The sequence below is a fragment of the Pelecanus crispus genome, chromosome Z (assembly GCF_030463565.1).
Source record: "Pelecanus crispus isolate bPelCri1 chromosome Z, bPelCri1.pri, whole genome shotgun sequence".
Classification (NCBI taxonomy): Eukaryota; Metazoa; Chordata; class Aves; order Pelecaniformes; family Pelecanidae; genus Pelecanus; species Pelecanus crispus.
In genome coordinates this window covers 81471359-81543447 of record NC_134676.1, presented here as the reverse complement: position 1 = coordinate 81543447, position 72089 = coordinate 81471359, and the positions used below count along the sequence as shown (strand labels likewise).

The 72089-nt window shown below is 39.8% G+C and overlaps 1 protein-coding gene and 1 pseudogene across 1 annotated transcript; one reads left to right on the top strand and one right to left on the bottom strand.

The window, feature by feature from the left end:
- The first annotated feature begins 20459 nt into the window (after positions 1 to 20459).
- TMEM161B (transmembrane protein 161B) lies at positions 20460 to 63988 on the top strand. Its single transcript, XM_075725809.1, has 11 exons — positions 20460 to 20558; positions 26635 to 26715; positions 40149 to 40246; positions 42037 to 42193; positions 50966 to 51117; positions 51668 to 51728; positions 53475 to 53615; positions 56958 to 57071; positions 58204 to 58378; positions 62272 to 62368; positions 63241 to 63988. Exons 1-11 carry the CDS (start codon positions 20485 to 20487, stop codon positions 63516 to 63518), a joined length of 1428 nt encoding a protein of 475 aa, XP_075581924.1. The 5' UTR covers positions 20460 to 20484; the 3' UTR covers positions 63519 to 63988.
- On the bottom strand, positions 36997 to 38451 carry LOC142596637 (uncharacterized; annotated as a pseudogene).
- Positions 63989 to 72089: the final 8101 nt, after the last annotated feature.

Sequence of the window (72089 nt, the reverse complement as noted above, 5' to 3'; positions counted from 1 at the left end):
CAATTCTTGCTATGAAGAAGCAATGTGCCAAATCAGAGCTATCAAATAAATTTCATTTCCCATTATTTCCTGATTTTCTGCTCTTTCATTGCACAGACAACTAGCTAGTATTTAAAGGAACACGTGAGGGTGGAGCTGTTGGTAACGTATTTACTCAAGTAAGTACTTGGGTGTAGTAATGAGTCTGTTTTAAAATATTCATATTATATAAATGTTAGTTGAAGTTGACAGTAAATATTGAATAGACATATCAAAAGGGCAGCATGTCATCTTCACTTCTATGCTGTCTAACATTCAGGCAGCTGTTTGCTCTGCTTGTACCCATTTTCTTACAGAAAATTAATTTTTAAAAATGATACCAAAACAATGATTGAGTATGACAGAAGAAGAAAGAAGGAGCGAGTTTAAAAACTGTGCTGCCCACATGAGGTTATGACCAAATTCCCAGGACTATTGTTTGATATGTGCCAATAATTAGTACTTAGTTATTAGGTCTCTTTTTCAGGACATTAGAATGAAGGACATGTGGAAGAGCAACGTCTAAAGCTATTGTAATTTTTCCACACAAGGGAAACATCAGGAAGGTGTTGTTACTAAAAAAAAAAACCTTCCATAATTTTTTTCTAAGTGACGCATGACAAATAAGTGTTTCATAAGCATTCACGCAGATATGGCAAAGATCAAAACCACTCGGGACAGAAAGAAGAAAATAGGACTAAAAGTGGTGTGATAGAATGTCTCAGATACATGTTCCCCATCGTGTCTAAAGGCAAAACGCTCCGATTCCCTCCTGTCTTTTACAATGTGGTTTCTAAACATTACTTACCAAGAGAGCCAATACTGTTTACTGGTTTTTAGGCTAAAAAATTTCTCCCACACCCAAAAGACCTTAGTGTGAATGTCTCTGCAACACTCATGCTCCTGAAGATGCTACTACATACAGGAGCCTCGAAATGGAGGATGGGTCTACTGGATTCCAAATACTGCTTGTGTGATGTGAACAGAGATTTGAAGAGAGAAGAGAGAATGTGGTCTAATTTCCTCCTAATTTAATATTGACATAATTCTGTCTGCTGCTTGGGGGTTACTGGGGGTGGAGTTCACATTCCTTGTGTCCTCTACAATCCCTCAAAATTTACATGGGTAGATGGTATCAAGCATGTGTAAATGTAAATGTATGCACAATTACGTTTGTTTACTTTCATGAGTGAAATACTTTTTGTTTGTCTTTTGGACTTTTTCGCACTTGTATACAACTGATGTTACTATTTGCAAAACACTTCTGAACCAATATCCCATTATGAATGCTTCCTTGTTCAGCAGCCAGGCTGAGTTCAAACACTTTTGCAGGGAACTTAGTTTTTGCAGGTTTTTTTTTTTTTCCTCCAGAGACAACCACACCAAAATGCTTTGAAATATTTATAAAACACTCACAAAGGGGGAAAAAAGCCTCAAATGGTTGCAGTGAATAGAGAAGCATTTTGAAAGCCAAGGGACTATTTAAGCATTGTCCTAGCTCTTCTTTTCCCCCTCATAGTCAGCAAAGTCTTTCTGCAGAAAAAATCTATCAGAATCCTTCCCTGTTAAGCTGCCATGTGCAGTTTTGGTTAGAGAATTGCTATTGTTTTTCAACAGTCTTGCACCAACAGAGGATGCAGATGCATATAAGTGCCAGGAAATCGAGATACATGAAGCAGAAATTACTCTTCTTGGGAGGCTTTTGCCACCAGCAGTTTCATAATTTCCAAGTCTCAGATTTAACTTACTTCTCATTTGACATAGATGGTCATAGCCTTTGGGCTGTAACTGAAAAAACACACTTTCTTTTGCAAGTGCTTTCATGCCACAGGCATGCTGCACTCATCTTTCCCAACCTACATAAAGGTCCACTCCTCTACTTACCTGGAATAGAGGAGGTAGAAGGGAAGGGCATGGAAGGGAAGCACTTGCCTGATGCAGTACTTCTGCCTGAAGACCAATATTTGCACAAGTGTACATAAACTCATTTTGATAGATCCATTTTTTGGTCACCCAAGTGCCTCACTTTTCAAAGAGTCAGCTTAGCAGTATCCACTGGAGTCTAAGCGCAAAGTCCTAAATTGAGACACCTATTCTCAAAATTTTAACTAAGAAGGTGGCAACAGCATTTTGTCTATTTTTTTGTAAATATAAACATATACAGTATATAGACATACACATACATGCACACAAACACACACATAGATATGTATCAGAGCTTTTCATACATACATACACACACACATATATAGAGTATTTTTATCTCTCTATATATGTAGTTCTGAGTATCTGCAAGGCCAGGTGCAGACATGCCTTTAAGATTTGAGGAGAACACTTCATGGACTGTTGCACAAAAGACAGTAGAAAAATTCTAGAAAATACTTTTAAAACAAACAACTTTTCCAGGCTGCTACTAAACGACAGGCTCAAATTTGCGTGAGTACAAATATCACATTAGCAGCGGAACTAATGAAGCCTGCTCTCCTTTGTACTTGTGTCTTCTGCTTGGATTTGCTAATGTCTGAATAAGATACAAGGACCAGGTGATGCTTTGCCTGCATTTAGCGTGCTCTTCCATGTAGATTTTAATAAGGGGTGAGTTCACATTGCAGTGCTACCATTGCTGGTAGCAATAATGAGGGTCTCCTCTTGATACCAGCTTCACATTTTCATAGGACTTATAAGAACTTAATATCTTCCAGGCAGGTTTGGTAGGAATTGGACAAGCAGCTCTAAAGTATCCAGGTGAAATGATGATGAAAACTGTCATGTACACACTTACACATAGAGTGATTACAAACAGTTTAATTCCTTAGGAAACAGGCTGAAATGTTTAAGAATGAAAAACATGCTTACTTCTGTATGTTTGTGTTTTCCTGTGCTCCATAGTATTGCAGGCTGTTAGAGAATAATTTTAGAGGAGGTACCTCTACAGCTGAGAGTTTGCCAGCAGAACTATTTCTGTTTTTTGTAAATCTTTTTCAATTTTTATTATTCCCTTTTAATCTCAGAGAACTAAAAGGGCAGGATTGAAAATGTTCAGCTTTTTCAAACACGTCCCAAAACTCAAGGGTCCTGGCATTCAGAACTGTGTATTCCCAGTTAACTCTGAAATACTGACTGTTTCAGCATCATTTACCTGAAGCCAGTTTATAAAACTCATTGATCTCTCCTTTGCATACCAGAGAACTAATGCTAACTCTGCATCTGTGACTTCACACTACGGAAGGATGGCAGAGTTCTTCACATTTTTACCTCATGTCGACATTGGAATCACAATAAGGCACAGGAGGGCATAGTTGAAAGCACTCAACAGATGTGTTGTTCTGTTCCACTTTTTAATTTGAGCCTTACATCTCATTTACTTTGGACATTTTTGCCCCAGATTCATCCTTAGTGTAGCTGTACTGAAATAAACGGATTTATGTCGGGGATTAATTTGGCCCATTATGCTAACATCCCTATTTCTTCATAATCATCCCATATTGAGCTGTTTTCAAGGTTTCCTTTACTTTAAACCGAGTGAAGAGTCGCTCCTGTAAATAAGACTCTAATAGACTTAGGGAGAGAGAGAGGAAAGAGAGGAAAAAACATTAGAGAGATAAGTACAGGCAACAAAACTCCTCAACAGCTTTTATTCTGTGATCACAGAGCATCATTTCCTGCTAATGCTACTGAAGCAACGCAAGAATTTACTATTGGGTATAAACAACACATAACGAGGATCTATGGGACACTGGATAACTCCCATTAGTGAGGGACGATCTTCATAACTCGTATTGGTTTACCACTTCATTTTATTAACTCTCACTCATCAGACAGCAACAGTGCTTTCAGCTATGATGACAGCTAACTTCTTCAGGGACCCCTGCGTGACGGGTTTCCTGATGTTGGCCTTTTGGGGATTTTTCTGAAGATCGGATTGCACACGTGATTTTGCTTGGGTGTTGTTGGACGGGTAGCCAGAGCCAACAAATAAAAACAAAGGGCTGCTGTGTTTTCCACATGTGCAGCCCTTGCTGCTCTGTACGCAACTGACTGAGCCAGCCCTGTCTCCTTCCCAGGCAGCACAGGGAAGTAGAAAACTGATCGCTGACCTTAATCTCTTCTTCTAGCAGAGGAAAACTTGGTTTCCTGACCCTCACCTCCCCTTTGACAGCATGGGACTAAAGCAAGAAAGCATCATTGCCTGATCCCCACCCACTCACGGTCATTCATCCTGGGGCCCCTTTCATAGTTTAGAGCTCTACAAATCGTCGTTCTGGTGAGGAATGCAGAGGCATGCGCTCGGAGTGTCCACAGACACTCCACAGGGTGGAGGACTCCTAGTCCTGAGCCTTGCAAACACTGCTTATTTAATCTGATTCATAGAAGGGGAAGAATATTCTTGGAGTGTCAAGTTTTTGTTTACTTTTTCTTTTTATTTTACAAACAGAATCAGCTGAGGGCTTGTAATAATACTTGCAAGAGGTTGGAACACATTTCTGGATGCTCAAGGAACCGAGACACTGAGCAGAGGCCTATGGCACTTTTGCTGAGTGTTTGAAGAATGCTGCTGTCAGGTTGTTAACTTGCTCCCAAGCCTCCAAGCACAGCGGAGTTACTTTGTTCATTGCACTGCTTCCCCGTGAAGCAGAGGACTGATTTTAAAATTCTGTTTCTGACCTGCAAGACCTTCAGTAGTCCAGTTCCTGCAAACTGGCACAAGCTCTTTTCCCCACTTGCACTGCAGATTTGAGTGCGCTCTTCATCATCTGCTGCTAGCTCTAACACTGAAATACCAAAGAACTTCACCTTTTTTTGCATTACACATTTGGAACACTTTGCCAATTTATAGTCTGCTCACTCATGGTAAGATTTTTTACACAAGAATGCTACTCCGGGAAACTGTAGCATGTACTGGCCCATAGCTGATATAATTACATTCTGATTGCTGCTGTTATGACTTCATTTTTCAAACACTTTAGTGTATATTAAAACAATATAGATGAAACCTTGAGGTACAATACAAAGCAGAAAACATCAAAACCACTCAGTGCTTTTTAAAAGGAAATACTACTGTCAGAGATGTTTAAATTCTTTTAACATGTAGTGCTTAAGTGAAGTCACAACACACCACAGACCTTTCTAGCTCTACTGCACTGCTCAGCAAGGAGGCGCTTGCAGCTCAGTAACTCAATTTTTTAGGAAAAAGAGGAAATGTGTGCTTACTATCAGAAAGTACATTTCAAGGTAGCTTAATTGAACAGAACAGTCACGACTTCAGAAGTGACACATGGTAGATAAAATGAGGAGCACCTTGTTTTAAGTGGTAAATTTGGAGCCCACAGTTTGATTAGTCTGTTGTCCATTGTGTTCCCATTTGGAAAAGCATGTGGTTTAGATAACACAAGTTTTCTATACATATAAATATATTTATATATTTGTGTGAATGTGTGTGTACGCATGGCATAGCTGTGGGAACCAATATATAAAAAGATAGTTAAAATAATTTGGTCTTAATTTCAAAATATGATAGAGAGGTTGGGGGTGGGGATTAATATCTAGAAAACTCAGGCCAGATCAAGGTCCTGTGAGGCGACTTAGTACACCCACCCCATCCCCCACACACATGCAAAAATGAACCCACAGCCTTTGTAGTCATAACTTTCTCTCTAGTGGCATGATAAAACAGGTGAAATGAACACACTGCTGGCACAAATACAAGTGTTTTCTCTCCCATCTGATTTCCTATGGAAATAAGGCATGTATGGTCCTGCAGTGTGGCCGTATGTAAATTAATTTGGATGTGTGAATCTGTCTGTTTGTATGCTGGCAAGTGATTTTTCATTCAGTTTGGAACCCACTGGCCTGCATCAAACATATTTGTAAAGTAAAATTTTCAATCATAATTATACTGCCTGATTGTAGGCCAGAGACATTGTAAATGCCCCAAACAGACACACTCTTAAAACAGAAACTTGCATTTCTAATCTATCAATCATGAGACAGAAATCCACAGAAAACCAAGCTTCATTAGCCCCACTATTCACAGAACTAGTTTAAATAAGCTGAGCAGCCACCTAGCTAAGTCAAAAGAACGACCAAGTAAACCCCCTCTCATTTTGTATGCTAAATGCCTATGCTTTTATTTTAAAATGCTGGGAAATATTTTTATTTTACTCAGAAGATTCAGAATTATTCATCTACATGGAAACCTTCCAGTCTGACATGCCATCTTCCAAAAAAGAAACTAACAAGCCCTCTCTGGAACAGATTTTCATGGTTTTGCCACCATTTTTCTTCCATATCCTCTCACGTGTCAAATTAGGCTTCAAGTGAATCTCTTAATAGTCTTCACCTTACAAAAATGGAAAGTATCCCCAAAAATTGAAATTTAATAGTAAAGAGAACACATTGCAATGACATGTGTTCTTGTTGTTCCCTTCATAAATAACTTTGCACTGATACAGGACTGTAAATTTTCACCTATTTACAGGGATCTACTCACCTATCAGGAAACCCAGTGATTTTAAAAGAACTAAAGATAAAGGTCAGCCCTGACTATCTCAGATTCCTGTTCACAAAATAATAGCAACTTCCCTTACCTGGTTAATGCCAAATACCTCAGCGATCCCCATGCTACAGTACTGGTGAGGGAGAGGAACGCCTACTGGTACATTCAGGGCCTTGACAGGACCAGGGAGAATAAGGGAAAATTTTCAGGTGGCCAAAATTGCACCCAAGTTTCAGCGGGTGAGTAGGGGGCAGACTGTTCAGTATCTGATTCAGATCTCTGAATGACTGTCAGAGGCAGTTAAACCTCTTCGGTAATTAGACAGAGGGACTCAGGAGGTGTTTAGGCCATCCGAATGTGAACTGTAAGTGATATACTGTAAGTGATAAACCTGGTGTTACATTTCATATCAACTTTTAGAAGTCTTACAGCTGTCTCTGCTTCTCTACATGGAAAAAATTCTTCAGAGCAAGCAAAGATGCTCTTTAATTTTTCTCGTAGATCCAATGAGAGGCAAAACTTCCACAAATCTAGGAAAATAGACAGGAACATTCATTTCTTCAAGCAGCTCTTGCTCATCCTTTGTGGAATAACAATGGCGCAGCTGGAAGAAGATGTTCCTTAAATGTGTCTCTGTGCTTGACTCAGAAGAACATAGGAAATTTCTAGCACGTTTTATGTTCTGGCTTATGCTAGACAACTCAAATCCCAGCATATTGTACAAAGCGGAGCTCTTAATCTTTCCTGCAACTTGCTCTAGAATGTTGCTAAGTAACTGCATTGTGGGTTTTTTTTTTTTTTTTTATGAGGTGACTTTGCCTTTGTTGATCTAAACGTACCTTCTGCTTACCGGCCTGTCATCTAGGGACTGCAGATGGTATTATAATAAAATAAATATTCTCTTTTAAATTTGGTTTCAGCAGCTCGGTTGCCCTGCTTTAACATTACATTGCAGACTTCTCCAGTGTCTGTAAATGTTTCAACTCCTTCCAGGCTCCTTTTCCAGAGGAAGATTTCTAGGGTTTTTTGCCATGTGGGAAGCTGTGAGATAAAATCCATCTTCAAAAATTTTTATAACATAACTTTCAAATGATGAGGATCAGATGGAAGTCACTGAGACCCCCCAATTCCTGAGAGCAAAGTGCTGTCCCACAGATAACCATGAGATTAGATCTCCTTAGCACTTGACTTGAAAAAGGGGAATCTCCTTGATAGAAGTTTTCCTCCTCTTCGTTCCCTTGAGACACTGCCTTTCTCTGGAGCAACACTGCTGCCATATCAGAGAGTGCAAAGTTATTTCATGAGTAGTTTTGTTGGAGATCAAAAACAGTTCTGCCTTAAGTTCTGTTAAGCTTCCTTTATAGCCCTGACAACGTAAAGGTCTGGATGCAAAAGTGAAGATGGACCTTGACAACACATTAACTGTAGTATCATGAGGAACTCTGAAGGCTGAAGACCCTGTTTAGATATTTTCTCACTAAATTTGATTGAGATGATGTTGTCTTCTTCACTCTTTTTGCTGGAAGTCATTATCCATGTGGCCACAGCAGCAGAATGAGACCTGTGGCACAGACTCGCTAAGGTCATGCGCACTTAAACTGGTGATGAAACAGCTTGTCTCAAATCACAGCAGTGGCAATGCTTTTTGCAAATAAGGTGGGACAGCGATCAGCACTAATGCCAAGCTTACGGAATGAGCCTGCAGAGATTGTAATGAAAACGTTCTCAGAGCTCATCAGTGTTGCAAGTTCTGCTCCTTCCTACAGGCAGAACATTTTTCTGAAACCCTAATGAGGAGATCTCAGCATACCTTTGGCAAAACTGGCAAGCTTACGTCTGCTTAGACCTAAAGGAGAGTTTAAGTCCTGCTCATTGCCATATAATGTGTTGCATGTTACACAAAAAAATTGATTTTTTTTCCCATAGAGGTTAAATAACACTTGCTGTGGGGGAGGAAATGGTAACCTGGAGGAAAAGAGAGTTTAGTGATGTGGAATAAAGAGAACGGAGAGGCTACTAAGACCACATCTGACAGTCTAGAAATGGCTAGGTATTTTTGGGGAGCCTTGCCTGTTTCCTGAAGAATGAGGCATACATGTTCTGCTTAACCCAGCCCTGTATCCACGTGGCACAGGCAGCAAGGCCGTCTCTCCTCTAACGCGTTTCTTTCAAACTTGCCCACTGTGCAAGATCATAGAATCATAGAATCATGGAATGCTTTGGGTTGGAAGGGACCTTTAGAGGTCACCCAGCCCAACCCCCCTGCAGTGAGCAGGGACAGCTTTAACCAGATCAGCGTGCTCAGAGCCCCGTCCAACCTGGCCTGGGATGTTGCCAGGGATGGGGTCTCTACCACCTCTCTGGGAAACCTGTGCCAGTGCTTGACTACCCTCAAATTTCTTCCTTATATCCACTCTAAATCTGTTCTTCTTTAGTTTAAATCCATTATTCCTTGTCCTGTCACAACAGGCCTTGCTAAAATGATTGCCCCCATCCTTCCTATAGGCCCTCTTTAAGTACTGAAAAGCTGCAATAAGGCCTCCTCGCAGCCTTCTCTTCTCCAGGCTGAACAACCCCAACTCTCTCAGCCAGTCCTACTAGGAGAGGTGCTCCAGGCCTCGGATAATTTTTGTGGCCCTCCTCTGGACACACTCCAGCAGGTCCATGTCCTTCTTGTGCTGAGGGCCCCAGAGCTGGACGCAGTACTCCAGGTGGGGTCTCACCAGAGCAGAGTAGAGGGGCAGAATCCCCTCCCTCGACCTGCTGGCCATGCTGCTTTTGATGCAGCCCAGGATTTGGTTGGCTTTCTGGGCTGCAAGCACACATTTCTGGCTCATGTCCAGCTTTTCATCCACCAGTACCCCCAAGTCCTTCTTGGCAGGGCTGCTCTCAATCCCTTCATCCCCCAGCCTGTACTGATATTGGGGGTTGCCCCGTCCCAGGTGCAGGACCTTGCACTTGGCCTTGTTGAACCTCATGAGGTTCACATAGGCCCACCTCTCCAGCTTGTCCAGGTCTAGGAGAGCACCAGCACAGGTGAGACTGTGTTTGTACCAGTGGCGCTTATTAATGCATGGGACAATCATCTTTAGCTTGCTGACTGCAAAGGTCCTACTCAGCCCCTATAAATCCTTTCAAAAAATCAATTTTTGCATGGTGCTTACAACTTCGGCATCGTTTTTGTGCCAGTATTGATTGGTTTTGTTAAACACCCTTTAAGCAATACTAGATTTAAAATACCAGGGCTCTAAACTCATGCTTATTAAGAGTTCAAGCCAACCAATATGTAATTCTTGTTTCAGTTAATGAAATAGCTCTGCTTGTTACTAGTTTCGATTGCTTATTCTTCATAAGATGCCACCAAATTCTTATCAGCCATGAAAACTCACGCCAAAGAGTTCCACAGGTAAGTTATAAATTTCCCTTAAAAGACAGACACTTTTTCAGACTTCTACATTCAGAATTGTTAAATGCGTCTCAAATCAGTTGCTCTCCAAATGCATCTGACCTTTTACTATTCTTACACTAGCAAGATTAATGCTTTTCAGTTGTAACTTTGCTTTTTTAAGAACTTACTAATTCTCTTCAGTATTGTCTGTATGCCGGGAACACATGATTAACAGTGTAAGCAGAATGCCTCTAGAATTTGTTGTTTTCTTAACTGGACAGTGCTCTTTTCTACTACACTGTGTTTGCCACAAATGTCACTAAATTAGCGTTAGTAAATTGGGAGGCCCAAGACTTGTTGACTAAAATGAAATGGTTTGAATAGGTCAAAACTGTCTTGTCTTTGTCCTTGGTACTACAATCTCTGGTACCTGACAGGATTTCCTCTGAAGTCTGTGTGCTCTATTGTTTTATTATTGTGATGCTGAGTGGGTTTTGTTGGGTTTTTCTTTCAGCCACCACGTATTTCAAGGGAACAATTAGAAATGTCAGAATGTCAGAGTTCGTAAGTCTCCATGACAGTTGTTAAGATGTTGCTAAATCATCTTTTCCTAGGTATTTGTGGAGCGAGATTTAGATTCACTGTGAATCCCCCTCTTGGGAAAGCTTGTCAAAATACCAACAGATGGAGATAAGTATTTTCTATAAAAATACTATTCACCCATTCAGGCAGAATGCTTGTGCTTGTTTCCAGTTCACGCATGACGGACCGCGGCGGTACATTTAAAGCAGCAGGATTTACAAGAAAGCTGGTTTGTTATTTCAGTTAGACATACGACAATTTGCCACTCCTCTTTTGGGACAAGCGGGGCCGGCTACCAAGGCGCGTCCTCTTACGACAGGAACTACGCGGTAAGCGGACCGGAGAGCAAAGGGAGAATACTGCCCTGCCCGGGAAGAGACGCGGGAAGGCAGACTCCCGGTACGCTTTCCTCAGGTCAAACGGCTCCGCGCCTTTTCCCGCCTCCGCACCACATCAGCGGGCCCGTGAGGCGGCGGTGGGCCCCCGCTCTCCTCAGAGCCGCCCGCGGGTGCCTGCAGGCGGGGAACGCTTTTCGGAAGGCCTCGCTGCCCCCTCACACCGCTCAGGGATCGCCGCCAACCGTTGCTTTTCCTCGGGACAGAGCCGCCACCACCGAGAGAGCAGGCCCCACCCCGGCACCACTTCCGGCTTCATCCTCCAGCTCTGCGCATGCGCCCGCGGCCGCCAGGCTTGGGGGGGCGGAGCGCCTACGCCGGGCTGCCGCCACGGCGCCTGACGGGGCTCGCACAAAGGCACCGGCGGGCGCCGTGCGCCGGTGGGTGCCTCCGCTCGCCGCCTTCCCCTCCGTGCCCAGTGGCGGAAAGGCAGGCCCAGGCGTAGCCGCCTGAGGCGCGAGCTCGGCGCGCCGCCGCCCCGTCCGTGCAGGCAGTGAGGGTGGACAGCTCAGACGGGCCTCGGGCTGACGGGGTCCTTGACGTGACCTCCGCGGCAAGGCGTGCGCCGGGCGGGAGCCGGCGCGGCGGGGCCTGGCGGCAGCGGCGGATTTATGTGCTGGGAGCGGGGCTGGGCCGGGTGGCTGGAGCGGCGGCGGCGGCGGCGGGCGGGGCCGGCTGGAGCACCATGGTGAGCGGAGCAGCGCGGGGTGTCCGGGCGGCGGGCCGAGGCCGGGCCGAGCCTGAGGCGGCGGCTCGCTGCGGTCCTGCCGCCCCCAGGCCGCTGTGGCTGCAGGAGCGGCTCCTGGGTTTGGGGACGTCCGGGGCGGGGGGGGGAAGGGGAAGGAGAAGGAGGGCACCGTTGATTTCTGTAATTAGTACTCGTTAAGGAAATACCGCGCCGGTTGCTTCCTCGCTGCGACCTTATACCGACGCGGTTTTAGCTCGCAGTGGTTATTTCCTTCTTTGTTGCTTTCCCACTGGGCAGCAGAGCGAGCCGCCGCGCTTTGTGGCCTGTATCAGGCTTAAAGCATGCTTTTCTAAGTATATATGGAAATGTTTGTTCGCATCTCCTGCAGGCGCCCTGTAAACACATCGTTTAATTAGCTGTGAATTTAAGCGTATCTAGAAACTTTCGCCAAACGCTTCGGTTTTCATGACGACTAGTTCATCTTCAGTGCCCCGGGCCACATCGCAGCTGCAGTATGTGCTGTAGCAGCACGGGAGTATGCTGGGTGTGCGAAAAATCCTGCTTCGGATTACTTTTCTCGGCAGATGTGTTAGCGCAGACACAACTTGCTGTGCTCGGCCTAATGCACAGTAATTGAGCTTCTTGTAATGTCGATGGTAACAGAAGAGCAGAGTTTGGCTGTTGTAATTGCTGCTAATGACATGAGCTTGTTGGATATATGTATATCCATAGGTATATGCATGTAGTAGTGGAAGCTGAGTATTTCATGAATGGACCTCCTTTGCTGTAAGGATATGCTGAATTTTGCATTTAGGACTTAGTTACCATTTAAAACACTGGAGTTAATTGGTTCGGCTTTTAACATGCTTATTTTACAGATAGGAGATATATGGGGCACAATAGACATGCACGAATGCAGGTATAGAAGAATATTTTGTATGTGCTGTTAATACACATATTTCTCTTCCATATGGATGTAAATGTCCATGTGTCATTTTAACTTTGGTGACATAGTGTTTGTTCAAATGATGGAAGTCCTGCTTAGGGAATACACTTTATAGTTTGAGTAAAATCTGACTTTTAACTGTTCTAATACTTAAAGATTTAATCACCTGATTCTACTAAGGTATTTTATAATAGTGTATGTTTTGAAATCTGAAAGGAACTGTATAGGGTTTCTTTCTTGTTATGCCTTTTCCTTCATTCTTTTTTTTTTTCTTTTTCTGTTCTGTAGAGATCAGAATATTTAATCAGAAGGTCTTGAGAGACTGCTGTCATTTGTTGGAGGGCATGGGTGTGGTCATCTAGCTGTGTATTTGAAGCTACTTTTGGGAAGTTGCAAGCAAAGACAGCTTTTCCTTTCAGTGTGGGTTCTTATTTAAATAAACTGAGTGCTTGCTTCTGTTGCCTGATGGGGTTGAAAAATCAGGTCCAGTTTTCTTTGCTGGTTGCTGGCAGCATGGACAAGTAATCTTTGTGTGTGATTCCATGACGTAAGCAAAGTGAAAAGATGATAGTCCAGTTTTATGCTGTTTGGAAGCTGTATTTTCCACTTCCAAAGCAACAGGAGAATGAAATGTTTGTAGTTTCTTGTGCATCAAGAGGCTTATAAATCAAGTCATCAAAACAACTTACTGGCAGTGCTGTGCCAAGCTGGGACTGCCAGGACTCATCTATGTAGTTGCAATGCCAGTTAATGCTCACAACTTTCAACTCTGCACAAGTATCTTAATACTATGTAAGGCCATAGTGTTTTAGACTGTTCAGCATGGATATTAAAGACTTTTCTTTTTTTTATACTTGGAAGGATGCCTGTAATGGCAAAGCCTGCTATTTAAAAAGCAAATGTTTTGGAGAGCAAGAGCTTCCCTAGTTCCTACTTGTGTTAATTGGGGAAGTATGGGTAAACTAGTTCTTTAAAATCTTTGAATAGTAATAATACAATATAACCTTGTTTTTTTCCTTTGTAGTAGATCAGTTCTCTGAACTAGTTTTACTTGTAATTTAATAATACATTGGATATGTACTGGTGTTCTGCACAACAGACATTCTGTATTGGCTTCTTGAGTAATAGTGATAATTCTGCGATGTTATAAATGCCCTTGTTCTGGTCATGACATTTCTATAGCAATAACTTGATTTGCCTAATGATCGCTAGTTCTGTAATCTTTGTGCTTAGGGAGCCTTGGTGGAAAAAGCAGCAAGACTGTCAGGTGAAACACAGCTGGCTGACTGGAATGTAGTTTTGGTTTTAAACAAAACACCTTGTTTCAAAGGCAGTCATGCTGCTGGTGACCGCTTCCATCTGGCTGTTTATGGCTCTCCTTTGATTATGTGGAAAGACACTGGTCAAGAGGAAAGTGACCTTTGGGTGGGAAAGACCTGTGAAGGTGAGCAGTTTGGTGGTAGTCTCGAATTCCCTGTATGTTCTTCATGCCACTTTATCCATCTTTTGTTCGTCTCTGCTGTGCTGTAAACAGTGGTACGTGTAGGAAAATACAAACTTGGGGAAAATGTAGCCATGACAAAAGAAAAGAAATAAAAATCCGAATTTTGCAGAGGTCTCTTGGCATAGATTTCTTTCCCAGAATTAGCTTTATGAATGTCTGATTTTTACAAATTGTAAGATTTGAGCTGCCTCAGATTGCCGACTCTACAAGACAGCATTCTGACTCTAGGTATTTTGTGAAAGTAGTCTCTTTCACAGAAAGCATTCATTTCAAGACTTTGTACAGTGCACTCACTTTTCTTTGGCTGTCCCATATAATGTTATCTACTGTTTAGCAAACTATTTTCAATTGCATTTATATTTCAGGAAAGCACTGCCTTGCCTTTGCAAGCTGCAGCTTAAGCATGAACATATAGATATGGAGAAAATTTTGCTATGGAAAAGGCTTATCTAATAGCAAGACCAATAATGTGTAATTGATTAAATGGCATTTCAAATAGGTTGTATCGATTTAACTTCTAGGCTTCACAAATACCATTGCACTTTTGGAATTGCAGAAGATAAGAGTATTTGTTATATTCTCCTAGAGATCTTGCTTGTTGCTACTAATATAAAAGCTTTTCCATTTCTTACTTGAAAATTCACAACCTTGTTTGTGTGCCACCATTGAAAGAGATTGATGTGCCCTGAATTAACATCTATAGAATATTCCAGTGCACTTGTGTAAAAATCTCATTTTTACAAGGCTTGGCACTTCACAAAGTAAGTAGCTGGCATTGCATATCTGAAGGTGCAGTTGTAAATAGGATTCTACTAGCTGCTTTTTCAGGCATGCACTTGTATTGCTACTGCAGTCCTGGTGCATTCAGCAGTTGGCTTCAGCTCAAGGCCTTCACCTTGTAATGGGGGAGATGGTAGAGAAGGAGTAGTTTCAAAGTCCTTGTAAAGCCAGGTGTTTGAATTGCTTGTAATATCTAGGTATGTGGTAGGGGAAAAACCTGACCTGATACTACAGGTGTGGGGGAATAACCTTGGGCAAGGTCAAAATGCGGAGACTGGAGTGGTGTCTTGGCATAAAACTATTAACCTTCACTGTCTTTGCCCTGCATGTTCTGTAAATCAATTCATGGTGAAAACAAAAATGTCCTTTAGGCAGAAGTACTTTTAAAAATTTGTTTGTTTTTTTTGGTTACTATTCCAAGATAGCTGTCGGTGTATTGTAAGTACATTTAACTTGTAGATAAGAATATTGTACCTTTATCTTAATTGGTTATTTGTACTTTTTGTTCTTCTAATTATCAGCAACTGTGTCTCCAGGTGTGTAGTGTAAAAGGTACAGACTGTGAAAACCAAAGTCGGTGCTACACTTTATTCAGCCTTATACTTTTGCCTTTTGGACCTGACATCTTTTCTCCACAATTTTAAGGAATCTGGCAATCTTCCCTGTAACATAGCTGCTGACACTTCTCTTGTAGACCACTTAATGCATTCTCTGCTATGTTTTATTAAAGGCTTTCTTGTAAAATAAGTGCTGTGTTGCACAAGCCAAAGTAAGGATGCCATACGTACTGAAGGTCCTGGAACTGAGCACAGTGCTCAAGACTTTTCAGACACCTCTAACCAAAGATCTTTCTCTGTCACAGAAACTCAGACAGACTGCAGTTTATTAGATGATGTGGTCCCTATGTGGTTTTACTATTTCAGTCTCATCTTTGACCATGAGGTTGCTTGCCAGCCTCTGTTTTGCAGAGAAACTGACTTAACTGTCTTACGTAGTTGTCTTTCCTTTGGGCCAAGTGCTTCTTGGCTTTATACAGATTACAGAAATGTCTCTGACCAGCAAGATACTAACTTGTCTCTCCAGTGTCTTGAATTTGGTTTTCAATTGAATTTGAATTGAATTTGGTTTTTTCAGCTGTGAAGCTGAAGCATGATAGGGACATGGATATATGTGGAAATAGAGAGTGCTGAAGACCTTGTGAAATGGGTTTAAATAATGTCTTTTTCCAGAAACTGCTCTGTAACTGCAGACACTTTATACGATCTGTGCAGCAGTTCCTCATCTCCCAAGAGGTGAATAATGCTTCTATTACTTTGGAGTCAAGCCTGTTGATGATTGTGTGCTCAATTACTTTATCACAGATCACATGTGTTGATCGGTTCCATGTTTTGTTCACCAAAGGCCCTCAAATCCCCCATGTGATTGTGGACTTTGTCCTTGAGCATCTTCTCCCTCAAACATGTATCAAACTCCATTAAGCAAGGCTAGATTTTTTTTTTGTTGTGGATTTCTGGCTAAATTCTAAACTCTGTGTACTCCAATTTAGAGTATGGCAAGTAGAGGGTATAAGCTATTGGTGGGAATGAACACTTAATCTTCATTCATTTAAATTGATATTAGTGGTAATGGGAAGACTTAAAAGTATGTGGGAGACTTGATCTAGACAGGGCCTGAGGTGGAATGAACCCTTTATTTTGTGGGGTTGGGGGGGAAGATGTGTTCTATTGTAATATGAGATAGTTTGGGATGTTGTAGATTTTTCCATAGTATATGAGTGTACAAGCAGCGTGTAACCATGTACAGGCAATGGAGTAGAGCTGGCAAAATGTTGTGCTTTGCACATTTCAGTGGGCATATCACCTGTTGTATTCCTGTGCCGTGTGTTCTTGGCTGATTGCAAGAAGATTAATGCAGTGGAATTTTTTAATTTCATGTGACAGCTTTACTCTGTTAACATATTGCTTGTGGTTGATTACTAACCTTCAGGAATCGAGAAAAATGCCCTGATCAAGTGCGTGAGTACATCCTTTTTTTTTAAATTGCTTGTAGAAAAATACCAGAAGGATATTTCCACCATGAAGTCAGATTTAAAATTAAGGTTAGGGATATCATTGTTGTTGGTTTTCTTTTTTAATTCTAAATTTTTTTTTAATGGCTTAAAATTTGCTAGGTTGTTTTCAGTTGTAAGCTGAAATATCTTTGTAGGTATTTCTAGTTCAGAAGTACAGCAATAACCTTTATGGGAGTGAGTATGATGAATTTCTGCTGAAAGGGGGTGGGGAGGATGCAGAGAGATGTTCAGTGGCTTAAGACCAAATGATGCTAATGGGTTCAGTTACAACTTGCAGCCTTCACTTGAGCAGGGAAATGGGTTTCTGTAGGTGCACTTCTAAATACTCTGTTGAATTGTAAGTATTTTAACTCAGCTAGTGGGCCTGCTGCCCTGTATGAAAAATAACTTCCTTGATTTGTATCATTTTCCCTTCTATTATCTCGAGTTGAAAAAGCATTTTCTTTCCCTTACAAATAGGAAGCCCTAGGAGTAATTGAAGAGACATACTGGCATCTGATTAGGCAGTTCTAATAATAAAAACTTTATTCTAGAGAAATATTAATGTAACATTTTGCTGAGATGGTAAACTGAGGATCATGGCTTAGTCGGCAGGCTAGGTGGAGGAACAGTGACTTCTCTCTCACATTGGGTGGTAGTGGTTAGGCTTATCATGAGGTGGTCAGAATAAGCATTTGATTTTAAAATGCATGGTTTGTTTTGTAAGCAAGTTAAAGAGTATATACTGCCTGAGCAATTTAGTAATTTAAATCTATCAAATATATTATGCAGGCAGCTCATTTTGGTAACACATCCTTTCATTTTAAATATACTTCCCCTTAGCTAGGCAGTTGGTTTGAGTGATCTTATGCACGGGACTCCAAGATGCAAAGAATCCCTAATAAAGGTAGAGTGTTTAAAATAATACATGGCATAGCTTTCAATCCTGATCTTGATTCCTGGTCTTGGTGACATGGAGTGTAAGCAAAAGTGAGGTCTTACTTTTTGAGGTACCTCAAAGAATTGATGGCACCAATGTAAAGGAACAGTAGAAATTTCAAGGAGGGAGGAGGGGCTAGCAAAGAGAGGCTTGAGTACCAAAGAAACTTAATGATATCTAAAAAAAAAAAAAAAAACCACAAATGCAAAGGTGTTATTTCAAGTTATTAAAAAAGTAACAAGTACGTCTAAATGAGTACAATGAATTAACAAGTACTTCTCACTTTGACATGTGTGGTAATATATTGAAAGTGTTTACGAATGCTGAAAGGTAATTTATGCTATCTTAATCTCCCTCAATGATGTTTTATTATGGAGGATACTGGACATCACCTGTAACATTTCATTTGCCTATAATTTTTCATAGAAGCAGTATTGACACAATTTCTGTTTTATTTCAATGAAAAAAAAAACCCAAAAAGGCATTGAAGGGAGTAAAGTGAAGAACTTTCCTTAGTACAATATTTAAGACTAAAGAAGAAAAGGACCTGGGTGTCCTGGAGATCATTAAGTTGACCATAAGCCAGCAGTGAGCCCTTGTGGCAAAGGCAGCCAACAGCACCCTCGGCTGTATTATGCTGAGAATCAACAGCAGGTTGACAAAGGTGCTCACCTCTGCTCAGCACTGGTGAGACACCAGGGTGTTGCATCTGGTTTTGGGTTCCCCAGTACGAGAGAGACATGGGCTTAGTGGAGAGAGTCCAGCACAGGGCCACAAAGATGGTGATGGACCTTCTGTCCTGTGAGGAGAGGCTGAGAGAGCTGGGACTGTTGAACCTAGAGAAGGTTCAGGAGGTGTCTTATCCATGTGTATAAATATCTGATTGGGACGAATAAAGAAGGTGGAGTAAGACTCTTCTCAGAGGTGCCCTGTGAAAGAACAAGAGGCAGTGGGCACAACACAGAATATTCCATTTAAACATAAGAAAGAAAAAAGCTATTTAAGGTGAGGATGGTCAAACACTGGCACAAGTTGCCCAGAGAGGTTGTGGAGGCTCCATCCTTGAAGACAATCAAAATGTGACTGAACACATGGCTCTGAGCAACCTGCTCTAGCTGACCCTGCTCTTAGCAGGGGAGGTTGGACTAGCTGATGTCCAGAGGTCCCTTCCAGCCTCAGCTGTTTCACTGTTCTGAAAGAATGGCTCTTTCCTTTCCCAGATTATCTTTACATTGAGGGAAACTTCTGGTAAAGATAATGTGTGGCTAAATTTCCTCCAAGAGAACATGTATGCTAGGTGGGAGGGGATGTGTTTGAACAATGGCAGTACTGTGTGCTGTGCTGTTACCGAGGTGTTCTTGAGGGACAAATCTTACTTCTTCCTTTGGGGAATTTTGGAGAAAATGTTCTCAAGTGTATGAGCTAATACGTGTTTTATTTGCCAATGGTTAATTGCGTACAGCTTCCGTTATGTAGAAATACTTTTGCCTCTTGACCTGTAGCACATTGCATCAGTACAAAGCTGACAAAGTGAAATTCCCAACTTCTACAATTGTGGAGGGAAATATTTTGTCGTTAGTAACTAGCAATATCCAAAAGCTGATATCCAAGAATGAAAGTGAATATGAACTTTTATATGCCACCACTTCAATGTGGCATTTTTTCTGCTGATTGAAAAAGTGCCTGTATTCCTTTCCATGAAAAAGCATTCTGAAAAACAGTTTAAAAGAGTGGAAATAGCTTTTTTGGTTGATTCTTAGTGTCTTTTCACTTGCATGTTTTTGTATGTTTCCCTTGCATATCTGTGTTTCATACTTTTTACTATTGCTTGTGATGTTTTAAGCATGAGAGTCTTGGGTGTAAATAGAGGAAATATGGTGTACACGCTTCATGCTGGTTTTTAACACTGTGTTAGTATTAGTTGACAGAATTTCACATGCAGGATAAGAGTAATACAATGCAACATTTCACTTACTGTTACTTAGCTTTAGAAGTTTAAAGTTGCTTTATTTAAGAAAAAAAACCACCACAACAACCGATAGTCAGAATTAAAGCTTACTGAGTGACTGGGAATGAGGTTACTGCTGGCTCTGCTGAAGTGCCAAATCCTCATCAAGAGTTGGATGTTAAAATGAAGCCATGCAGATTCCTGTGTGCCCTCCCCTCCCTTCCTCACCTGTGCGTGGAGTTCAGTGAGGAGCAAATACTCTGCACTAATCAAAGGCGGAAATTTCATGATGTGGATGTTGTAAATTATTGTTAATGCCGGTGGGTCTCTGTGTGGTGTTAGCTGTTAAATTGTGTCAGAACTGAAGAGACCACAAAACCCAAAACTGTAATCAGTGATGTAACTTTAAAGCATAATGTCTTGTGAAATGCCATGTCCACATGTGGCCTTGCAGTCTGTGAAACAGGGGACATAACGTTACCAGCCTTGTGACCTGGCAATGCCTCTTCCCTTTGATGAAGTATGTAACTGATTATAGCAAGTTCCAGGGGATTTCTTGAAAACTGATAAGGTATGTTTTTTTCCCCCTCTAGTTTAAAAAGAATCAGAAAATGTTACCCTGACTGTACAAGGTGTTTTTTATTTAAAAATTTTTTTAAAGGTATTGCAGCACTCTTCTAAAACATATATTGACTTGTTATTAACTTATTCCCCTACAGGGTGTGATAAGTGTACAGTTGGTGGTTACCATGGTAATGGCTAGTGTCATACAGAAGATCATACCTCACTATTCTCTTGCTCGTTGGCTTCTCTGTAGTGGCAGGTAAGATAAGAAACAATTGCTATACTCTGTGTGTATATGGTAATGCAATTGTGCATTAGAGTAGTAAAGTAAAACACACTAATTTGAGTTGCTTTCTTGAAAAATAATTAATCTACTGCTCTTAAATTTGTTAACATAGCATTGTGATACCTGACTTAGAGGTTCAAGGTAGACAGTGTTGCTGTAAAAGAACAGACTTGTTTGTTGCTATTAATTGTACCAGTCATAAAGTTAGCTGTTGTTCAGCTCTTATATTATTAAAGGCACAAGTAACATACTTTAATATTAAAAAGCTAAACTGAATACAAGACAGTGAAGAATGGAAGGATTTTTTTCTCTACACTGCCTTAGTAGTCTTGATAATCCACCTGCTGATTAGCATTGCATATAAAGAGTGCTTAGGTATTTATTAATTCTGTTTTTTTAATACTTCATAGGACAGGATTAGTATAAATTTCAATAAACTACTTCCTCATAACAATAGATCAAACAGACATAATAAGTTGCAAGGGGAGCATTCCCTGTGTGACTGTATCCATAATAACAATGAAAACCAGCAGCTGTTTTGAATATAAATCAGTATCTTAAATATTAAAAGAATCATAGACACTGCTTTTTCATTTGGGAAGAAAAACACTTTGTATGATTAGAAAGTAGTGTGGTGTCTTCTGTAATTGTTAACATTTTGAGAATACCAAATCTCTGCTCCCTGATTTCTGAAGGAGTATCCTTGAATAATAATGTGCTCCATGGGAGTCTTAACCAGTCTTATATAATTTTCCATTGCCTTTTTTCCTCTGCATCCCAGAATTACCAACTTTTTTCTTTTTAATTTTCCTCATTTCATCACCCAAAGAGATGCTAATGAAAAATTAAGTGTTGTTCAGACGTGTGTTTGGAATCACTGGTTAGGTATAATGGAAAGCAGGAATTGTCAGGTGAATAATATGAACAGGAATCATACTCTTAATTGTTTTGTGAAGTTGCATTGTTGAGCACATCTGCAGGGTATTGATCACCTTTTTTGTGCTCTAAAAAGAATATTACATTAATAAACATGAAATTGCATACCATTTATTTTTCAGGTGTGTTACTACCATAGTGTTTTTTAGCAGCAATTACTCAAATGACATTTTCTACTTTTTATGTCCTATTTAAAAGATGTATGTAATTTTTTTCAAAATGTATATATTTAATAGCTCTTTTTAAAGAATTGCTCAGTATTATGCCCATGTTCTTCATTCTTGTGAAGTTTACACTTCCTTTATCCTTGTTCTAAGGCATGCCTTGTGCTAGTGATAGGGAAAGGTTTGCTGTTCAAATTTTTTTCATAATCCTTTTCTCCTTTTATCTTTGCACACCTGCAGATTGATAAATACATAAAGCAGGATTTCTGCACTTACGGAATTCTGCTCCTGCTGAAGTCAATGCGAGTCTTCTTATTGCCTTTTATGTTAGTAGCCTTGAAAATCTCACTTGCTTTTCAGTGTTCTTCTATTTATCTGGTAACTATTTTAGTGCATTGTAATTTCAGTCATTGTGAATAACCTCCTGAACAGAAGAATTATGTAAAGAGCCAGAAATAATTCTGCATTCCAGAAATAAAAACAAGTCGGAATCTTCACTGCAACAAGCATCTGAATTTGAATGGCAGAAAGAAAAACAGTTCCCTTCTTCGTTTAGCTGACAAACTGTCTGTTATGTTAACCCGTTTTCTTTAGCGCTGTCTTTGCCAACAGTGTTTTCTTTGACAGACCTGTGTGGGGGGGGTGGTGCAGGGTTTTATACATACGTAAGTGTACAGGCACAGGTGGACACACTCTTAAGCAGTCCAGCTTTCCTAGGAAAAGTTACCACCTGCTCCTTCTTTCTGTTGTCAACATACTTCAACTAGTCTTTGGTTCCCAAAACTGTTTTTTAAGTTATTTGGCTTATGTGTCTTTCTTCCAAAGGGTTGGGAGGCTTTTCTAAGTGTGGTAGTCTGAAATGTCTACAGACAGTCCTTGCCAAATGGGAGGGAGGATAAACATGTTACCAGACAAGCCAGCAACTCTTGAGTGACCAGTTGGTTTCAAGATGGTTGTATGTGTGCATTCAAAGTCTGTTAAAAGGAAACATAGATGCTTCAAAATTTAAAAGAATTGTTAGAATAGACAGACATAATTATTCATTTACAGAATGAAGAGCTGTCACTGACTGTTGAAAAACTATTTGCTTAAATTTGTGAAGAAATACAAACTTTTTCAATCAATGCTATTTTTAGAGCTTGAACAGAATGTGAATATTCATATTTATTGAAGTCAATGAATTGGCAGCCTAAGTATCTGCATAGGCCTTGGCATTTTTAACTAATAAAACATTCTCTACCAAAACATTGCTTTTAAGTTGCTCAGCTACATTCTATTTTCAGGCCACTTCAGGAAGACAGGAGAAAACGGATGTTTTGTTGTGCATTTGTTAATGACCTTCATTCAAATTAACTGGGGCATATCTGTGCTGCTGTTGCTATTTAGACTAACTTGGATATGTCAGAGCTACAGAGTAATCAGTTGTGGGATCTCCATTTTAAACATATATAAGCTAAAGCACATACAAACAACTTTTTTTCTAGCTCTATGAAAGTGTTTGTTCAGATCTCCTGGTTTTGAGATTTTAAATGCAGTTGTGTAGGGTTTATTAGGTAGAGAATCCCCAAACTCTTGTATTCTATTAGTTGTACTATGAATTGCCTGCAAAATAATTCTGTAGTGTAATTAAGAGCAAGTTGTGGTTTAAGTGATTTGTCTTAGTATGTTACACAGAACAAGAATTTTGTCTGTCCTGCTGTAATAGGTACTATTTCTCTATCAGTGCAGGAAAGATTATGAAAAATAAACTTCTAACACAAGTGATTTGTGGTACTCTCAGCATGCCAAAGTCAGATCTGGGAGATGGTGAATGACAAAGCAAAGGCTATTTCGCTGCTTTCCCCCACTTCCTCTAGGTTGTGTGAAAGATAGGAAGAAGTTAGTATCTCCAATGTAGTTTGTCGTCTTGGATGAAAAGGTAGATGCTCTGGTTTCTATGTGATTCTCAGTCTCAACAAAGTCTCTTTTGCAGCAAAGTTTGCAAACAGCAAATTTTTCAGCTGGGACCACACATGATAAAAATTAATTAATGAAATAACTTTTACTGATGCCTCAAAAAAAAAAACAAATCACAAACAAAATTCAGCCCCTCTTCTCCCCCCAAAACTCCTTGTTCATGCAAAGTCTGTAGTAGTTGCCACTTTGATTTTTTGAACTGGCAGTGAATTCCTTTAAAGGAAGTTTGCAGCGTGCAATGGTTTGGATCTCTGTGATGTATTATTGGTTGGTAGTGAAGTTGTTTTCCTCTTGAAAAAAATCCCAGTATCAGCTGATTCTTTAGCCCAGCAGTACTTATTGACACAGGCGTGTGGAACCCCCTATTAACCAGATTGTATTGCTTGTAATATTGCTGGCTTGAGCTCTTACTTAGCCTTTATGCTAGTTTTCAAGTTATTTTAAGATGATGTCCATAAGCTCTATGCAACTGCCTGTTTAATGTTTCATTATACCAGCAATTAAACTGCTGAAACTGGGAGCTCTTCCTGAAACATGTATTTGTCGCATCACTTTTCTTCATTCCCACTTCCCTGTCCTCAGCTGGGTTTAGTGTAGTGTCAAGGACAGTATCAGGACAGAGGGGCCATGTCTCCAGTTTAAGATCTGCTAGGCAAGCATATGCTCAGTGGTACATAAATTTCATGAAAATTGTACCTATTCTTTCTCCTAGTCTTTATCCAGTGTCTCTTGCAGCACATGTGCACACACCAAGTGTGCATGCCATCGTAAGGAAGGTAGAAGATTTATAATGTTGCTTGTCGTGGCTGCTTGCGTTTAGGACTGTTTCTGCTTTTAGCATGAGTCTCATAGCAATGGACCTCCCTCAGTATTTGTTGTGTAGACAATGTTCCATGAAGAAAACCAAAATGTTTTATATTCACATGAAAGGCCATATGCTACAAATATGAAGATGGGTGGACCAGACTTCCACTTGGGACAGAAAGGCTTTCCGAAACAGAGCTGGGAATCAACTGTTATCAAGTGGCTTGAGGTTATTTGGGTTTGATGTTTATTTTCCAAATTTGCCTCGCTATCTTTTTGAAATTGGATGTAATATAATCTGCGATTTGCCAGTGTAGATTTGAATGATCCTACTTGATGAGGTTTTCTTAATGTGAGAAGTACTGATGGCTGTGGATTCCGTTATCTCTGACTTACCCTGTGTTAACCTACGTCGCCAAGTCTAGAAGAGTACTCCCACATGAATACAGGTAAATTTCCCCCAAGTGTGTTCCTGTTAATACTTTGGCTCCTTTGCCTCAGCATTTCAGTATGGAGATCAGAGTGACATCCTTCCTGCATCTGGACAGCAACCCTCCCTTGTTGAATGTGGAAAAGGCCTTGTTTCAGCCACTAAGGTTCTTGACATGCTTAGAGATTAAAATGTGCCATCTTAGAGACTTTATCTCTGTTTTTCCTCTTCAGAACTTCCTTGCCACTACTTGCCTTTTAAATAAATGAGCAATGGATGGTGCATTGACTTGTGAAAGTGGAAAAACTTGCAGCTCAGCTACCTGTAAATTAGTGACTTTTTTTTTAATAGCACTTTTTCTAGTAGGAGTTGAAAATATCACTGAGGAGGTGTTTAGGAAAGGAATGTTGATGTTACAATCTGCGCTGCCTAAGAAAAAAGACTGGTAGTGGTTATTTGATAGTAAGCTATTCTGGACTCTGGAAAATTTTTTTTGAGAGGTGTAATTATACTTTGTAAAATCATTTAGAATATGGTTCTGATTGGTAATTGTAATAGTATCATTATTCTAGTAAACTTTTTTCCAATATTGGTACAACCTGTTTTGCTGTATTCGATGATAACTCGAAAATTTGGTGTTTCGAGAAGTGAAGGGCTTTCACTTGAATGACAAAGTGGCAAAGCTTTCTAATTATGAATAAGCATATCATATGCTGAAGTGAAGTTTAGCTGTAGTTGTTCAGCTCGGGTGGGGTTGGTACTTGCACACAAGGGTATTTTCATAGAATACCAGGTTGAAAGGGACGTCAAGGATGATCTGGTCCAACCTTTGTTGGCAAAAAGACGGTCTAGACAAGATAGCCCACCATCCTGTCCACCTGAATCTTAAGTATCCAATGCTGGAGAATCCACCACTTCCCTGGGGAGATTATTCCAATGGCTGATTGTTCTCATTGTGAAAAATTTTCTTCTTGTGTCCAGTCAGAATCTCTTCAGGAATAACTTGTACCCATTACCCCTCTTCTTGTCCATGTGACTCCTTCTAAAAAGGGAGTCTCCATCTTCTTTGTAGCCACCCTTTACATACTGGAACATGGTGATAAGGTCTCCCCTAAGCCTTCTTTTCTCAAAGCTGAATAAACACAGTTCTCTCAGCCTTTCCTCATACAGCAGGCTTCCCTGTTCTTTGATATCTTTGTGGCTCTTCTCTGGACCCTCTCCAGCCTGTCCACATATTTTTTGCATAGCGGGGACCAAAACCGAATACAGTATTTCAGGTGCGGCCTGATAAGCACTGAGTGGGATAATGACTTCTTTATCTCTGCTGGTGATGCTCTTGTTGATGCAGCCCAGCATCCTGTTGGCTTTCTTTGCCACAGCAGCACACCGTTCACTCATATTGAACTTGTCTATCAGGACCCCCAGGTCCCTTTCCGCAGAGCTGCTCCCCAGCAGGCTAGATCCCAGCCTGTGCTGCACTCCTGGATTATGTTTTTCAAGGTGCAAGACCTTACATTTGTCCTTGTTGAACTTCATAAGGTTCTTGTTAGCCCACTCTTCCAGCCTATTCAGGTCTTCCTGCAGGGTGGCGCACTCTTCTGAAGTGTGAGCAATTCCTTTGCTTAGGTGTTGCAAATGACTAGTGTTTTAATATATGTATAGGTCTGTGTTGATATATAATTTTTTAAAACCAAAAAATCCCAACCCACTGAATTGCTAATGCTGATACTGTTTTACTTGATATTTTCTTTTTCTTTAGTTTACGGTGGTATCAGCATCCTACTGAAGAAGAACTGCGGATTCTTGCAGGGAAACAAAGAGGGAAGAGCAAAAAAGATAGGTAAATGCTTGTTTTAAGACTTTTTTTTCTTCTCCTGCCCCAGCATGATCCATGTAATAACTTTGCCAGCCAGCTTTTGGTTTTGTATGAGTTAAAAACTGCTAGTTGCATATGACTGCACTGCTTGCATTAGTTGTCACAGCTCTGTACTGAACTCTGTTCTTTCAGTTTAACAGAGAGTTGAATATGTCCAAATTGTGCAGGACTGGATGATATTCAGTCCACAAAATTGATCTGTAAAATTGTTAATTTGGTGGCAAGGAGTTTTTTTAGGGAATGTATTCGTTTGGATGAAAACTGAGGAAAGCAGATCTTGCTTGAAGCAAGAGAAGAACGATTTGAGTGTATTAGTTCAACGTAGGATTACTATGAGCTACCACTCTTAGATGGCTGTGGAAAAGGTAAGTGTGCTCCTAGGATGTATTAAGTGAGGTATTTGTGGTAGAAGAGATAGGGAAATATTAATCCTCTTGGACGAAGCACCAGTGTAGAATTTTATCTGGATTACCGTGTACAGTTCTGATCACTCATGTTCAAGAAAAATGAATTTGTAGGTGAACGGATGAACAGAGGGCTGCTAGGATCATCCAGGAAACAGGAAGTCTGTCATACAAAAGAAGGCTAAAAGAGCTTGGCTTGTTTAACCTAGCAGAAAGATGACTGAGAGGGATGAGGTAGCTCTCTATCAGTTTAAGGTGGAAACAGTTTTCTAACATTCAGACATGAAGTTCTGGAACAGCCTTCCAGAATTACTACTGCTGCAAGAACCAAGACATCTTGAGGAGATGGTGGAGCTGCTATGTTGATGCAGGATTTCTGAGTTGGCTATGTTAAAAACAGACCAACCCCTCTGGCTTTCATTTTGGTCACATAGGAGCTTTCCTTTAGTCCTTTTTCTTTTATTCCAGTATGAACTCATTTATAATCCACAAACTGCATGTATAATCCGTTCATTGTAATGTGATTTTTCTTCTGATCCGTAGTTCTTAAACTACATGGTTAGCAACCTTTTTTGCCACACTTTGGTAAAGAATTAAGTTGTTCCTTTAATATTAAATAACTTTAATTTTACATGTTTGTTGCAATATTCTTTCAAATTCAGAAACTCATTTTATCTAACAGTTTTCTGTAATGAATTAAGGCAAAATAATTGTGAATAGCAATTTGTAACTGTCCGTTTAACCAGTAATATTTATTCATCTATAAAATTATGTTCATATATAAAATTAACTTTAGTTGTGTAACTGTAAGGCCACTCATAGGAGCCTTAAACAGAAAACCACAATTGCATTGTCAAATAATAATTGTACATTGCTCCTACTGCCTTTCATCAGTCTGCCAGTCTTTTGCCATCCGAAACGCGTGTTCTCACTTTCACCAGAGCAATTACATGTTCTCAGCTGAGTGGAAGCATGGTATGTTAATGTGTACTGACATATAAGCTTAAATTTTGTAGTCTTTGGAAAATTTACTGTGAAATTTAGTAGGAACCTGTATCACAAGTCACCTATATATGCATTAAGTCCTTTTTTCATTACTAGACTTTTACCTTTAATGTTTCAAATGCGATGCTATGTTTTCATGTCTGCATAGTCAAATTTTATTGGTGTGATTTAGTTATTATAAGATTGATATAATTATCTTACTATATTAACACGTAAATTGTAATAGTTGCAGATAGTTGTCTGCACTAGGGTAAAAGTTAAACACAGGGGGATATGAAACTTCAAAGAAACCAGGATGGTAATGTGGAGGCTTAAATGATGCTTTCTTTGCTTTGCTGTTGTAACAACAGAAAGAATAATACACTTCTTAGTAAGTATAATAATAAATAAATATACCTCTGTGTCCTCTAAAGAAGTGGCTGTTGTTGGAGGAGAACAGTAGTTTAAAGTAGGAATTGTTCCTGTTGAGTTGATTTGGATGTACTGTTTTAGGTTACACAAAACAGAATGCAGTGCTCCTTTGAGCCGAGGAGATGTGAAACAGATGGTGTAGGAGAAATAAGGATGCACCTATTTGATTTACCTCATGTCTTTTCAAGATAAACTTGTTTTGTCAAGCCCCTAGTCTTACAAAACGTAGTACCTGCTCCTTACTGAAATACTTTTCCAATTTGAACTAATCAAAAGAGAAATGGTGGAAGGAGATCCAAGGAACTTGCTTGAAAATGAGCCTTAGAAACAGCTGTAGTGTGAACTTGTAGTCCATTTTATTCAATGCATATTACACTTCAGTGTAGTATGCTATAGGTTATAATAGCGCATGAATATTAGGCAGATTTTCAGAGTTGTTTGTGTTACATTGAATTGTTAGGCTAATGAAAAGGTCCATAGCTACTGTGAATTACTTTGAATTAAAGCTGTCAATGAGCTGGGTATGTTCTGACTGCATCTCTTGGATTATGGGTCCCCTGGGATAATTAAAGTGTAGGAACACCAAATTTTGTTGAGCTGAAATGGCTTCAGTTATCAAAATGCTCATCTCACTCAAGGTGATGGTACTCCTGGGTGCATGCAGTATGAAAACATGAGGAGTGCAGCTGACAGCAGGGAAGTTCACAGAAGCTTGCAGATAGTAAAGTGGCTGGGCAGTGTTGGGGACTTGTTTAGACTTGAGCACCTGAATTTTTTGAGTAATGCTTTAGATTCTTCAGTTTTCAGTTTGTCCGTTAAAATCCTTGTGCTTCAGATGATATTAAGCATTAATATAACCAGGAAAAAAAAAAAATTATTAATGCTTTCTGCTTGTATTCTCATGTCACACATTAGCTGAGAGGACATCATTCCTTTAAAAATAAGTTCGCAATCGATTGAATTTCTTTTTAATGCTTATATCCATATAACTTCTCTTTCTATGGAAACTCCACCTCCTTTTCTAATTTCAGAGGTGCTATTCTAAAGTCTGGAAGGGTTTACTGTTTTCTTCTAGCCATTCAGGGGTTGTAAGTTTGGGTTGGTTTTTTTTTTTTTAAACTCTAACGAAACATTTTCTGATCTGCTTTAATGATTTTTTTTTTTTTGGTAGTAGTGATGAGGTAAGTTTTATCCTAGTTAGTAATGGTAATCTCCCAGTTTCATGTAACTTGACTTTGTTCATGTGCTTTTAAGAGTATCCTGTTTTCTTCAATTTAAAGTCTAGTGGTGTGGGTTATATTCAGGAAAGTGAAGATCATCACGTTGGTATAGTTTCAGAGCTCCAGATGAAAATGCGCCTTTTACTCTAAGTGTGTTATCTCTTATGGTCTTTACATGTATCTCTGCAGTGAAAGATGATTCCTTAAAGATGTGTTAGTTCTAACCAACAATTTGGAAAACATAGTCTAATTTTATATTATACATATAAGACATACTTTTGTTTATACCATATTTCAAAGATGACTGAGTAGAACTGGGAAAGGGGAGCGGTGGTCGCTGGAAGAAAGACTTCCACACAAGGAGGAGGGGCGTAAGGCTTTCCCTAGTCTGGGAACTGGCTGAGGGAGAGTTTTGCAACGGATGTGTATCCAGTGTGCACAGAGGGTGGATGTGGATAGGGAGTAGTAAACTCACTACTATGTTATACAAGGAGGCACTGAATGACGTTAGTAGAGTACATTTAAGGACTTCTCAATTTGGGACACACATTGTGGAACTTGGTGCCACAAGATGCTATGGAGCTCAACAAATTTCAGACTGCTTTAGAAAGGGATTAGGCAAATTAATATAAATTTTGAAAAATCCTGGCTTGGGAAGGTGCAATCCCTGGCTCAGCTTATCCTCAAGTTGTTTAATGCTGGAAGCCAGGAAGGATTTAGTGGTGTGACGATCAACCTTTGGTTGCCTTATTCCTTCCATTTGTATAAGCAAGTAGCCACCTGTATGATAGGAGCAAACGAATCTGCGTGTTACTCTTTATGAAGCCCCTGTGTATCGCTGTCATGCTCCACAGCAGTGGCTAAACCCTGGAACACAGCTTTGAACCCTGGTGCTGTATTGCAATGTACTTAGCCTTGTCTGTCTCCCCAAAGAAAGCATGATGGATTATTTCCTTTCAGGATATACTGGATCTCTAAGATTGCTAGTAATACTACAATAATTTTTTTTTCTTATTTTCATAAGAAGGGTTTTGTTACGATCCGATTTGGATGAGAGGAGGGTCCCCTGGCGTTCCAACCGGCTTCAGACAAGTCTGGGGGGCTGGGGGCGGCTAGACCAACCTCTCATTTCAGGTTTGATCCCTTTGAGCGAGATTAAGACACAAACGAGGTCAGATGTTGTAAGTCCACCTGTTTATTAACCACTCAGAGAAGACAGAAAAACGTCGCTAGGGAAGGAGGGAAAACGAGAGGAAAATTAAGCAAGAGTTTGGGATAGGAAAGCGCAAACAGTCACCACCACAGATCTGCGGCGTGCCGGGGGTCCGTGCTTCTGGGGTCTTCGGTGGCGGATGTATCACACCAGGGTCTTTGGTTGCGAGCAATCACCCGGGGGTCTGGGGTGGGGGTGTTTTATAGGCTGCGTGCCTGAGGCAACAACTTCATGCTTGCACAGAACTCCCTCGCGTCCTGCTTGCCCAGGGCGACGGCACATGGCCCGCGTCTCCGAGCCCCGCTATGGCCGGGGTCTCACGCCCCGACGGCGTGCACACGCCCACAGCTGATGGTCTGCTCCCAGCGGGCTGCTACCACGGCCTCGCCGCCGTCCTTGTTGCATGCGAGCGGGTGACACCCCGCACACTTTCCTGCAAGGTCCTGCCAGCTTCATGTGGGCAAGCTTTGAGACAAATGTCCAGCCATTTTGTCCCTCACACTACCCCGTGGCTCAGAGGTTGCTTCTTCAGGGTCCATGGTTACGAAAAAGACTAGCTGTTTAGAAAAGGTCAGAGAAGAGCATCTAGACAATTTGCCCTACTGGTGGTGTGGATTGACGCACAGCACGAATTTGTTTGGCACCATCGGGTGAAGGGGCGGTTACAAATTGCATGTTAGTTACAATATGTTGAATCAATTGAATAATGCATGGAATTATACACGGCAAAAATAGTAACATTGATAAACCACATAACAGGTAGAACAAAAAACGTTTAGCCCACAGGCTGCCTGGGAGCCACGAGGACACATCTAGCTTCCAGCCTTCCCAGCTTTGGACAGGGATGTGGGCTAACTTCTGTATTTCGGGTGTGATCTGTTTCACAACTTTTCCACTGTCATCAATTTTTAAGCAACAGTTAGAATCATTAAGTTTGCCACAAACACCTCCTTCTTCAGCCAGTAGGTAATCGAGTACCATGCGATGTTGAAAAATTGCCGTACGCATTTGGGTAGCTTGGTCTGCTAATAGATCAAGAGTGTTGCCGTTTGGTTAGTGGTAATCTCTAACATGGCTTGCAAACGGATAATACGATTTATATTATAAATGGGTTCTCAAGCACCACTGATCAGCTCATTGGGGTTCTACATTGCAGGTCCATAATGTTGTATGATATGTTGAGGCGTCCAGTTGTCTTTACCCCACGATTGGCTGCTTCAGCTAGTTAAAGTGGTGTCAATAGATCATTTTTCCCAAATTAAATCATCATATACTTTAACACCTAAATGGTTACCATTTGTTTCTGGAAGTAGGAAAAACAGGGGGCAGATCACCCAAATGTAACATACTCCTGACCAGTTTACGGGTAGTGATTTGTATGCATGGTGTCCACAAATCCAAGTGTCCCTCTAGGGTGACAGAACCATTTGAGAAAGGGCCTCTCCAATGTTCCCTGCTTGGTGATTGGTCAAAGTACGGAGTGGGTTCCAAGAAGAGGATCACTATTGGCACAAGAATACAGTGTTTCCTCTGTAGTGTTCACACAAGCAGCTAATAAATCTCCACAGAGATGTTCCCAAGTTGTTTTCGGAAGAGTCTGTCCTAGTTTCGTCTGGGATAGAGTTAATTTTCTTCCTAGTAGCAGGCACAGTGCTGTGTTTTGGATTTAGGATGAGAAGAATGTTGATAGCACACTGATGTTTTTAGTTGTTGCTAAGTACTGCTTATGCTAGTCAAGGACTTTTCAGCTTCCCATGCTCTGCCAGGTACACAAGAAACTGGGAGGGGGCACAGCCAGAATAGTTGATCCAAACTGACCAAAGGGCTATTCCATACCATGTGATGTCATGCTCAGTATAGAAACTGGGTATCGGTCGGTGGGTGGTGAGCAATTGCATGGTGCATCACTTGCTTTGTATATTATTATTACTATTATTATTATATTGTTATTACTTTATTTTATTTCAATTATTAAACTGTTCTTATCTCAACCCAGGAGTGTTTCTCACTCTTACTCCTCCGATTCTCTCCCCCATCCCATCGGGGCAGGGGGAGTGAGCGAGCGGCTGCGTGGTGCTTAGTTGCTGGCTGGGGCTAAACCACGACAGAGTCCAATTTATTTGATAACAATATTTGCAGTTATAAGCTCCTGCTTCCTGCTCCCAAGTACAATTGTGGCCTACAAGATTACCCTGAGTTTTGTTAGGTGTAAGAGTCTAAAATCTGGGAAACCAACCCAAGTGTTCTGTGTCATTGTTTACCCAGGTGTAGTATGAAGTAGCCTGATCCACAGATATATTCTGATATACCCATTCGCAGGTACTATTTCCCACAAAGGGGCCATCTTTTTGCACTCTAGCTAAACAATATTTGCCCTTTTCTGGAAAGTGTATGTGCCAGGGTGGGTTGTTTGGGTTCTCCCAGGTTTTGTATTTCTTCATCTCACTAAAAATGCTCACCAGTCATTTCGGTGATACTGATGTGGCTACCCAAGGCCAGCTTGCCAGACCAAAGGGTCCTCCGCATACCCAAGAGCTTGTAAGATTAAACGATTCCGCCACTTGCTGACCTAACATTATAAACTCATTCTGCCAGAACGAATTGAAAAGGGGGGTACAGGAGGTTCTCCATCTATTAAAGGTGAGGATGGTGGCCAACCAAAGGGAAAACAAGGACCAAAACATTGTCAACAGCAGCAGAACAGATATGCTATTAATACTAACAAAACAATTAACAAGAATATTAAGCATATGATTAACAGCATTTTGTTCCTTTAGTTGCACTTCGCGGCGTTTACCTGAAAGAAAAATGAAAGATGCTCTTGGTTCATACGAACCAGTGTTAGACAAGGTTAGAAAGATGGAATAATCCATCTTGTATTGACTTTATGCTTTTTTCCATGAGCATCTTTTGCCTTCCAGGCATATTTATTTATCGGAATTTCTAGTACTAAAGGTACAGTCCCCACTGTGGGGAGTTCGACTGAAACTGGTTGACCAGGAAAATGGGGTGGATTTTTTTGATGACTAGGGCCACAGGGAGCTGGTACGATAGTTGGGGCTTTTGGACAAAATGCTGTGATTTTTGGGCATCCCTTGACTCCCCAACGGCTATTAACAGTGGTTACCGTGTCCCTTAGCTGTTCAGCCCATCCCAGTGTGTGGGGTTTGAGGAGACGCTTTAGCAAACCATTCATCCTTTCCACAATTCCATTTGCCTGCAGGTAATATGGAGTGTGGTATACCCATGAAATTGCTTCTTGAGCTGCCCAGTCCCCAACTGTTTTGGCAGTAAAGTGGGAGCCGTTATCCCATTGAATCGTTCGGGGTTTGAGAAAGATTCCAAACCACTTTTTTAATGTCTTTACCATATTTTCCCCTGTTGCTCTAGCAAGTGCTTCGCTTGGACCAGCCCTGACACTATCTCTACCCCAACCAACACATAGTGTTTTCCTTCCGATTTTTGGAAAGGACCAATATAGTCCACTGGCCAAGCTTCCCACAGCCCTTTTCCTTCCTTCAGGTGTAGGGGATCATCTTCCAGGGGATGTCTTTCTAAGCGAGTATGGCATCAGTCACAAGCAGATATACAAGTCTTACATTCTTCTCTAGTGACTGGCCAGCCCCAGGCGTGAGCCTCACAATAAAGATCTTTGGCCCCTGAATGTTTTCTTTTTACATGTAGCCATTCCAGCAATCGCTCCCAGTTTTCCGCTATCGGGGTGTTCTGCAGGGGAGCCAGTTCGGCTAGTTCGTGTGCTTCATTGTTCCACCGGCTCACGGGGGATGCTGTCCTGTTGGTGGGAGGCTATCCAGCCCACTGCAAATTGTCTTTGTTTAGCAGTGGCTAGGATATCCTGCCATTTTTTCTTTTGCCAGACAGGTATTCTATTGACTTCCCACCCATTTTGCTCCCCAAATGGAAGCTATTCAGTGCAACCTTTGAACACAGCATAGGAGTCAGTATAGATATAGACAGGAGAAGCAGATTGAGACTCATGTTGAAAAACACTCCACACAGTGATTAGTTCCCCTACTTGGGCACTACCTTCCCCCTCTGTGATGATTTGTTCCTCAGTGTCTATGCAGAGTGCTGCAGCTCGGTATCTCCAGGTTTTCCCTTCTCACTTCGAGGAAGCGTCTGTGAACCATACGTTTTGCAGGTGCTCAGAAAACAGGGGAGCTATTTGTATTATGGGAGGGAACTTGCTTTGCTTATGTCCTTATTTAGGCTTGCTTCCTCCTGAATAGTTAACATTTTTGCAGCTCCCTCAGATACCACAAAAATGTCACAATAATGCTCTATCTGAGCATACCGGTTTTGCACAGAGGCTCTCTGGGCCACTCTGTCAGGGGGCGGGGTTCCTGCCAAAACTGTTTTGATTACTTTAAATGGGCCTCTAAGCACTATTGGTTGTTGCCGAATAGTTTGCTTGGCTTCTCTCGGAGCTACACTGACTGCGACCAAACCTTTTTCCCAGATCATGTATCTTTTCTCGGCATCCTTGAAGCTACGGGAATAAAACCCAATAGGTCGAGTGGGTCCCTCGGGGCCTTTCTGCCATAAATGTATTGATAGTCCAGTTTTTGCAAATCCCCGTTTGATGTGGACAGGGTCTGAGGGGTGAATGGGACTGAGAGCCTGATGGGTAGTTGCCTCAAACACCAGTAGCTGCAAGGCCTCTTCATGAGTCTTGGTCCATTCCCACTGGGCCTCCTTTCATAACAAATCATATAGGGGCCTAGCAATAATTGAAAAGTCCAGAATGTGTTTCCTCCAAAACACAAGTAACCCTAGCGCATGTTGCAATTCCTTTTTCAATGCTGGCATTTTAATCTGGTCTAGTGAACAAAGAGTGGCCGGTGAGATACATTTTATTCTTCCCCTCCACCAAATCCCTAAGAATTTTACTTCGTGTGAGGGTGTTTGTATTTTCTCGGGAAGAATAGTTAGTCCCAAACTCTCTAGGTGGGAAATTATATTATTTTGAGTACTCTGAAACCCTTCTATCTCCTTCCCTCCGACAAGAATATCATCTATATGCTGGTAGACGCTAACCCCCTTGTCTACCTGAACCACCTCCAGCTCTCATGTCAGAGCATGATGTGCTAGCATCGGGGAGTGCTTGTATCCCTGTGGGAGTCGGGTAAGAGTGAATTGCTGCCCTTCCCAGGTAAAAGCAAAATGATCCTAGTCCTCAGGCTGCAGGGGAACCATAAAGAACATATCCTTCACATCTACCATGGCCATAATTGGGTGGGCTTGCTCCTGTGTAGTGGCTATAAGCTCAGCAATATTTGGTACTGCAGCTGTTAATGGGCCGGTATTTGCATTAAGCCTGCAGTAATCCACAGTTAACCTCCACTTGCCATTGGGTTTCTGTACTGGCCACACTGGGGAATTAAAGGGGGAGTGGGCTGGGATCACGATGCCCTGCCCCTTTAAATCCCCTAATACAGCTGTTATTCCCTCTCTAGCTCCTAATGGTATCAGGTACGGTTTGACATTAGTAATTTTTGAGGGAGGGAGAGGTGGTGCAGCTTGTAGCGGCCGGACCGCAAGTGCCTGGGAACGAAATGACCACCGCCTCCCGTTATTGTCAATCCACGTTCTCCCTTTCAATACGTCGAGTCCCAAGAGGTTAAGTGGGAAGTCTCCCACTACCATAGTTGTCTCAATTTTGGTTTCTTCCCCAGGCAAGTGCAGGCCAACTCTAGCCATTGCCTGTGGCTGAACCTTACCAAATGCATCTACTACAAATACTCTTTTCTTTGAAGGGAAAATCCCACAGCTAGTGGCATCTTTTGTTTTAATGGCCGAAATCTGTGCTCCAGTATCTATCGGAAAGGTGACCGGGACTTGTTTTGGCCCTACAATACCGGTGATAAATAAATCGCCCTGATCGTTTTCGGTGAGCCACCTAATGTATGTCCTACCTTCGCCCCCTCCCGCTCACCATCGGAGGGCGAAGGATCTAGTTTTCTGCTGAGTCTCAGGAGACATTTATTCCTAAGGCATCAATCCCAGAAAGTGCACTAGGGGTAATGGCACCTTTAAAGTCTGCTTCCCTATTTACAGGTTCATCAGGCCACCCCATCACCAGCCTCTCTAACTTGTCTGTTGGCAGCCCGTCCATTAGGTCACATGGGATCCCCTTTTGCCTGCCCTTTGCCCACAAGCTATTGCACTTGTTTGGAAATTTCCTCCCCCCAGATGGTTTTACAAGGGGCGGCTTTTTTGCATCACCAGAGCGTGGGACCATTTTAACTTCGGCCCACCTTAGATTTCTGGTGGTTGGAGGGCCAATGGGGCCATATTTGCACCCATAATTGATTAACTCTTGGGCTACTTCACCCCAAGTCCACACTTTCCTATCTGGGGGTCGGCGAGGCTGATTGGGAGCAAATCCCTCTAAAGCTGCCTGTATTTTTCCTTGTATTTAAATCCCAATTGGTTTTAAAGAGTCAGGGAGTCCCCTTATAAGGGGAGTTACTCGCTCGTGATCCACCGGCATCAGCACTGGGCATTCGTGCCTAGGTTCTAATTCCCGATTGTACATCATTTGTAGGCAAGCCGCTCTGCACGCTCTCCACCAATTGATCAACAGTTCCCATAATTGCAAGAGGATCCCCGCTTTCCAGGGGGTTCAACCCTCCTGCCCAATAAGCTGCTCGTTGGGTTAGAGACCAGGGGTCTCAGTGGTCTCCGGTAGTTAAGAATACTCCTGGCCCCCAATATCCTTCCGCCTCCCTTTCACTTAGCAAAATTTGATCCCCTCCTGATAGTGACACTCTCCACACATAGTCTCTCTCTCTGATTCCCTTGGGGTTCAGTCAAATCCTTTTTCAATTTTGCCAATTCAGTGGCAGTGTAGGGGATTTCTTTAGTTGTAACTTGGGGAAAATGGTCCTGCTCATCTTTGTAACTGTATTCGGTTTTAACGAAGGGTCTCGGCGAGGGTGGTTTTGATCTCTCTAATTTTTCTCTTGCTGCCTGCAGATCATTAATAGGGTAAATGGTTTGGGGGGGGTGCCTCCTCATGGACGGCATTCACAAGGAGTTGCTTGTTAAAAGCAGCTTGTAAAATTTTAACCTGGTCCTTTTCCTCTTCCAATTGTTTTTTTTAATTCGCCAACTTGTCCCTGCAGGGTTTGAACCAGGGTTTGGAGACATTCTATGGTCTGAGATTCAGTGGCATGATGGCGGTCTCCCGCTTCCACTGCCGCTGCTAGGCTGGCGCCGAGAACAACAGAAACGATGGCTTTCCCTTTTCCAGAGCGGACCGAGCGTCCTTTCACAGAGCAACCATTTGGTCTACGACACTCTGCAAATTGTGCCAATTGTTCTGTGCCCAGTCCATGCCGGGCACAGAAGGCCGGGCATTGTATTTGTCCAAAAAATCAAACAGAACTTCCTCGCCCTTAGGGGCAGTTACTTCATCACTCATATCTCAAATAAAAAGGGGCAGTTGTCCCAGGAAGGCAGCACTTAAGTTCTGAACACTTCACACTGTCCCACCCCCTATTCTTTCCTGGGAGGTCTCACTTAGACAAGGCAAAACAAGAACGAGCGGACAACATGACGTTCTCACTTTGAGGGATCCTGTCTGTGACGCCAGTTAAAAGATGTTACGATCCGATTTGGATGAGAGGAGGGTCCCCTGGCGTTCCAACCGGCTTCAGACAAGTCTGGGGGGCTGGGGGCGGCTAGACCGACCTCTCATTTCAGGTTTGATCCCTTTGAGCGAGATTAAGACACAAACGAGGTCAGATGTTGTAAGTCCACCTGTTTATTAACCACTCAGAGAAGACAGAAAAACGTCGCTAGGGAAGGAGGGAAAACGAGAGGAAAATTAAGCAAGAGTTTGGGATAGGAAAGCGCAAACAGTCACCACCACAGATCTGCGGCATGCCGGGGGTCCGTGCTTCTGGGGTCTTCGGTGGCGGATGTATCACACCAGGGTCTTTGGTTGCGAGCAATCACCCGGGGGTCTGGGGTGGGGGTGTTTTATAGGCTGCGTGCCTGAGGCAACAACTTCATGCTTGCACAGAACTCCCTCGCGTCCTGCTTGCCCAGGGCGACGGCACATGGCCCGCGTCTCCGAGCCCCCCTATGGCCGGGGTCTCACGCCCCGACGGCGTGCACACGCCCACAGCCGATGGTCTGCTCCCAGCGGGCTGCTACCACGGCCTCGCCGCCGTCCTTGTTGCATGCGAGCGGGTGACACCCCGCACACTTTCCTGCAAGGTCCTGCCAGCTTCATGTGGGCAAGCTTTGAGACAAATGTCCAGCCATTTTGTCCCTCACAGGTATGAATTGAAACAAGTCTATAGTATTTCTACACATACCCTTTTAGATGAGAAAACGATCTTAAAATTGCCTTTGCTTGATGGCTAGTAGGATGGATCTCTCAAGGATCTAGGTTAGTCCAGCCTGTGTGACGTACTTGCAGAGCACCCTGTTGTGCTCAGCCCAAAAAGGCCTAATGCTTTTTTGGGAAATTTGGTTTTTATTCTTTTTCCTATCAAGTATCTTCTGAGATAGGTTACTGCTTGTTGCTATTTCCAGTGAACGTTCAATAAATTTAACACTGCCAAGTCTGTCCTTTTTCTACTTACTTTCAGTCCAAAAGACTTGTAGCACGCCTGTCTTTCAGCATCTGGTCTAGACCTCAATTAAAAGGTCTCCGTTTGGCTTGGATTTTCTTCAGGGTATGTGTATGGCACGATGGACCTATTCTGCTCTGTAGCTGTAACCATATCTCTAACCTTCTGAGGCTGCGGGAACTTGATAGAACACCCTGTAGCTCCCCGAAGAGAGAGAATCAGGGGGCTGAAGTAAATACTGGCCACTGGATCTTGCCCTAATACATGCTCAGGATGCAGCATGTAGAAGCCATTTAAACCCATACCACAGTGGTATATTAGAGCCTTGCAAGATAAAGCTAGGAATCATTGACCTACCTGGTTGTTTCTCAAGATTTTAAGTTGAATTAATGCTTTTAGCTAGATAGATAAAAATATTTGCATTTGGCAAAAAAGTGGTCTGCACTTGTCTTAACTTCGAAATGCCATTATATATTGAAAAAGTTTTTGTCATATCCATGTGTGTATTATCTGTTTATTTATTTATTTATTTTTACAGAAAATATAACGGTCATATTGAAACCAAACCCCTAACCATTCCAAAAGACATTGATCTTCATCTGGAAACAAAATCTGTGACTGAAAGGGACACCATTGGTAAGAATAAGTGAATGCAGATGATAATACATTATTTCAAACATATCCTGCTTCTTTCTATCAAGTGTTTATTTTTGGTGATACCTTTTTTTATAGACAATGAATAAACAGAAGTACAACTGATAATAAAGGTAAATGAGGAGGCAAGAATTAGGGCTATGTCTCTCACCTTCGTTGTTCTGTGGGTGACATCTTAATAGCAGTGTTACGGAAAAGGATGAGTAGGTAAAATCCAGCATAAAGTACATCTATTGTTGTATCAGGCATCCATAGTAATGTGAGACAACACCAAAAGGATCATGTCATATTCTATATGAAATACAGACAACGCCGAAAGGATCACTTCATAGCCTATTTGAAACAGAGATCATAGCTTTGTACAAGAAAATGACAGTTGGCAGATGTTGAAACAGGTACTTTCTGCTCATCTAAAATAGGAAATGTGCTGTAGCATTGAAACCTAGACCTTTCAACCACACACCTGAAACATTGAGGTAAAATGCTTAGAAACCAAAAGTGACAGTACAGAAATAAGCAGCATTAAGTGTTTTGTAAGTTGCTATCTTTTTAAATGGTAATTTTTGATTCCTTAATCATAACCAGTCATTCTGTTACAGAAAACTCCATATGGATATGTATGTATGTGTGATACGTATTTTCTTCCTAGCTACAATTTTATATGCATACATTCTATGCAAAAATACAGAAAGAAAGTAAGCATGGTCCTATGCAGGAGATTTCTCAGCTTAAATTATTGGAGACAGTGTAGAAAATACCTTCAGCAGAAATGCAGAGTTTTTTGAAGCTGGCACATAAGTAAAGAAAGCATTCACAAGTTTCACAAGTTTCAGTTAGTGTTATTTGCTTGAAATTATAGTGTTTAACTGTATCCCTGAGTATTTATAGGTACCGATACAGTGTAGGGTTTAACTGTCTTTAAAAAGTTATGTGTACAAACTTTAGTTGAATCTAATCAGATAGTTATTTCAAAATAAGTTTAGGACTTGCAAATACCTGGGTTTGGACAATTTCATGTGTTTGACATCAAGTAGCTTGTAGCCAACAAATGCTCGGTAATATATTGTGACTTTTTAACTGTGTAGATGTAGGAAAGGTGTTTGGGAGGGACAGGCTGTGCTTCATTGTCACAAATTGTTCTTTGCAGTTCCCAGCACCTGTGGGAACTCTTTTTTTGTAAATCACCCAGCCTGCATGCAACACAGTATGATCCCCAGAATTTTTAGAGTGGAGTTTAAACAGTGATTTATTGCTGTATAGGAGATATTAACAAAATCTGGAAGGACAAACCATCAGTGTCTTAGATGTTGGTCTTTTTTAAAGAAAAAAAGGAAGTGATTATATGTAGTATTTTAAATGATTGCCAATGAGCTTTTAATCTTTAACAGAGAGTCAAAAAAACTTACCTGGAATTGCACCTAGACTCAACTGAAGAACCATTTTCTGTCATGACGTTGAGATCTAACTTAAGTATGCGTTTTGAATGTAGTATGTTAATATGTAAAAGCTGAGGTGATAAAACAGTAAAATCTTGTAGCCTTACAAATTTGAGTAGTAATCAAGTATTGAGTAACAGAAGTGAACAGTGAGTTCAACTCGTTCAGTAGAAAAAATGTGGCTCTTTTGCTGTTGTTGCTCCTTACTTGGATGATCTGGTTGTATCTAGACCTCAGTTAATTGAAAACATTTTTTAATTGTCACTCCATTCTATATATGTTAGTAGCTGCCTTAAAATATCACACCTTTAACATTTGAAAACTTGTATTTTTCAGCACTGCATTATTTTCCGGAATATCAGTGGTTGGTGGATTTCACTGTTGCAGCTACAGTTGTGTATGTGGTGACAGAAGCCTACTACAGTATTGTGAAGCCCTCACAAGAAATGAATATCAGTGTAGTGTGGTGCCTGCTTGTCTTGGCTTTTGCAGTGTATCCTTTTCTGTTTTCTTAAATCACTCTACCTGTTCCAACTAGTTTACATCATTCTGCAATTCATATAAAGCTCTGTATTGTTGATTGGCAGGATATACAAATATTTAGCATTTGGAAAAGGGTGCGTGTAAGCTAGTGCCATTGTTGGGTGATGTATGTGCTGTACATGCTCTTTGTACATGCTGGTATCAATAGCTTGTTAACATTAATACCAGACCATTTATGGAAAAAGTAGATGTATGTGAATATATAGTTAGTGCTCATCTGTAGTATGCAGTGGTTCTAAACTAATTTAGTTTTGCCTAGTTTGGCAATCAGAAGTAGATTTCTGTACAGAAAGTATTACAGCTTCTGGAGAATTGTGCAATTTACTGCACACCTTTTGTTTTCAGTATGTTTAATCTGATACTTCCTGAACAAAATAGTACAGTAATGTGTGTACTAATTTATTGCAAAGATACATGCATGAATTCTTAATTTTAAAATACATTCCAGACACTCTTATGAAGTTTACAGAAAACAAAATAAGTAGACAGTTGTAGGAGCCGAGGTGGTACGTTTTCAAAGCTCTGTGAAAAGCTGAACTCCCCTCTGAAACTGAGGGGGAAAAAAAAGTGGAGTATTTAGGAAACAGGCAATATCAAACCATAAAAAGAATCATAGAATCATAGAATGCTTTGGGTTGGAAGGGACCTTTAGAGGTCATCTAGCCCAACCCCCCTGCAGTGAGCAGGGACAGCTTTAACCACATCAGGTTGCTCAGAGCCCCGTCCAACCTGACCTGGGATATTGCCAGGGATGGGGCCTCCACTGCCTCTCTGGGCAACCCGTGCCAGTGCTTCACCATCTTCATTGTAAAAAATTTCTTTCTTATGTCTAGTCTAAATCTGTTCTTCTTCAGTTTAAATCCATTATTCCTTGTCCTGTTACATCAGCCTTGCTAAAAAGATTGCCCCCATCTTTCCTGTAGGCCCCCTTTAAGTATTGGAAGGTTGCAATAAGGCCTCCTCGCAGCCTTCTCTTCTCCAGGCTGAACAACCCCAACTCTCTCAGCCTGGCCTCGTAGGAGAGGTGTTCCAGGCCTCGGATCATTTTGGTGGCCCTCCTCTGGACCCGCTCCAACAAGTCCATAGAATCATAGAATGCTTTGGGTTGGAAGGGACCTTGAGAGATCATCTAGCCCAACCCCCCTGCAGTGAGCAGGGCTACGTCCTTCTTGTGCCGAGGGCCCCAGGGCTGGACGCAGTACTCCAGATGAGGTCTCACCAGAGCAGAGTAGAGGGGCAGAATCCCCTCCCTCGACCTGCTGGCCACACTTCTTTGGATGCAGCCCAGGATTCAGTTGGCTTTCTGGGCTGCAAGTGCACATTGTTGACTCACGTCCAGCTTTTCATCCACCAGTGCCCCCAAGTCCTTCTTGGCAGGGCTGCTCTCAATCCCTTCATCCCCCAGCCTGTATTGTTACTGGGGATTGCTCCATCCCAGGTGGAGGACCTTGCACTTGGCCTTGTTGAACCTCATGAGGTTCACACAGGCCCACCTCTCCAGCTTGTCCAGGTCCCTTTGGATGACATCTCGTCCTTGTGGTGTGTCAACCGCACCACTGAGCTTGGTGTCATCTGCAAACTTGCTGAGGGTGCACTCGATCCCACTGTCTGTGTCATTGATGAAGATGTTGAACAGCACTGGTCCCAGTACGGACCCCTGAGGGACTCCACTTGTCACCAGTCTCCATGTGGGCATTGAGCCATTGACCATGACCCTCTGGATGCGACCATCCAGCCAATTCCTTATCCACCGAACAGTCCACCCATCAAATGCATATCTCCCCAATCTAGAGAGAAGGATGTTGTGGGGGACTGTGTTGAAGGCTTTACAGAAGTCCAAGTAGATGACATCCATTGCTTTTCCCTTGTCCACTGATGCAGTCACTCCTTCATAGAAAGCCACTAGGTTGGTCAGGCAGGACTTGCCCTTGGTGAAGCTGTGCTGGCTGTCTCGAATCACCTCGTTGTCCTCCACGTGCTTGTTCCATGATCTTCCCAGGCACAGAGGTGAGGCTGACAGGTGGGTAGTTCCCAGGGTTCTCCTTTCTTCCCTTTTTAAGAAGCAGCTGTTACGTTTGTTTTTGCTGAAGAAGGCAATATCAGACATGGTAATTAACTGCTTTCCACATATGAATTCACATGTACACTTAGGGAGGAAAGTTGCCTTTTGAAGATGTGATAAGTGGCAAAGCAGTTGAATTGAGTAAGGGCCTGCAAGAGTAGGTTATGGAAAGGTGAGTTAGGAAATTAATTTCTGCAACTCTTCTGCTCCCTCAACAACTGACAACCAGATAGAGTGCTAAGTTAGTGTCTGTATAGCACTTGAATATTCAAAATTGATTCCTCTGTATAGATGCCTATTCTTCAACAGAGATACTTACTGTGTTGTGGGTTTTTTTTGTTTGTTGGGTTGTTTTTTTTTTTTTTTTCTCTGTTAGCAATTGCTGGTGGTGTTATGTAAAACCCTTGAACTCGAATGTTTGGCTAACAGTTCTGGATATGCTTAACACTTGTCTGTACTTGATAATTATTAAAATGTGTGCCGCTTTTACAATAAGGACAGGAGTGCTTTTTCTGAGTAGCCTGAAGTATAAACGATATCCAGAATTTTCCTTGCAGTGAGTAAGAACTTTCTATGAGAGGGATTCGACTGACATTATGAAAAAAGAAAAAAAGACTGGCAGCTTGCTTCCATACCAGGTATTTCTCCTTTGACTTGTCAGCCGGCAAATCCACAGTCCAAAAGGCGGTTTTTCTAGTCTACTAGGTAGTGACGGGAAAGTTGCTGTCTGGCTCTTGTGCACCTTATAATGATACTATAGCTATATTATAGCTAGTACATAGCTGTTATTGCACAGCCTTTGTTTCATTTTTTTGGTGAAGTCAGGAATTCTAGTTTAATCTTGGCAGAGGGAAGGAGAGGGAGGCAGCTACTGCTTAAGAAACCAGAAACGAAAGCCAACACCTTTGACTCCCATTTTAAGCATGAGGGGGAGGTTAATAGAACTAATGGAAAATGCGTCAAATACTAAAGCCACAGTGCGCTCTTAAATTTATTGGTGGCAATGCCTCATTTGCTTCATCTTTCAAATCTCAGATGTAGCCAACTTAAATAATACTACAGTGATTGCATCTCCAGGTGAAACAGAGTTGTGAATTATATATTGTAGGAAAATCCACTGCAATAATTCTTTCTTACAGTGGTATTTGAATACAATCCTGATCACTGCCCTTCATTTGGCCATCATTTCAGGGCAAAAACAAATGCAGAAATTAAAAAAGATTAAGATGCCTGGCAGTGCAAGCTTTCTGCCTCAGTAGTGTGAACACGCAAGTGGCTCTTAGGGCCTTTTTTTGATTGTTTCTTTCTCACCTGCCATTTTTATATGAATTGAGCCTAAACCAACATTTCCAGTTTTATCCTAATCTGGCTGAAGCACTTGAGATCTAATTGCACATTTAGACATGGAGGAGATTGAAAAAGATCTAGTATTCCCTGCATGTTAGAAGCACATGAGCTGTATTTTCTCGCTAGCCTTCCTACATGACTGAAAGGGAAGTAAGATCAGATAGAATAGTATTAAAAGCAAAAGATTGTGTGCTAAAAGCTAAGTTGTATTTAACAAGCTGTGAACAGTTAATTGCATGCATTCTTGTACTGAGGCATGTATTGTCTAAGAGAACAATATTGTTTTGAGTTTTTAGTAATAGGCAGTATACTTTAGAGAGACAATTCTTAAGGACACCTATCAGTTTGTTGGGGTGAGAGAAAGGTTAGAGGAGTTCAGCTTTAAAATTCATATGGCACTTCTAAAAACATACGCAAATTTGGGAAAGCCTAGAGAAGAATGGTCTGATACATAGGACCAAGCCTTCATGAATAAATACATTCTGGGAAATAAGAAACCTGTATACAAGTGTAACCTTGTATAAGTATAATTACTGATCCAGTACTAGGTAGCTGAACAGTCATTTATTAATTATACAAAGGGAACATGGTCAGAACTAGTTTTCTGCCACTTGGTACAACTTCTCCTTTTTTTTCGGTGCATTAAATGGGCTTTGTTTGTATTGGAGGCTTCTGAACAGAGTAGGCGATTGTGTAGAAATCCTTGTGAAGTTGCTGCTTCCTAATACTGAACAGGGCTTTGGTTAATTAACTCTATGGTTCCTGGACTGATGGGGTGAAGTAGTGTGATCCTGTGGAGTCTGAGGGGTTAGTGGCAGTGCAGAAGGCTGCAGTACCAGGAAGCACAGTCTAAACTTTATATTAGAGCTAACATCTCCATAAATACATTAACATAACCTATTTTGGGCATTACAGCTTTTTGGGTGAAGGAGGATGGTGCAAAGGGTGATATATAGAGATATTGGTAACAATCCTTGTGATCACTGGAACCTAGGTGGGTGAAAAGAGATTTCAGAAGAAAACTGGTTCATTCATGTGTTGTGACATTGAGCTTCTGGGATGATGAAAATACTTCAAAACTTACATAAGTATTTGCTAATTCAGTATGTCAAGACCAGAAGTGATTCATCATAATTTAAGTGTTAGAAAAATTTGGTTGCCTCCATATTTTCAGTTGAAAGCAGTCAATGTGATATGTCAAGAATTAATTCTAGAACAATTTTGTGTTTTGGTGACAGGTGTTTCTTCTGTTTCATGGCTGTGTGTTAACAGGTCATAGGTTGTACTAAGGATTTGTCTGACAGAATGACCAAAAAAAGCTTAGAGAAATTGCAAGTGACGACTGGAATTGTTTTCAGCTGTGTCTTCCAGAAATGGTTGTTTTGATTCAGTGCAATAACCTGCTATTAGCATTTTTTAATGTTCATAGGGCAGATATTCAGAAAAATTCCAGAAACAAATCTAGTCTATACATCTGTGTTTTATCAGAAATTTAGTCTAAAAGGAGTAGTACATTAAACTTAGTATTTGAGTTCCAGTGTCAGAGTATGTTGGCGTTACCCTGATGGTAGTTGTGCTAGGCACAACTAGGCTAGCTTTAAACATGTTTCATGTGCTGAAATGTTTGTGCAGTTGCATTAGTAGGTACCTCAGTGAAAGATGCCACATTCCCCTGCCAGACTGGGTAGATGCACAAGTAGCAGCTCATGCTTAGCTTACCCACTGTAAGGCTAGGGCAGGAAGGTCTGGGTCTCTCCCTGGTTCTGCTGGACTGCAGTGTGAACAGTGCCAGCCTCACAGTTGGTAGTGTGCATAGATAGTTCCAGGGTAGGGAACTCTCTTATTTTTAGCAGAACAGAAAAAGAAATTTTAAATGGCTAGATAGTTTCAGGAAGACTCAAAGATGTTTCTTGGAGGCAGTGTTGAGCAGGTGGTACAGCAGGTCTTCTAAGTGTTTCGTATTCTTGAAAGGCTGCAGATTAACGTGTTGGCTGATCACTTTTCATGCTGATAGCCTGCAGTCACTGACAGTTTCCAGTACCTGAAGAGGAGTAACAAAAGATCTTGCAAAACAAAGATGTTGAGGTTTTTTTAAGACAAACTATTGGTCATGACCTGCTGATTGTGAATTTTGGCTTAAAAATGAGTTTTGCAGTGTTTCTTGCAAAAGTAATGTTAATGTTTGTGAAAACTCATTGTGGTGTAGGCCACAATGCTTGAATTATTGCTCTTTTAATTATTATTCTTTATTTACAGTTTGTTGCAGATCATAACTATTCAGTTTGATTTCTATTATTTTGAAATTTAGAAAAGGGGCTTCTGTCAGAACAAGTATTCAAAATTACCAAACTGAATTATTGATCACCATTTTAAATGTAGCAGTTGAAGCCAGCTTACTTGCAAAGGATTGGGTTTGTAAAATAACAAAATGCTTTATTGGCAGGAGGAAGAATGTGCACGAGGGTAGAATAAGATGGACGACACTGGGAGGTGATCCATCTTAATAGTAGCGTGTGCCTAATTTAAATTATTATACTTACATAGCTGTTCAAAATTCATCACTGAGAACAACTGAATAAGTCAGGTTACTTAACTGTTTGTCTATAAACCTTTAAACAGTGTTGTACACAATCGTTTCTGTTGCAAAGGCAAGGTATTCAGGCAAATTAATGTGGTATAGCAGAAGTAAGCTATTTCTCAGCTGGGAAGCTGTCCATTATCGGAAAAGGTTTAAGTAACCTGATTTCATTGGTAGGCTAGTAAATTTCACTGACTACTTGTGGAAAACATCGGTGGCAGAGCAAAGGAAAGCAACAGTCTTCTTAACTTGACTGAAGGTTGATCTAGGGAAAGTCAGTCATCAAATACCTTAAAATGACCTCTAAGCCTTAAACTATAATTTTTTCTACATACTTGCAATTAGAAAAAATAGAGGTGTTTATTTGGCTTTCAATTGTGAATCCAAAAGTTTTGTATATTTTAATAGAAACAGAAGATGGATCTTTCTCTCTTCAACCATGTGCATAAATACCAGTGGACTATATCATTAAAAAATTCCATAATTGCAGCAATATACAATATAAAACTTTTTTTGCAAAAGTGTATACGATAAATTCTACAGGCATATCACCTTTTGTGATGAAAAAGAAAGTAATAAAAGGGAAGGTTGGGTGGGGGATCTGTTAACTTAGCACTGTATACTCCCAAATTATTTTTTCAGTAGGTCCTGAAACACTGGTCAAGCAGCAAAAGGAAGTGATGAAGCAAGCAATAATGCTTCAGTTTTCTCCATTCCCCAAATAGGTAGCAGTGGTGATTATTCAACTAACAGAGGGTTTCAGTCACATATAATTTGCATAATCATTAATTTATATATTGGGTTATGAATGTGTACTATAATTTAAATTTACTGTCAGTATGCTTTCTTTTTCCTGGTTGCATTTTCCACATCCTTTAGGCACAATCCGTAGTTGAAAACATGAAGTATCTAGGGGGTTATAAATCTCTTTATAGGTTAGTACTATTGATCACAAACTGTTAACGAAGTCCTTTGTAAAACTTCAAGATTTGAAATACATGTGTTTTCAATTTGTGATTGGTGTCTGTAGCTGTAAAAAGGCACTTGGTTTTAGAATGTATTGTTAGAGAAACAGAGCTTTCCAGAACGCAGTCTACATGACCTATTATGTACCTTTTTTTAGGATGAGGAAAGTCTTCCATTAGATACATCAGTTCTTTCTCTGAAGTATGAAGGGAGCATAAGTTGATTACCGTGAACTTAGAGTTATTAGGTGCTGTGCTTAGGCCACTTTGTTGTGTGCAAACGAATACCTCCCTGCATATACATGAAATACAGCAATGTGTATGTTAAATATGTGCTGCCTAATGATGTGTGATATTGCATAATCATGTAGTTTCTTGAGAGCGATGACTGTTCAAATGTTTTACTGAATAGCTACTCTAAAATATGTTTTCATGTAACCTACATCTTAAAATACTTTCAGTATTAAAAAAGTGCAAATGTGAATGCATATGTTATTGCATAGTGGGGAAAAAAAAAGATGCAGTTTACACTTTAAAATCTTTTTCTCCTTTTTCTCTTTGTTTTTTCAGAGCAGGCAATGTCTGGAGTGATTTCCAAGTACTTCATTTAAACATGGACTGGATATTGCCTGCCATTTGGAAAAAAAAAATCAGTTTTAGTGGGCTGCAGTTTATAGTAATAGAAGTTCACAATATATGATGAAAAATTTATCCTAATCTACTTTTAGCTTTGGAGCTAATTATGTTTAGAAATGTGTTAAAAAGGAGAATACTTAATAATCATTTTAAAACCAGCTTGATAACAGAGCAGGTGATATCTTAGATGTTTGTATTTGTGGCACTGAGGTTACATGAAAGGGCTTAATATATTCATACCAGACTATATAGGGTTTTTTAGGGTTGGGTTTTTTTTTCCAAGGAGAGCATGGGATAGATTTTTCTTCCCTAGATAGTACTAAACATGCTGTTCTCTTACCCTCTTTGATAGCTGAGAAATCTCAAACACATGCATGTGAAAATAGAGAAGTATTTCATTTTTTTTTGTATGTTTTCTGTGTAGTAAACAGTCATGTAATAATCTTAAACAACATGTCATTTGTCACAGTTTCTTGTAAGGCAGGTCTACACTCCCTGTGAGTAGAAATTCTCATAGTTGAGAAATTTTATGCCATTACTGGTAGAAGTGCTTGTTGGAACATCCTGTTCTTGCTGTTTGTATGTATACCTTCGGGCTCTGCATCCAGGAAGAACACGTATAGCTCCTCTGTGGTTAAAAATGTGTTTATTCACTTCCCTGCCATCACAGTTACTGCATTCACAAAGTAATATTTTGGATTTTGTAATTAAGATATATTAAATCTGGAGTTATGTAGTTTGATAGAATATTTTTCATTTAGCTCCATATTTTGCATTGAAGATACAGTTGTCTTATTTTTTGTTTGATGTAACTTCTGATTATGTAATTATTTACATTTAAACTGTGGTTTAGTTCTCCTAGGTTGATTAGTGAATATTGCTGCAATTATCTATAAGTAAGCCTAAATAAAAACTATACTCCAGAGTAGTGTGTTCCTGGCTACCTGTTATGTGATTGTTATGCTTTATGGTATTCTGTAATTTTAGCCTGAAATTGGCTGGACACATATTACTTTTTTAAACAAACTGCACATCATGGAACAGCCCTAGTGTAGATGACCAAAATACAGCTTTATAATTCTTAAATATAGTTATTTTATGAACTTAATTTTCCTTGACCTTTTTCTTGTGTAGTAAGGTACTGTTTTCGTTGACTACCCATTATTTCAAAGTGGAGGATGGAGGTGAAAGATCAGTCTGTGTCACCTTTGGTTTTTTCTTCTTTGTGAAAGCAATGGCAATTCTCATTGTGACAGAAAACTATCTAGAGTTTGGACTGGAATCAGGTAACTCCTTTCTTTAGTGTTTGCAACAGCTCTAGTGACTGCATGACCTGAAAAATTTATTTCCAGTCTTTTAGGTGGTTTTGAGAATATCTGTGTTAAAATGAACTCTGTCATACGCTTCTAAGAAATTTTGCTTTGGAATGCGGATTCTAAAGGATATCCTGTATATTTCCCCTGCTTTCTTTTAAATATTTGCCTAGGTTGTTTGTTTTCTTAGTTATATTTGCCTTCCAGTTTTACATTTAACCCATTTTGCCTTTCATAGTAAAGTGAAGCTCCTTTGGGGAGCGGCGGGGGGGGTGGGGGGTGGGGGGTGGAGAAATACTTAACGTTTGTAAAAAATAATGTTAATTTTATTCGTGTTCCTGAAGCGTACAGATATCAGAGATGTTAATAATCAAGTTGTATTGCCTTATGACATACTAATTAGCACATGATTAGATTTAGGAAAATTTGTTTAAAAGATGTCCTGTTACCTAGCATTTTATTTCAAAAAGGGATTCTGTATTTGTACTATAATAAAATACATATAATATATGTGTCTCTGCAGGATTCTCAAATTTCTCAGAAAGTGCTATGCAGTTTCTTGAAAAGCAGGGTTTGGAATCCCAGTAAGTTTCTGGAAATACATTTGTCTGTTTTATGTGTGCATTTATAACTGAACCACTTGGATTTTCTTAGCAAGCATTTGTCTTGCATGTTTTGCTCTTGTACATGCTTACAATCTCTATAAGAATGCAAAGAAGTGGGTTAATGAAAATAGTTCATCAATACTCACAAGTAACTTACGTTGCATTTGTGTTTTCTCTTTTTAATTTGGAGATGGTTTCTACCCTGACATTTTGGTTGTAGTTCATAAAATACAGTTCAAAATTATAAACATTTTTTTCATAGTAATTCCCTTCAGCTTTGCAAGGATTGCTTAAAACAGGTGATAGATGTTTTTTGCCATTCCTGTGGTATGCTAGAGGATGAGTGTGCAAAAGCCTACAGATGGAGCTTGTGATAAACTTGGCATTACGAGTAAATTCTGGTGTTCGGTCTTGTTTTCAGGTTGTAATAGTGTTTTCCTATTATGCAAAAACATCTGCTTGCTACAGGACATCCAAGTTTTGTATAGACTGTCAAAGGAACATGCCATAGCTTGTGATGTTACATAAATATACAATTGCTGTCGTAAACTGCCTTTGTACATTGTAAAATGGATTTCTGTTACAATTCTTTCCTTATACACATGCTCTAAAATGCGTTTATGGGGTGTGTCATCACTGTGGGAGTGCAACTTTGAATTTCTTGCTTGGATGTTCTCAAGTATCATGCAGAAGCTATGGAATATCTCTATTTTTGAGGAACAGAAGTTTCCTCAAACTGGATTAGTATGTCATTTATTAATAAACTCATGGGAAACCTTTAACTGAATCCCATGAGTTTATTAACCTTTCTTCACTCTGCTTTTCCTAAGCTGTTGCAAGTTTACTAACTGCTGTATTAATTTTCCTGTTAAGTATTTGTTTATTTTTGAAATTTTGTGGTACTTCGGCTGTTTACAGCAGCAGTTGATTTGATGGTGGTGTCTCTTGGTAGTTTATGTGATGTAGATTAAGAAAGAATCTGAAACTCATGTGGCTTGCTAGATTTGTTTTTGTTTCTCTTCAGTCTGTGTTAGTTACATGCCACTTGTTTTTTTGTGTAATCCAGTGCTTGTTAATTCCATAATTCAGTTGATCCCGGATATTTTTTGTGTAATTTTTTTATATAATCCATAGTTCATTAAAACAAACTATATTAATTACTTGGTAGAGACATGTTAATTGGCCACATGTACGTTTTAGATAAATCTGTGAAAAACTGCATTAGTAATTTTGATAGAGCTTTTTAATGGATAAAGGTAGAGTGTAAGTAGTATAACTTAAATATCCATTTTGTCTTTGACCAGTTAAACTTACGATGCATCTGTTCCTCTCTTGAAAACATATTCATTAAATGCATTCTATTAGCTATTTCTATTATATAATTTGTTGTTAATTACAGTATGAAGTTGTTATTTTTTTTGTTCTTCTAACAAACTTAACGTCTTATGGGCAGTAGCTTAGGTTTTCTGTTTTTCTAGGAAATGAATAAGTGAATTGGTGTTTTTTTGTTGTGGGTTTTTTTGGTTGGTTTTTTTTTGGGGGTTTTTTTTTTTTTTTGTAACTCCTGACTGGTTTCTATTAATACTGGTATTCCAGAGTAAAACTATAGAATACTGTTTGCTTTTTTTATTACGTGTTAGCTACTGTTGAGTTGAAAGTAGTCTCTGATACCATCCCCACCCCCACCCCCCCAAGAAAATGCTTATTTCCTTTCTTTTCTTTTAGGGGTCCTGTGTCTAAACTAACCTTCAAATTGTTCCTGGCTGTTCTGTGTTCACTTATTGGTGCTTTTTTGACATTCCCTGGCTTGCGACTGGCTCAAATGCATCTGGATGCTCTGAATTTAGCAACAGAAAAAATAACACAGTAAGAGAAAATATATGCACATAGGTATATGGTACTCAGTCTTGAATCTTTAATGTCTGAAATTAAACAAAGCAACTATTCCAACAAGAAGGTAGTGACTAAGACTTCTGTTGCTGCCTGCTTTTCATATCTTGAGCAGACTTGCCACCTGCCTCTTTCTGCTCAACCTGTGCTCTGCCAGTCTGTTACATTCTTTGCTGTGTAATTAGAGTCCCAATTAAAGGAGCTTTCCTTTCCTTCTGCAAGAGCTCCACCATGAATGTTTCTGCTTACTGCTTCCTTTCCCCCATCATATCTTTTTGGAAGTTAAGGTAACTTTCAGGAAGTAGAGGTGCAACCACAGACTTTTTTCTTCTACCCCCACCTCAAGGTGGGCATCATGCCTTTAACAAATTTAGGGTAAGATACAAAGAAACGATGACCCAGAATATTTAATAAGAGTCAGATGTTATACCAGTTTAAAGGGATATTTTCATTTTCAGCCATCCCTGAGTTTAGTAGTAAAATGTTTTCTCTGATTTAACTGTTCCTCTTCAGCATTCTCTGGTTGAGGGAGAAACTCCAAATGTCTTTCATAGATCTTGACCTTTGTTTAAACCATGTTCATGACAGATTCTGCAGCATAGGCCATTGTGATCATTTAGTGTGGTCACTTTCCTAAGAGAACCATTATATTTTCTGATATGAAAATTATTTATGTTCAAACTGCATTTGTGTTTTCTTTTCCCCAAAAAATGCCCAGCATAAAAATTAATCTGTGTTTAAAGTGGGTCCTTCACTCTTGGTAAATTTATAACCAAGTAATCTCTGTTATACTTGCAGTCATTGTAGGTGAATGCATTCTGGTACAGCTGCAAGCTGTTGGCTTGTTGTATCTGCTGTTAAGTTTCTGTCTATGTGTAGACTGTGACTGAGTCACTTCCTAATCTGTTCTTTTCAGCCAAATAAACTGCTTAGTTTTTCATTTTTATGGTTCTCAGTATTTTAAAATTTCTTGTGCCTTTCTGTAAGTATCCTCTAATTTTCCAGCATCTTCCTTGATCTGTGGACATAAGATCCTAGACAGAAATACAAAATCTCTGAAACAGAAGTTAATTAATCAAGAACTAAAAGGGTAATTAATTAGTATCCACTAGAATGGGGTTATGAAAAATAAATCTTCTCTAACTTAATGTTTAGAGGATATTGGAACTGGTTGTCGAAGACAACTTTGTGCAACACCAAGCAAATTATTTTCAAAAGTCTACCAATACTTTGACTATTCAACTGGAACAATATAAAAATTATGTTAAGTGGATTAAAACTTGGTCAGCTATCAATGTAAGCAGGTAATGCAGTTACAAACAGAGAATCATTGTCAAGTGGTAGGTTCTAATTGGCCTGAAGAGATCAGTATTTGCCCTTAATGATGTGTTCTTTATCAATATCATTATTGACTGTTTGCAGTTGTTTGACAGTGACTAAAGGGGAGTAGTAAATGAAGATGACATGTCACTGATACAAAGCTCTCTAATAGGAAGACAATGCATTTCTCTGCATTCAAATAAATGGTCTACTTTTGAGGGGGGAAAAAAAAAAACAAACCCAAACAAAACCCCCCCAAATCCCTAGGGCTGCCCAAAACAACCACCAGCTCCCAAGCTCCCCCAAAAAACATCAAAAAACCCCCAAACAAACAAGCAAATAAAAACCCATGGAAGAAATAAAACGGAGGGGACAAGCTCCCTTTCCCATGCCATTACAGAATGGGAGACTTAAGTTCCAGGGAACACTGACAAAAAAAAAGAAAAAAAAAAAGAAAAAAAAAAAGAAAAAAAAAAAAAGAAAAAAAGAGGTACAGGTTAATGATTAGCTACCACTTCACTAACATATTGAAAATTATTAATGTGGTTCTTTTATGTATATAGGGAGTAAGGGTTTTTTTGGGGGTAAACAGAATAAAAATAATCTACTGTCCCTTTTGGTTTTGACAGCTGGTTTGATTGTTTTTCTTTAGCAGCAATATCCTTCCCTGCATGTGTTTTGGAGTCGTCTTAATAAATTTGTACCATTTTCGTACACGTTCCCTCATTTTCCAGAGCCTGCTTCAAGAGTCTTTCAGCCTTTCTCCCTGTACTCAAATAAACAGAAAGAGATTCTTGCCACCCTTTGGCACGTTCCAGTCCATTAACTCAGTAGGATGTCTTAAATAAGTAGAAGCTCAGGTAAAATGCTTTCACAAGTTACTGAAGTGCTTTGGACTGTTCTTTGATGCTGTCGTGTTCCCTAGCAACACTGAATAACTAGCAGTGCTTATTTCTTCATCTGAAACCAATGATTTAAATGTGTGTGTGATGACATCTTCTGAAACGTTTTAATGGTTTTAGGAAGCTTAATAGTTTGAAATCAATAAGGTCTTGTGTACTTTAGAATAACTTTTGATTACCTCATGTTTTCTGTAGTGTAGGAGCACTCTGGTTGGAGTTAGAAGTGTAGACAAGCTGATTCTGGTAGTGAGGAAGCACTGCACTAGCAAAACCACCAGACTGACAGCAGTGAAGTCTTCACTGGTTTTGTTTCATTTTAGCAATGAAAAATATTTGGGATATGGGGTTTAGAAATGAAGAAGGATATTAATTTCAGGAAAAACTCCAGAAAACTATCTCCTCCTTTTAAATTCTGCTGTTTTGTACTCAAAGATTACAAAGGACTACTACTTTTATGTTAACTGTGCAGTTTCATACAATGCTTTTAAAATGGAATAGCTGTGCTGGCTTTTTTTGTCCAAGTATCTTTGATTGAATGTAAGTATCAAGTTTCATTTAGTCAAGGTTCCTAAGTAAAAAACTTCATTAAATGGGGAAATCTGATCTCTGAGAACTGTTTCCCCTGGTCTGTATAGATAATGGGAATTAATCTGAGTACATTTTTAATAAAGAAAAAGAATGGTAATATAGCAGTATATTTCCCATAATTATCCATCTGAGATGCTGACTCTAGATTAAAACTGTAATAGCTAATACAGTTTGGTGTTATGCCATTGTATGGAAATTTTCAACAACTCTCTTTTACTATAGTGTGGCATAATGCAGGTAGCTCCTTTGGTTAGATTGTTTGAAATAAATCAAGTTTTCAGATATTCTAAGAACACTTTTTTAAGCAACAACCAGTGTGATTTCACAGTATGTAATATTACTGTTTTGTTCAAACGTAAGTCATACTTATAAAATAGGAAGCAATTTTCTTATTTACCTTTCTCCCAACTATTTTAAAATTTGGATTTCTCCGTTTGAATCTGTACCTCCAGTTTCAACAGTATGGTAATTATATTTAATAACTTCCCCCTTTTTTTTCTTCTTTCAGAACATTGCTACATATAAACTTCTTGGCACCTTTATTTATGGTTCTACTGTGGGTAAAACCAATCACTAAGGACTACATTATGAACCCACCTTTGGGCAAAGAGAGCGTCCCTTTGTAAGATTCCCTTTAAAAATTCTTCCTGGGGTATTGAGAACAAAACCATAAGCTTAAGTTCTGCCCTGTGAAAGTAATAGAAATGTGAAAGACTTAAAATTTAATAGCATCTGCTGTCAAAGGTATTGTCGAAGTTGCAGCTGAGCTCTTCAAGCTTCTGTTATTTCGGAGGAATGCAAATTAGTCGCAGAGCATTGAATGTTAAGGTGGTGGTTCCCAAAAAGTTGCTGTCTTCTGGCATCTCCTTGGCAGTGATGGGTTGTTCTTCTTGGGGGACAATACCACTTCACTGCTACCTTCTGGAACCTTGTATCTTAGATATTGGTGTAGGAGAGGAGTGGTTTCACTGAAGACAGTCAAGGTACGTTGGCATGAGAACTGACCTAAGCAATTTGTCTTAAGATCTGTGTGTAGGTGAAGTGCATATGGAATTGATAGCTAAAATATTTAAAATGTAAAAAGGGAAAGAATTTTCAGGAAGAGTAGTATCTGAAAACAATACTGTATAAGTAGCATAGGTGATTGTCATTGTCCCTTTTAGTCTAGATAATTAAAAATAGTAGTACTCAAATAGACTTGAAACAGATATGATTGGCTGACACTTTTATTGCTTTCTAGGTCTAAGATAAGCATCTAAGGTGATTCTGTGACCACTGAACTGTTACATAAAACATTGCAAATATACATATTTTGTGCTTTCATTTTGTTCCTCAGTTTATCTTAAAATGAGGATTGTGCTATCACAGGGTATCTAAGGCAACTGAAGTACACATTTGCTATGTAGAACTGTGTGTCTCAAAACCTGTAATTATCTGAGCGAGCTTGTTTTTTAGTGTCTTGTACTCATTACTCAGAATTTAAGCATTTAAGAGCTGTTCTTGTTTACAGACGAATGGATACTAAATTGGATCTAATGCGGTAGTAGGGCTACTAAGAAGTAGCAGTAGAGAGAGAAGCGAAGGGCAAAGGTGAATATTACTTACCTGTGAACTTCGTAACTGTAGATTGTGCATTAAGTATTTTTGACTATGCTTTAAGATTTCTTTACAGATGATAGAAACAAATAACTCTAGCAGTAGGTGACCTTTTGGAAAACAGCATTACTCTTTTTTTTTTTTTTTTTTATCCACAGAATGTCAGAAGATACATTTGACACCATGAGGTTGTGGATTGTAATCCTGTTGTGTGCTTTGCGGTTGGCTATGATGCGTCATCATTTACAGGCCTATCTGAATTTAGCCCAGAAAAGTGTGGATCAGATGAAAAAGGAAGCTGGCAGAATAAGTATGGTTGATTTGCAGAAAATGGTAAGTGTGGTGATACTGAGGTTACATATTTGGAGTGCTCTGTCTGTGCTTTTTTTTCCAGTTTGTTATTTTTTCTGTGGCAGCAGTGCTGAAATCTGAATCACAGAATCATAGAATCATAGAAATTGTTTAGGTTGGAAAAGACCTTTAAGATCATCCACTCCAGCCATTAACCTAACATTACCAAGTCCACACTAAACCAATCAAGGGTAGACTAGACTAAACCATGTCCCAAAGTGCCACGTCTGCCTGTTTTTTGAACACTTCCAGGGATGGTGACTCCACCACCTCTCTGGGCAGCCTGGTCCAATGCTTGACAACCCTTTCCGTGAAGAAATTTTTCCTAATTTCCAACCTAAACCTCCCCTGGTGCAGCTTGAGCCCATTTCCTCTCATCCTATTGCTAACTACTTGGGAGAAGAGACCAACACCCACCTCACTACAACCTCCTTTCAGGTAGTTGTAGAGAGCAATAAGGTCTACCCTCAGCCTCCTCTTCTCTAAGCTAAACAGCCCCAGTTCCCTCAGCCACTCCTCATAAGACCTGTGCTCCAGACCCTTCACCAGCCTTGTTACCCTTCTCTGAACACGCTCCAGCACCTCAATGCCCTTCTTGAGTTGAGGGGCCCAAAACTGGACACAGTATTCCAGGTGTGGCCTCACCAGCGCCGAGTACAGTGGGACAATTACTTCCCTGCCTCTGCTGGCCACACTATTTCTGACACAAGCCAGGATGCTGTTGGCCTTCTTGGCCACCTGGGCACACTGCTAGCTCATGTTCAGCTGGATGTCAACCAACACCCCCAGGTCCTTTTCCAGCAGGCAACTTTCCAGCCACTCTTCCCCAAGCCTGTAGCGTTGCATGGGGTTGTTGTGACCCAAGTGCAGGACCCAGCACTTGGCCTTGTTAAACCTCATACAGTTGGCCTCGGCCCATAGGTCCAGCCTGTCCAGGTCCCTCTGCAGGGCCGTCCTACCCTCCAGCAGATCGACACTCCCACCCAGTTTGGTGTCGTCTGCAAACTTACTGAGGGTGCACTCAATCCCCTCATCCAGATCATTGATAAAGATATTAAACAAGGCTGGCCCCAAAACAGAGCCCTGGGGAACACCACTTGTGACCGGTCACCAACTGGATTTAACTCCATTTACCACAACCCTCTGGGCTCGGCCACCCAACCAGTTTTTTACCCAGCGAAGACTACGCCTGTCCAAGCCATGAGCTGCCAGCTTGCCAAGGAGAATGTTATGGGAGACGGTGTCAAAAGCTTTGCTAAAGTCGAGGTAAATGACATCCACAGCCTTTCCATCATCCACCAGGCAGGTCACCAGGTCATAGAAGGAGATCAGTTTGGTCAAGCAGGACCTGCCTTTCATGAACCCATGCTCGCTGGGCCTGATCCCCTGGTTGACCTGCACTTGCCTGTTGAGTTCACTCAATATGAACCGCTCCATGATCTTTCCCGGTACCAAGGTCAGGCTGACAGGCCTGTAGTTCCCCGGATCCTCCTTCCGACCCTTCTTATAGATGGGCACCACATTGGCAAGCCTCCAGTCATCAGGGATGTCCCCTGTTAACCAGGACTGCTGATAGATGGTGGAAAGTGGCTTGGCAAGCTCTTCTGCCAGCTCCCTCAGTACTCTCGGGTGGATCCCATCTGGCCCCATAGACTTGTGAGTGTCCAGGTGGCATCGCAGGTCATTAACTGCTTCCTCCTGGACTATGAGGGCTCCATTCTGCTCCCTGTCCCTGTCTTCCGTCTCAGGGGGCTGAGTACCCTGGGGACGACTGGACTGGCTATTAAAGACAGAGGCAAAGAAGGCATTAAGTAGTGTCCTAAACTGTATTTCCTATAAAAATAATGCCATTACAGAGAAATTCTGCAAAACAAAATATGCAGAGAGGTATCATCCATATTATTGTAGATGGCTTGTCTTAAGTTATTTGGAAGTTGTTATAGAAGATGCCTTTATGAATTATTCTTTACAAATATATACAAATATGATGTGTTTCTGTTCAGCATGAATAGATCTTGGGGAGTGCACAGGGTGAGTGGTGATCTGTAGCTACAGCATGCGAAAAAATAATTGAACTTAGATAGAAGTGTAAAATACTGTTACCTAATCCCAACTATGATTTTAAATTGAGGCAAAATTCAAGATAAGGTGGTTGTATTTTGGGATGAGACATGTTTAATGCTGTCAGACCACTCTCAACTGCACTAGCCTAGTTGCAAAACTGCTTGCCCATCTTGTTACTGTGGCAAAGTAAAGATTTCTTTGAAATTCGTTTTTTAAAGAAATGTAATAAAACATACTGTCAACAAACTGAGGAGGTAGAAATTTGTAAGGTTGTTGTAGAATGGTGTTGTGTGTTGCTGCAAAATAAACTTACATTTCTAGTGTTGCACGATAGTGCTGCATGATGATCCTGCTGAGTTGGGGTGTATTGCAGGAGAAATATTGAAGTATGCCGTAAGAGAAAGATTTCTCTCTTAGGATTGTCACTATTACTTATAATCTTGTCCTTGGCTTCACTGAGTATCTGAAGGCCGTAAGTGGACTATGCAGTAGTTATTTAGAAACTTTGCTTCAGAAAAAAGATTAGGAAATACAGGTAGCATTAAGTGTTTAGGACAGAACTGTGCTGATTGCTGTGAATGCATCATTTTAGTTCTGGGAGCTTTCATCCTACCTGTGAAACAATAATGTCTTCCCTGTGTGGTGTTTCCTAAATCCATTTATCAAGTATCTCCGTATCTTCTATTTGACATGTCCATAGCCACTAAATGAAGTCCTGTCTTGTTTTACTAGCTATGTCTGCTTTAAATTCTTCTGGAACTTCTGCCAGTAAAGTCTTTTCTATCTGTCATCCTACAGCGATCAGTACTCTTTAATTTGTTCTTTTTATCATATTCCATCAATTATCTTACAATATTTTTTGTCTCATGCTTTTTCTTCTGTCAGTGGCTTGCAGCTTCTTCTAATGTTACTTTTTTGATGCTTGCTCATCATGAAGCCCTTTGAGGTTTTAGAGGTATTTCCAAAAATGTCATGTCTGCCTTCATCTTTTTTGGCACCCTGTATCATGTTCCTTTCTAAAATCCAGTTAGCTTTATTTCATTGCTTGCTTGCTACTGATTTTATGACTTCTTTCCTTCTTTATTTCGTCTAGTCTTTTAGGTCAATAGCTTATATAAAATGTGTAGTGTAACATTCTTGAGAAACATGGAACAAATTGGGAGCAGAGGGAGCGATAAATCTGAGTGGATTTCAATGAACCATAACGTATACCTGAAATAAAGACCATTTAAATGCTGTTATTGATCAACTACTAATGAAAAATCATCTTGTCATTGTTTTTAAAATACTGGTGTTTCACAGCTGGAAATCTTAAAAATGTCTTGCTTTTGAAAAGGGACTGCAATATTAACCAAACTTTCATTTCCTTTTTATGAGGCTTTGGACTGTGACTACTGCTTCTTTTTTGAAATGGGATTTAGTTTGTAAATCACTGGGGACTTTAAAAATTAAACATATATTTAGCTTTGATTCTGGTATATTGAAATAGGAATCTTTGAATGATGACATGCAGTTTGCAGAAGCAAAATTGTTTCTGTTTGTTGTAACAGAACTGATGCTTTTAATTACTTCCTTTCAGCACTTCATCTCAGATTTGTAAATGTCCTGAAACTAGAGTTCATTGTAGGGATTTCTTCATTAGGTGTTTTGAAGACAATGTGTCAAATGCCAAGATGTGCTAGAAAACTTTTAAAATGGCTTTAACGCTTAAATACTCTTTTTTAATAAATTGCTTGTTTTTCCTAGACATGTTCATAAAGGTTCACTTTGATCAGCCAGAACTCATGAATTACTCTCTTCTGTTTTCCCAGGTGGCTCGGGTATTCTATTATCTTTGTGTAATTGCACTGCAGTATGTTGCACCATTGGTAATGCTCCTTCACACAACTCTGCTCTTGAAAACACTAGGTAGGCAAAATTGGATGAACAAAAATGTGTTCTGTTCTACACAGGGCTTTTATATTTTCAGCTTACTAAAGAGAATTAGAATGTACGGGTGCTTGCAATACAGAAATACATTGTAGTTTCCTGCAATTTAAAACATACTGATGTGCAGCTTTTAAGCAGTTCTCTTCTGTTGCTGCTTTTGACATCTTTCAATTATATGCTAATTTGTTTGATTTATTTCTGAGAAATTGTGTAATACAACCAATTAAGCTGTTTAATTCTGTTGAAATATTTGTCTTTTTTAAAAGTATTTTAAAAGTGAGCTGTATAAAGCATTGTTGATTTAACCGTAAGAGCATCTGTTAAAGGAATGTTTTTTCAGCTTTCAATCTTAAGTAGGCTTTTTGAACAGAAATTGTGAGATATGGGGTTCATTTCATTATTGGGAGATCTGATGTCACTCTGTTGGGGTTTTTTTTCTTTTTTTCTTTCTTTCTTGTGAGGGATGTTTTTTCATAGCCTGCTATGCCGTTGTGGCATTCTTCTTGCAAAATGTCAACGGAAGGAGATAGGCTTTATTAGGCTGTGATTCATCCCATTCTGTAGTAGACATTTACATCTGATGAGATGAATCATACCCAGCACTGACAGGGGTCCCAAGGCAACTATATCACGTGTAGGTTAGGATGTAAGAAGGTAAGAAGAATCCTACGATAATAGCTTACTAGTATGATCAGGAAGCCATGCAGATGAATACAACTAGTATTTACTAATTTATAAAAACTTCAATTTTTTTGCGTGTGTGAAAAATATATATAAGATGATCTACAGAGTGATAGAAATAACAGAACTTGAACTTAATCGTACAAAAATCTGTTACTTCTTTTTAACAGGTAATTACTCTTGGGGTATCTACCCGGAACTGAATTCTGACACTCCAGTAGAAAACAGTCTGCTTCCCGGTTCGGTGTATTCTGAGTCTCCACCTGCTGATGGAAAGATGAAAGTAACTGTAATACAAATAACGATGGCTTTGGGAAGCCTAAAGAATATTTTCACTCCTCTCCTGTTCCGGGGACTCCTGTCTTTCTTCACCTGGTGGATTGCTGCTTGCCTCTTTTCTACAAGCCTTTTTGGGCTTTTCTATCACCAGTACCTGACTGTGGCATGAACAGGTCAACTGACAAAGCAAGTGTGAGGTCACATACTAGATACAAACCCAGGTACCCAAGAGGAGTTGAAGAGAAAAGAAGAAAACTATATATGAAGAGAAAACATATCAGAATTTTTTTAAAACACTTCCTCTGTGTTCTCAGGGTGAATATTCTTACAATGTTTAAAATCGCAACTGGGTTGATTATTTTTGTTACCCAAATGGTAGGTAACTAATTGGATTATAGTATCAGGACTGACTGACCTTCTTGTGTGGTAGGTGGTGGTGAGTGTGCTGAAAAGATACGACCTCTGAGTATCTTGGTTTCCATAAACAGCAAGCCAACCTCAAAACTTTGTGTTTTAAGCATCAACAGTCAGTGACTGAACTGTGTTAGAAGGGTACTGGTTATAGTGATGGTGGCTGCCTATCAATTAAATCTTGAAACTGAGCCATACAATGAAAGGAGAGAGAGGGGATTTTAAAAAAAAAAACTCTGTTGGATAGCTATTGATCACTTTTCTCCATGAAAAATGAAATAATCCAACAGGACAAAAGAGATACTGTATATTACAGTAAGGAAAGTTGTATAAAATTTAAATTTAACAGGAACAGATGTGTGGACCTGACATTGCTGCCTAAATATTTTGCAGGAATGCTTGTGCAGTAAGAGAAGAGTTATTAAAAAAATACATTATTTCAGTCCCTGTAGTCATTTTGAAGTAATGGCCATCTGTATTGGTGCTAATACTGATCCACAGATTCCATTTGGATCTTTTAAATTTCTTCTTTTCAGGTAATAGATATATTCCATTGAATTCACAAAATAAAAGTAGATTAGTGACACCAAGCAAACATTTCGAAGGAAAACAGTTTAATCCTGCTGACTGAGAGTGTATGTATCTGTGTAATGTACATATAAATATATATTATATATTAAATATATAATATATATGAAGTTATAAAGTATGGAAACTTTATTTTAAATTACTGAATGTATCTTTTGAGGCCGTGGGAGAGGGATGTATGTGTATCTAGTAATTTCAAGATCCCTTCTGAAATGAAAATTAAATTTTTTTTGAAAGTTCAGTTGAAAGGGCTATTTGTTTTTGGTGCCTCTTCAAAGGTACTTAGCTATACTATAGAACTTACTTTTTTTGGAAGAAAAAAATCTACTTAAACTGTTAGTCTTTAAATTTCTGCTCTGTCAGATCGTCATCTTTTGCCACTCTAATTTGTGTTAACTTGGCCATATAGTAACAGCTAATATCTCTTGGCTTCAGAAATAGATTTTCTGTATAATTAAACATCTGTAGTAAGGAGGAGCAAAGCATTGACTGTACAAGTTTTGCTTAACTGGAGAGATAGATTCCAAGTATAAAACCATTGCAAAACAAAGTAGAATGACAATTTTTCAGGTGTTTTGTGTAACTGCAAAACAGGAATGGGAATTCATATGCAGTAGCATTTTTAAAAAGTTAGTATTATATTCTGCAGAGGTCAGTGGGTTTTTTAACTAATCCTAGCTTTTTTTATGTTACTGTTCTTTTTCTCTTGAATTTGTGTACAGCTTTGGCATATAATAAGCGTTTATAAATGGAGAAGCTTAACTAAATATTTCACATGTAGCAAACCTACCATATGGGAAAACGAACTGTCAATGAATGCAGAAAATCAAGAATTTAAGCTGGTGATAAACTGTCTTACTATGTTGAATGGCTTTTAAGTTATTTATTAACTTATTAAATTGCATTTACTGATACTAGGGAAAGATTTATGTACACCAGCTAGTACCTACAGCATACATTTGGGATGTTTGAGAACACCTTGCATGAGTCTACCGGTTTCATTGCAGTATAGTATTTCAGCGCTACTGGTGCTGCAAGCTTTGTTTTTTCACACCAGCTTTTCATAACTAACGGGGACAAAGGCTTACTGTGTGAATTGGCCTAATGAAAAATATTTGACTTTGTAGATTCAGATCTTGAAACATTCCTAGGAAATTTCTTTCAGATGAGTAGAATGACAAAATATGACAGGTCCAGCAATACTGGACCCACTTTCTATTAGTTCAAGATGTATCATTACTAATGGAATAGGGCCAGCTTTTTAAGTTATAGCTAGGTATCCGATGTTAATGCTTTATTCAGGAAAATAAAACAATATAGTCTGGTTTGATTCTGATGGTGAACTTGTCTGAAGAAGCTCACTATATAGGACATGTAACCTGTTGTTGCCATCTGAAGGATAGGGATAAACTTTGGATACTGGAGAATACTTCAAAATAATGTTAAGTAACAGAGTTTCTGTTGGCATAGGTATTTGTTCTGAAAGCTCGTAAGTAAAAGTGAACTGTAGTTATATGATATTGCATTTAGCAAAGGTAATTGTGCAGCTGAGCTTCGCAGAGCTCTTGCTAAGAGCTCACTCTGTCTTGTTCTTCAGACGTCAAGCTGATCACAGTGAAAAATAGGCACCTGGATGTTGCTAACGTTAAGATCAACACTTCTAGCTATTGCTGTTTCATTGTTCTGCAGAACTGAATGGTTGACCCTTCTGGTCAGCAGTCTGATCTGAGTGGGAGATGTTCTTTCTTTGGATCCATTTAATCCTTACCTGAGCCTAGGAGGCTTATTAAAAACTAAAATATAGCAATAAATGCCTTTGAAATGTGAGGTGACAGTGAAACTAGAGGGAACTTAACTGCTGTAGTTGTGAGCAATGCTTCCTATAACTACGTGATATGCTCAGAAGTGGCTTTTGAAGAAAAATAACAATCCTGATAGTCCGGACTTCCATGTATATTATGTAAGCTTCGAAGGAGTATCTGCTCACTTCTTACTATAGTAAGTTCCTTTAAAACAGCACCTGCCAAATGCTTCCCACCCTGCCCCACCTCCCCCGCCGATGGAGACATTTAACAGCATCTGGGGCAGCATGGAAGCATCTTGCAGAAATGGAAAAGCAGGCAAAATGTGACTAAAACTTAATAGCTGTTATTCAGGATGCTTAAGCATTTTGTCTTGCTTTTTGCCCACTACCTACTTTATTTCTGAGTGATTTTAGAAGGAAAGGTGCCTTTGACAAAGAATCAATGTATGTATGTTTGTTTGTTTCTTTCTTTCTTTCTTTGTTCCTCAATTCAGATCTCCCTTTCTCACTCCAATAATGTGGCTTGTTAGCTTCACTTCTTTTTCCTATCCACAGCTCTTTCCCTACGTTCTCTATGCAGAACTGACTGGGTGAAATTAGTTCAGGATTGTATTTTGATTTTTATTGTTTTGGTTTAAATTAATACATTTTTGAAGGATTAGTTCCTTTAAATAACTTTGAACTCCAGCTGAAGTATGAACAAACTTGTTAATGATCATTTAAACGCTGCACTTTTATTATGGAAGTTCCTTTAGACAAAGTATTAAGGTAATGATGAATCCAAGTCTTCCAGCAAGTTCAGGGAAGTCCAAACATAACCCTTGGGCTATTTCTGAGCTTAGAGAAGTTCATTAGGAAAAGGATAATAGATTATAACAAGCCTATTCTTCCACTTTGCAGGCAATGTTCTCAAGCAGCACTTGTCCTCTTTTGATACCTTCTCAAGCCATCAGATTTGCCAGCTTTTGAGATATTTTTAGCTGCACAGTTTTTCCTCATCCAGACTTCCCTTGCATAAGAATCAACAGACAAAGTGACAGGGGAAAAACGGGTAGTATCAGTACAAGAGAACATCCTTGTACAGAAGGACATGCTTCAGAAAATTCATTTCTATGGCAATTGTTTTCCTTTGAGTCACAAATACTGGAAGATGTGTGAATAGAGATGCGTGCTTACCTGGGTTGTAAAGTCAAACTCGCCTGTGAACAAAAATACACCAAGATACATCAACACAACAATTAGGTAGCATAACCTCAAGTCTATTAAATGGTTAGCGAGTACAGAAATTTCAACTCACCTCAAAGGAACAATTAAAAGTTTTGTATTTTGTCACAGTAACTACAGCTAAATAGTAACAGAGGTCTTGGATTTACTGCATAGAAAATTTAAAGTATCTAATCTTAAAAGTTTTTGGAAGGCTCTACAAGGTAAAAGGCCTTTGCCTCTTTATTCTCAAAGGCCTCTGTGTTCCTTTTGAACATTAGCTTTCTCCAGAGAAAGTTTTGAACAGTGTTTAAATGCTATGCTTCATGTTTTTTCACATGACACAAGTTGTGCATTTATTTGTTAGCCACAAAAGTTCTAGACTTAACCCCACAGTTCATTTTGTCACTACAAAGTTACTAGAATGTTTTAGTTAACATTGAAGAATTAAGTGCACAGTGAAAATGGAAACATTGAATGAAAATGCGGCCAAAGAAAATTGTCTTGGAGAAATCTTTGTATTACAGCTGAGCAAAATCTGAGCAAAATAGAAGAAGGCAACAGCAGGTCACTTGCATCCTAAATCAAATAGTAAACATGAATAGTTACCATTACGAGTAAATAAGACCGTTGTTTTCAGGATTTGCAGCCTAAGTCATAAATCCCAAATGGTAAACTAAGAGCAATATTTTGACTTCACTGATATTTACTCTACAGAGCATCTAGGCAACAAGTATTGAAGCCAAATGTCTGATCTAGTTAAGCAAGCTGATGCAGAGTAGTCAGTCTGTGTTTCGGAGTGATTTTTGTGCAACTTCTTTAGGAAGGCCTGCTGTGCTTTGTGGCTTTGGCAGCACATGCACTGAAATGGATGGCATATCTAATCTCCACTCCTAATACTGAACTGAAAGGTCTCCTCCTCTGTGGGAAAGATTGTGAGGCCAAGATGTTATTTCAAGGCTGCTTTTACTGACATCTGTATATGCTGCACTTAATTTTTTCGGGTCTCTCACTGTGGACTGCCAGGAGAGTAGTGCTGCACTGGACATTGTTTTGCATGCCAGTGTATATGTATTTTTATAACTTTGATTTCAATGGCGTTTTTAATGGAAATTATTTTTAATCCTGACACCGTGGATCATCTTTTCATTTTTTTAATTAATATCGGTGCCTGCAACTGGAAGTCAAATACTTCTACACTAGGTTTTTTTAAAACGTGATGTTCAGACTGACGTATTAGCAAGTATGCAGTTTTATATTGAAGTGTGAAATCCACTTGTAAATACCAAACTTTTTCTGTATGTGATCATGCGTCAGTCAAGAATCCTTATTCAGATTTGCAGCATTTCTCTCAACAATATGCTATCCATATGACTCTGCTATTTATAAAACAAACAAAAACCTCAGTAGAGTTTTGAGAGTAGCTTTTTACAAACTCCTTAGTAGTAGGCAATTTCTGTTTATTTTATGATGCTGCCAAGTATATTTTAAAACCTGGCTTCAAATATCTTGTGTTTAAAGTCAACCTTGTTCTCTTTTCCTCTGTTCATTGTAACTCTGCTTCCCTTATATGTTCTAAGCTTCAAGATTGCATATTTGTAGTATTTTTGATAAAAACCTAGGACAAAGAAAAGTGCACCAAAAATTTTTATTTCCTAAGTACAGTTCATAGCCATGTCACGAAGTGCCAACAAACAGTTTTTATTTTTCCTGTCTTCTGTCAGTCCTTTGTCCCGTTGTTAATCTTGCACTTTTTCAGTATGTAGGGTTTTCTAGGAAGAATACAGGTGGGGAAATAGCAGTCTGGAATAGCAGTCACAGGAAACTTTGTCTAATGTTTCAGTCTTCCCATTTATGTCAGCAAATACTAATGTAAAGATACTATTAAATAGTTTAAGCCTAAAATTTCTCTTAAGGTAGACTTGTTACAAATTCCACAGGGAACATCCTCCAAGCTGTAAATATTTTACTTTAAATATGTCTCTTTGTTGCTGGAAACATACATAAATTAAGTGTTGTTGTTCTGTTAATAGTCTTTTTTTGTCTTTTTAAGTGAAAAACACATACTACTTCCTACTCTAGAACAAACCTAAAAACAAAAGACTCTCCTCCCTTCATTTTAGTATTTGCCAAATGGGAAAGACTCTGATGTTTTGTAAATTCTAGCTTCCTCTTATTGCTAAATTACTGTTAAAATACAATTTTTGTAGTTACAGCTTTACAAGTATTATGACCGTCATGCTTCACAGTGTAGATGGTGTCAAATGGTTGTTGCATTATATTGACCTGTCCTGACTGGTGTTGCATTACCTGCTGTTTCAAAACAAATTCTCTCATTTGCTTTATGCTTTAGAGGTTCATCGGGATCTGTGAACAGGAGAGCACAGCACATGTTGGAAAAGCTGGGAAGTTGTTCTGTTTTGGGTTGGGGGTTTGTGGGTATTTGTTGGTTGTCTTTTTTTTTCTTAAGTTGGTGTGGATAATACTTAGGTACGATTACTACAAATAATAAACAACTTAACATAGCATTATTTTTGTACCCTGTAGACTACAGTGCCTAAACGTGCGTAGTTTCTAGAAGACATGCTTTAAATTTCTTCTGTGTACATTTGTAGTTATTTTGCTACATAATAGAAGGTTAACTTTTGGAAAGAAAATGCAAGGACTGCTAGCCCTAAAAATGGGGTTTGCTGTAACATTATTGTTTCCTTACAGGTTTTAGTATAGAGAATGTCTCTGTGTGTTTTATGGGTTATTACGCATTGGAGACAAATAAGATTTCTTCAAGTCTTTTCCATTCCTATTACTTTAATGATAATCTAATAGCTTTGCCCACTACCTGACCAGTAATATAACACCCCACTGCCACCTGTGCATTGTTTTTTTGTTTTGGTTTTGTTTTGGTTTGGTTTTTTTTATGCTAGAGGGAAAGAACTTGCACAATTCTGAAAGGGTTGACTTCAACAAAGTTTTGTAGTGACACCCTGGGTGTTAGTTTTGCTCCAGTTGTGCAGGCACATGGGTGACTTCAGCTCAGTAAGTAGTTCTGCATGAGCTCAGAAAGCCTGCACTGAAGTTCACCACATCCGCGTGGATTTAGGGCACAAATTGTACAAAAAACCTGGATCGTAACATGGCTGGCTGGCACTGAGCAAAGCGGGTCAAAAGAAAAGGCACAAGTGACACCTTCTACCAACTTTGTAGAATGCTGTTAGGGTATTGAATAGCGAAACCACCCTTCACCTTCCAGCTACTTGCCCACCTCTGAGAATGGCAAGAGCTGAAGGTGAAACCTGCCTGGACTGTTTCAGCAGGGAAATTTAAAAAAGTGAGGAAACAGCAGGTGCCTACTCTTGAGTTAATTATGCATTCTAAATGTGAAGTACTTGTAAGTTGAGATGGTGTTGCTGATTCAAATCTACCAAAGGATGCCTTCCTCTGAGGAAGTCTTATAAGAGCATTTTGAGCTTTTAGCTCTAAAAAGTGGCTGTAGCAATCTGTACTGTATATAGTACACTGTTTGGGAAAGCTTGCTCCAATAAGCTTACTAAACTTTTCCTTACACTATGTGTAAGAAATTACATTGCTTTTTTTTACTGTAGAGCATTTAAGAAGCTGGTTTTGTCTTGCTTAATGTTACCACGTACCAGGCAGCATTTTATTAATGTGAAAATAGTAAGAATTGGTTTGTCGTCTAAAGACCTAAATTCCTTTAACATCAGTAAATTTTGCAAAGTGAGGCAAAATTATACTTTCTTATTCCCCATTCATTCTGTTGAAGTGTTATAATTTAACTGTTTTTATAATGCACACATTATTAAAACTAAATTTATGTCTGTAAGTTGCTAATGGTAATACCCCAGCAAATCTAAGAGAAACTCTGATATCTGCTGTATATCAACTGCCCCATCAACTTGCTTGCCTTTGTAAAGCGTTGATCCATGTTAGACATTTAATGTCTACTGCAGTGATGCTCATATAGTATTTTAGTATCCCTACATGTACTCTGCATGACTTGCATTTGTGCACTGTAAAAGGATAGACTGTTTTACAGTACTTACTCTAGGTTTAAAAAACCCTTCCATTATTTTATATAGTATTTCCCATATACAAAATAGGACAGTTTCTAAAGCCAAAGATCAATAAATGTTTATTGTCTATCAGTGTGATTTCCCCCCCCCCCCCCAATCTTGTATGATACATCCCACTTGTTATCAACTTGTGCAAAATCTCCAGGTTTGCCTAGAGTGGTATGTGTGGTAACCAGACCTTTCCTCAGTTTCTATGCTAGCCTAAGTTGTTTATCTTTTTTAGAAATAATTTGAGTAGACCATTTATCCCCTCCTTGTTTGGGGTGCAGCAGAATAAGCAATTTTCTAGTATAAATGCAGATAATGTCTTACTCACATGAATAGCAGTTTACCCAGAAAGAATTACTTACAGATTTGATATAAATGTTTTCATTTCTGAGTGTTTCAGAATTAAAATTTGAGAACAGTTTAACTTCCTGGGAAAAAGGTCAGCTGTACACCGTGGTGGGTGGAGGAAATTCTGAGTTTCCCAGAACACTCACAGGATTTATATCACCTTTCTTCTTGACTGTCATCCTTCCTGATAGCAAACCACTTAAAAAGAGGTTGTATTTACTGTCTTTAAAAAAAAAAAAAACAAAAAAACTCGAAGTAATGTGTTTAAAAAGCCATTACATGTCTTTTCTATTTGTTTCATCCTAAC

What these genes read in the sequence shown, in the direction of transcription:
- TMEM161B (XM_075725809.1), top strand. Translation starts at nt 20,485, where the DNA reads ATGGTAATGGCTAGTGTCATACAGAAGATCATACCTCACTATTCTCTT. An exon ending in AAGCAGGGTTTGGAATCCCA is followed by an intron (nt 51,729 to 53,474) that starts GTAAGTTTCTGG and finishes CTTTTCTTTTAG; the next exon opens with GGGTCCTGTGTCTAAACTAA. An exon ending in TCTGCTCTTGAAAACACTAG is followed by an intron (nt 62,369 to 63,240) that starts GTAGGCAAAATT and finishes TCTTTTTAACAG; the next exon opens with GTAATTACTCTTGGGGTATC.